Genomic DNA, 72,089 nt, shown 5'->3' on the forward strand with positions numbered 1-72,089 from the left:
ATCAATATAAACATTGTTACCCCTTCAGTCACTTTACATATACATTATTACCTTTTCGTTCACTTTACCAATATAAGACCTTATGGAAGAAAAATAAAGAAATAACCCTTAGATGTAATAACTCGTATGAAGAGTGATGAAACATTTAGGCATCCTAATGTATTAAACTTTATAGATTATAATGTATGTGTACATTATCATTCTACTTCTTATAAAACGTGACAATAAAAAATATCCTACAATACACTGATCTCTACAAGATTGTGAAACATATTTTTATCATAATGATTTATCTGTATTCATTTTATATCAAAAAGTTTCATTTTTTCCCATTGAATTTTTCAATGGTTATTGAACTTCATATCCATTTAATGCCAACATGACATCACACTATGATTGAGTTTAACCAATAAAATTCCAACTAAAAACTCTATATCGTTCAACTATTCCATTAAACTATGCATTATGTATACTCTTAGTGTTTGTCTATATCAAAGTGAACTTGTTTTGGATGATCAAACATTAGACGACCATCAAAAGCTTCCATTTATATTTTATATGTTCTTTATCGCTATGTCATACACGATTTACTATTTATGACAACCCAAACTTCAAAAACACCAAAATAAAAGTAAAACGAGTCTTATTGGTATATAGACATAAAACATTACAACTTACACAATATGCAATACATTTATTGATACAAATTTACTATTTATACATCATGGAGTAGAATTATATTTTAAAAAGGATTTTGAAACCATCATAATCGTCCCTATCAATTGGGCTTGGGCTAGAAAGGCTTTGAGGCCTGGAGTTACAACACTTGGTACTCTGGTTGATCATTCAACCAGGGAAAGAGAGAAAGAGGCTGGGCTAGCCCAAGCAGAAAGGCCCGCTCCAAATAAGAGCAGACCAACTCCAACCAAGAGCGGGCCATCAGCCTGGTACCCACTAACGTGCAACTATTTTCATGAAGTTTGCAAATCGGTCATCTTCAACTGTATTTATCTTTAAATCACAAAGATCATCTTCATAATAGCTCCATAAATATGAAGTCTCTTCGTCACAAATCACGTCCTCCAACAAACACAAATCAATCACTGAATCCGGTAACTCTTCTAATCCCCTACAACCACTCATCTTAATCACTCTAAGACCATTCAACTTCCCAAGCTCATAAGGCAACATATTTATACTCAAACAATCCGATATATCAAGGAACACCAAATTACCAAGGAACCTAATCGAATCCGGCAATCGAACTAACCTCGTACAAGAATGAATCCTTAAAATCTCCAAATTCGACAAACTCCCCAATCCCTTAGGAAGAGAGTGAAGCTCATGGCAATTAGTAATGCTTAGTTTCTTGAGATGATCAAGACTACAAAATTCCGAGGGTATTTCCGTCAAATCATAACAACGGTCGATTTCAAGCTCTAAGAGATTCGGAAGCGTAACATTTGTACAACTTGCTAATGCACTACCGATCTCACACATGATAACTGAAAGCTTCTTTAATTCGTACAATTCCAAAATGGATTGGATTGAGTGAGAAAGCGTGAGATGTTCGAGTCTTATTCTTTTTAGATTTGATAGAGAACTAACAAATTGAAGTTCATGTAACTCGCAAGGACACATCCCATAACTTGTGATGATTAAAACTTTTAATTTGTTCATTTTTTTGATGAATGGGGGGAGTTTGTATTTTCGGCTTCGTATGTTTAGTACCAAAACTTCAACATTTGGTGTGTTTAGATCGTACCAAATCGACGAGAATGATTCGTCTGCAGAAAGAAAATGGTCATTTCACATGCATTTTGCTACAAAAAAATGATTAATTGCAAGAAATAGCAACATATGTTTGTTGCTTTGTTTATTATAGCATCATACTTGAATTACAGTTGGAGCCTAGTGGTTGATGTGCACAGTTCCCAAAGGAAGACCCACGGTTTTTGAACATGGTGCTCCGCAGTTTACCCACATGATGGATCCATCGATAGGGCATGATTTTTTTTTTAATCTTTTATGTATTCCCATTAAAACAATGTACTTTGAAAAATCTACCCAATTAAGAAAATAATCAAACGGATAATGCTACGATTGGGTGGATTTTTTGGAATAAAGAAAATGGATGAGAGTACACTGTCATAATAGAAAGAAATGAAAGTAGGATGCTGTGATACACAAATATACAAAAGTAAGGTTGTGCTATTTTTTGCACATAAAGAAACAGAAAATGGGAAGAAGTGAAACCTGTTGCGATAGACAAGAGACGTGCAGCCATAGGTTCTTGCTTTTGTTGAATCCACCATGTGGGTATTTGATTCTTGTAAATTTCAACCAACAATCGTGTTCTTTGAGCTATTGGATCTTGGCTACTCAAATGGATGGCTAAATCTCTTAATAAATCATGTTGTGTGACATAATGCTCATTGCAATACCCTTCAAGTTCACTACCATCTTTCCTGAAAAAATCAAACAAAAATCAATTAATCACCATAGAAATAACAAAACTTTATATATTATTATGAGCATTTGATATAACAAACTTTTACCTGGTGAGAACAAGATTGAGAAGGTTTCTTGAAGAGAGTTCAAGAAGGTATTCACTTGTATACATTCCTTCATCATCTAAATTGTATGATTCTACCCACATGTCCATTAAAGCAGAGGCTGTGATTTTTTCATCTTCTGGAAACAAACCCAAATCTAAAAAACAGTCTCTCAGTATTGGCAAATCTTCAAGTGCATCAACACTTGACTGAAGACTAAGCAACAATCGGCTGCTTGAATGAAAGATAGATTGACCTTCTGACCATTTCTTCAAAGTTGACCTCCATTTGACCACATTTTGACCACATAATGATGCACCAATCACAGTAAGTGCCAATGGAAACCCCTTGCAGTATTTAACCATCTAAATCGAAAACCAAAACCAAAAAGTTGAATTCCAATGTAATCATATGTAAAAAAAGGTCTTACTCTAAAAGATTAAGAAAAATTTTACCTTGTTCACAAGATCATCTGGAACATTTATGGAATTCATGTTATGAAATGCAGAAGAGCAAAAAAGGGTCTTTGCATCTTGATCGTTTAACAAAGTTAGTTCATATGTGGAACCGAATCTTGAAAACAAGAATCTTGATGTCACCAAGATTTTGTATCCTGATATTGGAAACTTAAGATCTTCAATAAGTGATTCGGATTCTGACCACACGTCATCCAACACCAGCAATATGTTCTTTGATCCCATTTGTCTCATAAAGTTCTCTAATTGGTTCTTTGCCTCTTCATCAGTTTGTAACTCACAATGATTCACATGGAAATGTGCAAATAGTTTCTGGATGAGTGTCTTAAGGGAGGTTGTTCTAGAAACTGTAACATAAAAGATATTGTCCCCAAAAATGCCTGTACAAAACAGTTAAGAATGAGATCAAGAATAAATGGATAGAAGAAAAGCTCAATAGTTTATGTACCTTTGATTTCATTATCATGACAGAGCATCTTTACTAATGTGGTCTTCCCACATCCTCCAGGAGCTGAAACTGTTACAACTTGGGTGTCATCTTTGAGCACCATTCTTTTCAGTTCTTGAAGATGAAAATCCAACCCAATGATGACATCTGGAAGCCCTGGAACACTGCAGGACTCTGAAAATCCATCTGTCTGTTTGGTAACAGCTGCAAGTACTTGATCCAATTTGTCTCCCAAAGCATAAATCTCAAACAGACTCCTCCTGCTTGAACTCAAATTATCCTGCAATTCACTCTGAAAGAATCTCAAAAGCATGTTGTCCAATCCAATTAGCTTGTTGGCGTGAAGAAATTTCTTGTAAACATTCCAACACTTGATCTCCGAGCACTCAAGAACTACTTCTTTTCCATTTGCCACATAATATATGAACATTTTGGTCTCACTTTCAGGTCGATACAACACTTTTCTCAACCTCTCATATCCATAAAAAATCGGCTCAATGTTCTTTAATGTTCTCTCGATGCGCTTGAGCAGAGTTCTAAATTTGGCAGTTCTTTTGGTTTCGAATACCACAGTATTCAGTAAATCCACCATTACTGTTCGTAGAGCTGCTTCATTAGCGTTTGGCGCAATCATCTGTACAAACCACAATTACAAATTTACAATTTACACAACGAGGTAAAATAAAAACCCTAGCAATCAGATTTCGACTTAAATTCAAATTCAATAATGTAAAGGCGGCAAAAACTCATGATCCTCTGCGGGTTTGTAATTCCAAGGAGAAGAATATTTATTGATTAGAACATCGAGTACACAGTACAGGAACAAATTCACAAAAATGAAAATACCTCGACACTTCGGAATTGATAAAATTTAAGAAACAATTAGCGCGTAAGCGTGTGGATTCACCACTAGCTTGTAATCGATGTAAGAACATGACGTCTTCCTCTGTAACATCGATAGAGGTGGAGGGAACGTTGCTGAGCCGGGGAGGATGATGGGAGGACGGTTCCGTTCAACCGCTTTTTAATTTGTTGCGAAGTGAAAAGGAATCGTTAACAATTTGAAGAATAACTCTTCTATATATATAATCTTTTTTTAAATGACAAAAAATATCTTTTATTTCGATTTTTTTTCATTATGTAAAGCACATTTTAAAGTTAGTTGTCTGAGTCATAATTCATAAAATTGTAATTATAAAAAATAGCTATCAGAAAAGTAAAATGGCTACGGATCCTTATATTGATATAAACATGTACTCAAATTCATTAAACATCTATTTTAAAATATCTATAAACCTAAACAAAACCCGATTGAAAGACAAACTTTAGTTCAAATATGTTGTATGGCTTTGAGTGTTCTAATAAAATAAAAGTATGAATGAATAATGAAAGTTGGGATAACAAGAATGCTTCGGTAAACATACGATAGAACAATGTTGGACATGATATTGCATGTAGTATAAAGAAAGAAGTTAGGAGTTGCATGGATCACCACAAATTTGAAGGAAAAGGGATTAATTGCAATGGTTAGGATATACCTAAAAGAGACAAGTAACATCGAACAATAATGAAGGTGTAATCTGATATGATTAACAAAGCAAATTGTGAGAGATCGATCTGTCCAAGGTGGAAGTGGGAGCGAGGGCAGATGCAGACGCAATAATAAATACTAGGTGTTGCCGATGTTGAAGTAGGTGTTGCTGGTGTAAGAAAAATAAGTAAAAAAAAAAATTGAAAAATTTTCCACTGTGAACTAACAGAGTAGGTGTTGTCGATGCCACTATAGACACCAATAAAAAACCTCCATTGAATGTTGTAGAGAGGGCGCAACATAGAATTAGGGTCATTGATATGTTTATTTTGCCTTTTATTGTGTTTTGTATAAACCGAAGAAGGTATAAGATATTTCCATTTCAATTATATTTTAGGAATTTATACATAATAAATATATTCCAATATGATTAATGTTGGGATCAAATAGCATATATACATCACATTGGAACAATATATGATTCATATTCAAAATCTATGTGATGAACATATTATAAATACAATCCATACCATTTGCTGGACTCCTGCAGGCATTGTATAGATACAACTTCAATCGATAACCTTTAGATTTAACTTGAGGTAGAAAACCAATGTGGTTTGCCTCTGTTGTTAATCACCCAAACAAGAACCAGTCAAAATACCAAAAGGTTTCCCTTCTCACGATACAAATGCTTGTTCACACTTGGAATGTTATGGAGAATTCGCTATTATATGCATTATGAATATGAAGCCATGTCACATTCTATTTATAGACGCGGAGCATTTCATTACCTGGACAACCTAGCAATCATTATTATAATAAAATAAAATTACACAAATGGTCCCTATAGGATGCGGAGATGGTACTTTTCAAACACGATGTCAAAAAATTTCAGTTAATTTTCTGTAAATTGCATTTTTACCTTTTTTTTCTCCATATTTTCCATACTATATTATTATTTCCCTAAGGTACAATGATCATTTATGTAACTTACCTTAAGAATTTGTGGAAAAAAAAAGTTCAACCTTATTTGAAGATTTGTTGGTGGATCCGAGGAAACGGAAATCAATCCATAAAGAATTAGCAAAAAATAAAATCACCCAATTTAAGAAAAAATTCAACATCTTCTTCACTGGTGGCTCTTCATTACTGAAAAACCATAGTAACCCACGTACCATCTGACAAACATTTTCAACCCTAATTAAAGATTTGTTGTCGGTTTATACCCAAATGCCTTTCGAAAAAATTGATATTCGCGTGGGAGAATTGAACATCATCGATACTGCTCCAAAATGCTCACAAGATCGGATACTGGAATCGACGATGTATTCCTGAGGTTAAAACCCCATAGTTATGTAGGCGACCGCTTTTTACCTCTGCTTTTGGTGCACTTTTCTCCAATATCCAGCACACCTAGATAAAACCCTTTACGATATCATCCATGTAGGTTGAATCATGAGCTACGATACCATGATTTGTAGCTTTGAATCAAGCACATGAAGATGGAGAAGTCTGACGACGGTTCAACGACGGAAGAGATGAAGAAGGTCAGTAATGTCTGTGCTTAATTTTTCTGATGAAAGCGTAGCCGGTGATTATGTATTTTGTATGTTGCCATAAAGACACAAAAACATGCAATGGTGATTTGGTATTTTGTATGTTAACATAAATGGTCACTAAAGTAATAATAAAATATAAAAATATAAAAATAAAGAAAAAAATAGTAAAAATGTCATTTTATAGAAATAAGGTTCAAATACCAACAATGTCTAAAGATAAAGGACCAAAAAAAAACTGTAATTGGGAGGTGGACCACCGCATTCTGCGTTGGTATTTGATCCATTTGCTTCGTAATTTCTGAATTTCGAAACCCAATGCGACGCACATGATGAAATGCATCTTCATCGATAATGATCATGAGATTAATCATCAGTATCATCCCTGCAAGCTGAATTCAGAAATCTTATAAGGCAATGTTGTCTTGCATGCATGCTACTCATAAGCATGCAAATTTTAAATGATTGAGCTTGTGATCATCATTCATCAAAATATATTTCGTAGTATATGAATTTTCGTAAATCTTTTAAAGAATGTATAACCACTAATGTAGAACATATGCTAAGAAAATAACCCACGCTAAAAAAAATGAGCAGGGATATGAACGCTAATTAAGTTGTTCGGTGATATTTAAGCAAAAAAAATACTCGGTCTTGTAGCATTATGATATCTGGGCGTTAAAAATCATGGCGATTCTATTGAGGCGACAACCTGTTCGATGAAATGCCACAATGAAACAATGTTCTCGAAGGTGATAATTTCGATGACTTTTAGCTGTGTAACTGTGTTTCAATGTTTGAAATATTACATTAAAATTTTTAAAACTGAAAATTATTTACGGTTTTCTCTATGTGGCGATTGGGAACCCAAATTTTATTGCATTTTGGGTGGACCTTAATCACTTTATGTTTAAAAAATCATGTAATTTGGTTGACATAGGTGTTTTAAGAATTTGAGTTATTTGGTAAAACTATTTACAGTTTACCTTATAGCGTACACATTATGTCCCTTGTAGTCTTTACACTCTATATGTGTACTTGATATTACTATTATGAATAATCCAAGAAGTGTATCATGTGGTTTAAGTTGTCATTTAACTGTAATTTCAGTGTTTATATTTCACACAAGATCCGTTGTAATTTAACTGTAATTTCAGTTGCATCTGTCTCTCGACTCTATCCATTGCTTGTATTATAATCATTCTATATTGAGAGATAAGTATATGTACTAAAAGACTAACTTAACATATATGACACGTCGACACCAAATCAAAAGAAGTGAATGTTAGACCAACTACTTTAAGATAACTTTACAAGTAAGATAAAGATAAAACAAAGTGTTAATGTTATAAATGAATAATGAACTATATGTTTTTTTTAAGAAGTATCACCACAAGGAAAACAAGGAGAACATTTTGTTCACAATATACCATAAAAACCACTAAAATAAAGGTAAATAAAAAGTTGAAGTTGATTTCCTTATGATAATACTTTGATAAAATGGTATTTTGTGAACATAAAAATACAGATTTTGATTTGACTGAGTAAGTCATAAAAGATTATTTGATTCCACACGTTAAAATAGTTCACGTCTACTTGCTTCACTCCTTACCGAAGTCAATGGAATATATCCATGTTTATATTGAAATTTACGATACATTATTTCAAAGGAATAACTTAAAACCGAAAGACACTTCAATTTCATCTAGTCTTTTTAAATTTCTTAAAAGTGCTTGTCATAATTTAGTACAAATATTTAAATATCAGTTCCCATTATTTTCTTAAATTTGCAAGCACTTAATTAAATATAGAAGAAAATTCATGTGAAAATGTCAAGAAATTGTAATTAATTATGGAATGGTTGGATTTAGGCAAAAGGTTGACATAAAGGAAATATATGAAATGATAATAAGTATGAGGGTCTTTTTAAACATAAAACATGAGTCAATGCCAACCTCGATAAAAACACCATAACCAAACTCGTTTAAGATATTGGAAAATCACATTCGGGATGAAAAAGAACGAGTCATTTGAGATTTCTTGGTTATAAACTACTAATAATTCCATTGATATATCAAAGATACATTTGATGAGTGCTCTAATTTATTTATTGTATAATAAGTTCACGAATTTATATAAGTATTATAAATGGAAGATTATATAACATTTATATATATAAACAAGAACAATTCTTCAAGATGATGTGTAGTTCGGTTGAACTTCTCACCATATCGCCTTATCGGAGATATTTCTGATACTTTAAATTATCTTTATGCATATTTGAATTCACGCTTTAACCCGATTTAATTGTAACATACATTTATTGCACCTTATCACTTCACGCGATAAGTGTCGCTATTTTATATGTATGCTTGTTATTACTAAGAAATAGACAAGACATTACTCGAAAGGAAAAGACAAAGTTGTGATGGTTACTCTTCTATTTGATATATCATACAAAATTCAAATAAAGACTAATAAAAGTCTTGAAAATATTAAATACGAAATATTATTTTTAAACTGCGACCAATGGAAAATTAAATTAAAACTCCATAGTCAAAATAGAAAAGAACGATCTATGAAGAACATTGAAAATGTACTATCAATATGTGTGTTAATATTGGACTTTCGTTATTTCCATTCATATGTTCTTTTGGATTGTTTCTTGCTTGTGTTTTGCATTGCAAGTATGATGTATTACCTTGTTTTAGCTTAATTATTCAAATGAAAGAAACTTATTTATGCTTGCTTTGAAGCAAAGTTATTAGATCCCACCTTTAGGTAAACAAAGTTAATTACAAGAAATATGACATGATAATTAAATTTATCGAGTTATGTTTTATTATTAACAAATAAGATATAATACATGCAACATCCTAGATCTTTTAATTAGAAATTCTATAGTATTATTTTAATAATTTAGTCTTTTATTATATTATACACAATTATTAATAAAAATATATATAAAATAGACAAGAAAATATTCAAGTACATTTTGTCGTTAAAAAGTTGTTACAAGGGTCAAATGGCAATAATATCAAAACATAAATGGCCAAAATGGACAAATAGAAAATTGCAAATAAGACCTACTCGTTAACGCGGACTCACATCAGTAGGTTGTATCTGTCTATCTGCATTGGAGTTTCTGTCGATTTGCTTCGTAATTTCTGAAACCGAATCCCACTCACATGCATCTTCGCGAATAATATCACGAGCTTTTCATCATTCCCAACAACTTAAATCCAGGCATCTTCTGAGTTCTGAGGTAAGAATCATGACGTTTGCTTGGTTAGGGATTTAAATTAACATTGGGAATTTGCATTGGGTTTCTGCATACTACTCAAAAATATGTAGCGAATTCTGAGTAAAAATGTGATTTTTTCAATTAATTATGTAGTATGAATTTCCGCGAATCTTTAAAAGAATATCCCATAATGTAGGACATATTTGAACTAAAACACTCATTCATAGATGAAAAAGTGAGCACGTGCATGTCTGCATAAGTTCCTTGGTGAGATTCAAGCCAAAAAGACTCGATCTTGCGATATAATGATATCTGGGTGTGAAAATCATGGCTGCTTCTGTTGAGTAGACAACCTGTTCGATGAAATGCCTCAATGACATAAAACGTTTCTCGGTGATTGTTTAATTCTTTTTTAGCAATTTTAATATTAAATTAAACTTTCAAAACTTGAATTGGTTTTCTTTATGTGGCGACTGGCGACAGTTTGTTATTTACACGCCTCTATTTTTCCAGTCAACCAAATATTAGTGCATTTTGGGTGAACTTTGGATTTTCTAGAAACGTTGAAGTTGAAGATAACTAAGCTAGAATATTCATTGCCACATCATGCATTGAAATATTCTATTCAGCTGCATTGACTACTTCAATTTGTATACCATTTCATATATACTATTATTTCGTATAAAATCATATAGTGTGTTTGACATATGTTACTTTTAGGATTTGAGTTATAAGATAACATAGTTTACTTGTAGCGTACAAATATGGTTGAGACTTTCTTATGTTTACTCGTAAACATGTTTACACAAGCAATGTAGTGGTTTTAATAAGTCTTTAGAGGCTTCTTTGGTTCGTCATTATGTACCACTATTTTGTTTTAAATGTCAATCCTTTTCACTATACGATAGTTTGAATTAATGCAAGAAACAAATAAGGGGGATGATTTGGAGAGCTTTGCATGGTGCACGGGTCAGATGACAACATTTGCTAAACATAAAGGATCAAAAATGAACAAAAAAATAGATAAAAGTAGAAAGACAAAATTGCACGAATGGTCCCTATGGTTAGCCGAAAATTGTCAACTTGGTCCAAAAATGTTGGGACTAGCATCAGAGATCCAAACTTTTCATATTGTTACGAGTTTGATCCAATTTTCTTTGAACTTTTTTATAACGACGGTTTTGCCCTTAAGTTTTTTGGTTTTTTTTATCTATTTAAATACTTTTTTAATTAAAAGAAAAATAAAATACATCTCTCTCCACCTGCAAATTCACACACATATACCTACACTTATGTTTCCCCATTTCCTCATCTATTCTCTTCTCTCCTTTTATTCGATCGAAGTTAGCATTTGTGGTAACAAGCAATAATGACAGGAAAGTGAATTCGAAGAAGCATACAACCAACAAAGACGACGATTCTTCTTTGAATTTATATGTGGACTTTTCTTTCTTCCAACTGGGTTTTCGATAAAGAACAAACCTAGATTCTTAATGATCGTCATGATTTTCAGACTCTTGATGGGTTTTCGATTTCTAGTTTTGAAGTGAAATGATTTACAAGTTCACATTTTCCGCCCACCATCATCGGTGATACCTTTAGACTGTCGGAAACCACCAAGGTTATGTCGCGCATGTTCGCCACCCTCCTTCTTCGGCGACCCCTACACATCTTCAATTCCCACAATAGCCAAATCTTCGCCTCTCATCTCTTTCACCCCTCTCTATTGTCTTTCTCCCTCTGAAACGTTGAGGTTCCAACGAAAACCATATCAAGGATAGTGGAAATAGAGGTAGCGATGATGAGGGTGGTTTATGGACAAATTTGAGCAAGTTTAGCTTTAGGTTTCAAATTTCTACATGTTTGTGATTGGTACCCCGTAAACTTCCGAAAGGAATTTTCATATCATAAATTATTTCTAATCAAGTTTAGTTTAGGTTTTAAATCGGAAATCAATTCAGATTAGGGGTAGGTTTCAAAAATCAATTTTCAATCGGTTGTTGTGAAGGAGGATGAAGGGACGATCAAAATGAAATTTGATTCAAGTAATGTCAGTGGCAAAAAAACAATCGATCAAAATGAGGTTTAATTCAAAATGAGGTTTGATTAAGGTTTAGGTTTCCGATCCGAAATCACACCTCAGAAGTAGATGGTGGCGTTGATAATTGTGTGTGCATTTAATTTCTAGAACAGTAGCTCTATCAAGAAGACAATATGTGTATGTATGTCCAACACATACAGTGAGGTATTTTCTTTTTATTTTTTTTTTATAATTTCTATAATAAAAAACAATTGAGAAAATAAATTATCAAGGACAAAATTGTCATTATAAAAAGACTAAACTGCACAAATGGTCCCTGTGGTGTGTCGAAAATTGTCACTTTGGTCCAAAAAGGTTTGGACTAGCACCAGTTGTCCAAAAGTTTGATTTTGTTGCGACTTTGGTTCAATTTGCTTTGAATTTTTTTTAAGATGATAGATTTACCCTTACTTTTTTCATTTTCTATTTTTTTTATTAATTTTACAATTATCATTATTAAAAGTAAAACAAAAAAGAAAATATAAAACCTAAACTATACCCCCTCATCCCTTCAATCTTCAATCTCGCCCTCTGTTATTCACTATAACCACCGGTGCTATAGCCAGAAACCGGTGTCACCGACGAAAACCACTGTCATCCAACATCATTGTCGACGCCACCACCTCTTCGTCGTCGGCGCCACCGCCCTTAGCCCCACCTTCAACCCCCATTGTCTCTGTCACCACCAACCTCCGACAAATCTGAAAGTCGCCATCACGTATAATAAATCCTAATCGGTTCCCACCACTAGAGACCCTTTTGTCACTTTCTTGGTTTGTTTTCTACATCGGAAACCATATCCATAACCCCGATTTTTGATAAAAACCATCACCAACTTCAGAAACCCTAGCGTCGCCACCTTATCTCATATGGATTAGGGTTTTCAGTGAAGAAGAAGGACGTCAGCGATCTGAAACCTTAACTTGTCGGATCTTAAAACCCTAACTAGTCATCGGATCTAAGAGAGACGAGACTCGCCGGAGAAGGAGCGAGAGACGGAGGTGATGTTTGTTGCTCAAGTTTCCAGACGAAGCTATCATCAAGTTGTGAAGACAACGACGTTTACAGATCTTGAACGTCGACGATCTTGAGGGTTTCCAGACGAAGCCACCTCCGAGAATCTGAAATGCATCCTTACAAAGCCTGAATCGACATATCTGGTGATTCAAATCCTCTTCCGCCTAGATCCTCCTCCGTCCAGATCTGGAAGCTGGTTTGTGGGATACCACCGTCAGAAGCAAACTTATCGCCTCTCGCCGCCCTTCATCTTCTCCTTCCTCAGCAAAACCTAGCTCGAAGCAAACCCTCATTTGCAAATCTGTTTCCATCGCTGGAGAAGAAACAAAAGGCATGCTTGTGAGGGTTCAGATCGCAGGTGTTCCAACGCGCGCGAGAGAGAGGAGATGGTGATCGGTAGTGGTGGTGGTGTTGTTTACCGAAGGGAGGACTAAAAACATATTTCTTTTTCTTTTTTTCTTTTTTGTTTAATTTAAATCAGAAATATAACAAAATAAAAAAAAATAAAAAATGAAATTAATAAATGGCAAATCTATCATTTTAAGAAAATAAAATTAAAGTAAATTGGACAAAACTCGCATCAAAATCAAACTTTTGGACTACTGGTGTTAGTCCAAACCTTTTTGGACCAAAGTGACAATTTTTGACAAACCACAAGGACCATTTGTGAAATTTAGTCTTATAAAAAAGTTAAAACCAAATTGGACAAAACTCACAAGAAAATAAAAATTTTGGACCTTTAGTGCTAGTCCAAACTTTTTTAGACCAAAGTGGATATTTTTAGCTAACCACATGGACCATTCATGCAATTTTGTCTATTATAAATAAAGGTTAGGTTTAAAAGAATCCGTTCATTTTCCAATTGTCAATTAGGGTGGTAGGTATCCATCCCTTCCATGTTGTTACATAAGTTTTTTCAATCTTCTCATTCCTTCTCTAACTTCGGTGAACATATGGAAATACTTTTCCTTAACATCCTTCATATTTTGGTACAAATAATGAGACACGAGGTACAAGATGAAAGAAGAAAAATGAGCGAGAAGCTCGGGGAGTTTTAGCTGAAAATCTTTATCTCTTTCTTTCCCTAAACACATAGGGTTATGTTCCCTCCCTTCCCGTGCTACTTTTCTAGAGCTTCAATGCTCCATATCGTCTACCTTTATATAGTTCACATGTGTTCCCTACTTAAAAAAATGTTTATTGTTCATGTGTACTAATATTTATCTTTTTGTAAACACATGCTTATGATATAATAATATGATATCAAATAATATTACATTTACATAAACATAACATATTATAATTTATGACATAATCTTAAAATAAATCCTAATGAAAGCATATCAATCTACCACGATGGCAATGACAATGGTACCTATAATCCTATAAGGTAAGGCATAGATATACGTCAAGTATGGTAGTCGATGGTAGAGTAACTATGTCACATAAATGACCTCTTTCATATAAATGCGAACCTCTAAACTTAGTGAACATGTATAAAGGGGACATACAAAGAGGTGAGTAAGCATATGCAAACATAAGAACAGATACAAGAAAAAGCACATACACGCTCAACAAAGAATAGAAAATGCCAACAATCAAGCTTGGAAAACTAATAAAATCAAGGAGATAAAAAAAGAACTAATATGATACGAAAAAATGGACATGTTAGGGAAAAAAGGGTATATGCTACTATGATACCCTAATACTCAAAGTCCATACCATATCCTCAAAGAGAGCCAATTCGCTCATATATAATCTTAGGTTATCTTTTTGTGTGGCATCCTAGAATCAAGAATATGTGTGTGTGTGTGTGTTTGATAAAATCACAGTATGGATAATAAAAAGAGATTCCATCCATAACACCATCAATCATAATGCATTAAAAGTCATCATCAAAAGTGGAAGCTAATACTTGTTTTGAAAACAAAGTCAACAAAAGACAAACATAAAATGGATGTTATGCCCTCGGTGAATGTCCAGATCACCCAATCACGTCAGCTCTTTACTCTTCGAACCTAAAGGACCTACAACTAAAGAAATAAAGTATTAACTGTAAGCCTAAGACTTAGTGAGTAATCACAACACTTGCTCATTAGACATATCATATACAATAACACATCAACATATAACATCAAGTAATAAATGACATATTATTTATATTCTACCACATAACATATGCTAGCATACTCCTAACCACCGTGTCTAGAACTTCCCTTCGAGAGGCTATTCTCTAGAATATAGATCATACGATCACACTTCCCTCTGAGAGGTTGTTTGTGATCAACATATTGTCATGGTACAACCAAAACTTCCCTCCGAGAGGTTATTCTCTAGTTTTCCGATCGTCCCGCCACACTTCCCTCCGGGTGCTTGTTTGTGGTCGTACATAACATAATTGCACGGTCCATATAATGAGGAAATTCATGAGAACTCACTTAAATGACTAATAAGCTAAATCCACATAGTAAGCTAAGTACCTTTTACCACGACACAATAATTAATCCTAATTTTGCAATTTGGCATAATACTTCACTTTCCTCTCTAGACAAGTCTTTCTCTTTCTAATCATCATCTTGGGGAAAAAGACCATTTTGCCCTTAATCGATAGTCTGAAACACACTTTTACTAACATTTGACCAAAACTCAAACTGTTCAAAAAGTCAACAGTCAACGGTCCATTGCATCGTGGTCTAATCTCGACAAAATAGACCCGACATTCACGACCACCGCTCTGTGGTCAATCCTTGAACGCATCGCGATTCGTTTGACAGAACAACCCCTACATTAAGCTCTTAATCTGTCAAGTCCAAACCTCAAACTTTCCAAGAGGCCTCCATACTCACAAATGACTCATAAAAATCGTAACTTTATGGATATGCATGTCTGACACCATCTTAGGTCAAAAATAGTGAAAATTAGGTCAAAACCCCATGCATGACACTAAAAGGAGATATAAGTCCAGATCCACTACACCAAAAACACTTATGGGACCTTGGAGAGCAATAAAGTTGCAAACTTATTCTAGCTTTTCTTTCAAAACTCTCCAAATGGACAAATCTAGCTAAACATTCAAGATCTAAAAAGTTCTAGCCATAAAGGTTGAGCCTTGAAGACTTACAAAAGTCCAAAAGTGTACATGGTTGATGCTTCCTTGCTCCACAAACGCACCCCTTCTTCCTTTAAAGGGCAAAATAACCCAAGAATGGATCAAAAAGCATAAGATGGGGGATTAGGGTTTGAATAGGGGCTTTCTAGGGTGATGGAGGCTGGGGTGGATGAAACCCTAGCCCTCACATCCTTAAATAGGGCTCAAGGTCTGAAACCTAGGGTTTTGTGTGAATTTGGTGTTATATCTTGCCTCCTTCTAGGATGCATTCTAGTCTTCGTACTATCCATAGTTACCGAGTCCACCCTTTTAAGTGTTGTCATTTGTAGTCTTCCTTGTCTAAACCACGACAATTTCCTTTCACCTCAATCTTTGGGATATTTACCACTCCTAACGTTTTCCTAAAATTCATATTTATAATGATATCCAACAAGTTCAACACATGACTACCATAACATCCTAATTTCTGCTACTTTTATATTCCTTTCATGCTCATTTTTACTTGGCCAACATTTAGATCCATTAATATAGTTTGCCCCACATTGTAAAAAATTCCGTTCAGTTTCAATTAGACCTCCCTTTCATATAAGACACATGAGGCCATCCTTCACTTTATCCAACTGGCTTTACATGATAAGGAACATCTATGTTCACACCCGATCCATATAGATCATAGATTCCAGGTACTTGAAACTCTCCTCCATGATGTAGAACTTTCTCATATATCCTTACATTTACTCCTTTGTTATTTCGCTCCCTATTGAAATTACACCAAATATACCATCCTAGCAATATTGAGTTCAAATCCATTCTCTCCCAATATCGTCCTCCATATGTCCAAACTATAATTCAAGTTTGACTTGGTCTCAGTCACTAACTCTTTGTCATCGAAAAATAATCATATACCAAGGAATACACTTCCCCTTGAATCTCTTGAGACATATTGTCTAATATTTATGTAAATATATATGATTTGAGACCCCAAGCCATGATGAATCCTAATTTTTATCAGGAACAATTATGTATCTCTGATACGTCAATATGATATGGACCGACAATACATTTGATGAATAGTTGTGTCATATCTATTTGGGACCCACCTAATATCCGAGGTCCTTTATATTGTATCTTGAGGTATACAATTATATGCCTTTTCTAGGGAGATGAACACGATACAGAGATCCATGTTTCTTTCTCTATATTTCTCTATAATGAATTTATGGAGGTGGAATGCCTTAGTCGCCGACCTCCCTTACATGAAACTAAAGTAGTTTTTTGAATCATATGTGACACGATGCAACTTGGACTCATGAACTCTGTCCTAAAGTTTAATGTTATGACTAAGTAACTTAATAACTCCATAATATCCACATATTTGGTAATCACTGTTCCTATATATCATAATCATAGTAGTAAATCTTCACTCACATACTTTTTGTCTGTCTCTAAGATAATGTTAAAGAAGATCGCCAACCACCTTACTTCCCGTTCCTTGAGGCTTTGTTAAGGCACTAACATGTACTAATATGAATATGATATGGTCTTACAACTTTGTGTGTCCTCATCCTCTTCAAAAATATCTTCACTTCCTCACTATAATCATACAGCTTGAACACTCATAAGGTTGGAGACTCCATGCACATACCTCTCCATTCATACCCCTCACAAGCATGGAATCATCATTAAACAAATAAAGAAAATAACCTTCATCATGTCTTAATATCATCATCATTTACTTAAACATGACTATTTTCATTCGTTATATATTTAACATCTCCTATGACCCTTTGTCGTCACTGGATTTTTCTAGCTTGTAAATTTTAATATCACATTCTTTGGTAGCCAATTTGCTATACATCAATTTCAAAAAAGTTTGTATGGATTAAAGCAAGTTTCAAGATAAATGTACCATTTTTTGGAACAATGGAGATTTTATCTATGCTAGCAAGAAGTTAGACAAAACAAAAATACACAGAGGAAATAGCCAAAACTGGATCCTACAGCCAGGCAACCCAATTCATATTTGTTTTCTGACACCTATATTAGCCCAAATACAACTTTGAGAAACCACCTTATCAAACAACAAGCACTTTTTAGGCTTAACTCTACCAAATAAAGAGGAATTGCGATAGCACCAAATAGACCACCATAAGATATAAAACACCGCCTCCAAAAACTACTTACGCACGTTAGCCATGTGCATTGAAGCAAACCAATCAATCAGTCCCGAAGAGTAGGTAGGGGTGTGATAAAAAAACCAAAACCGAAAAACCAAACCGAACCAAATGATATTTGGTTTTTGGTTGATTCAGTTTGGTTCAAATGTTTCTCGCTTTTGTGAAAGAACAAATATAATATGTTATATTATATCTTATACTTGACCTTATTTCTCACATCTATTGTGTGCTACAATGCATCGTGAAAGACCAAATATAAGATGTTATATATCAGTGTATTTTATTTATTTGTTAAAATGTTTAGTAAGTTTTTTTCCCTTTTGGTTTGATATTTATATTTATATGCGGAATTTTATTCGGTTTAACTGGTAAACCTAACCGAATGAACTGTAACCAATTAAACCGAAACTGATTAAACCAAACCTTATTTGCTTTGGTTATTGTTAGATTTAAAAAATATATTTAAAAAAATCTGATAAAACTGAACCGGTTAACCGAAAACCTAAAAACTGAACCAAATAACTTCTCTAAAAGTCAGGATGGAAAACTTCCACCATCTACCCATTAAACACGATGAAGAAGCAGCTTTTCAAAGAGTTCAGAATGAAGAAGTTCGGAGTTGCTAAGATGATTCATGACATGAGCATAGTTTAAGTGAAGGTTGTGGGGACTTTTAAACTTTCCTAACAAAATCACATGCAAAAAATATTTAAAGAAGTTTAGAATGATAGATGTTAAGGCTAGAAACACACCTCCGGTGAATCACTTTAGACTCTCAAAGATACAACCCCCAAAGATTGAAGAAAATATAGAAATAGAATTCCCTGCCCCACGACAATTGGTATACGAATGTATGTGATGATACGCACTCGACCATACATTGTTATTCATATAGTGGTAGTTAGCAGATTTATGTCAAAATTTATGTCAAGTCTAGGGAATGAGGATTGGGAAGGAGTCAATTAGTTGTTAATTACTCTTTTTGAAAGGAACTTCGGACGTAGCATTGTGTTTCACAAAAGAAGAAGGTTGCCTAGAAGGTTTCATCGATGTAGACTTGGGGGTTGTGTGTATTCGAGTAAGAGCACAACATGTTATGTATTCGCAACAAATAAAATTTTCTTGATCAGACATTTGGTTAACACTTAACACAAAGATAAAGGAAAACATGTCCATGACAGACCACGTGAATGAATTTAATTCGATGCTATAGAGGCTAGTATTCAATTCGCTGACATTAAATTCGATGATGAAGTCCACGCAATACTGTCACGTCTAATACCACCATGCACATGAGGTAAAATACGACTTCCAAGTCGCTCCCAAATTCACTTTTTTTTGTGACACTTTTCCTAAGTGTTGCAGCAGTATCATCACCAAGCTCACTTTACAATCCAATATTGCACTAATCAACCCGAACTTATATTGAAGATTTTAATTGGAAACTAAAGCATCGTTGTGACGTGTACATCACTACTTAATTTATAGGTGCATTACTTAGTTATATATACATTAATTTCATCATAGAACTTTTATATTTTAGAAGTTTTGCCATCCCAATGTACATGCAACTCCACAAAGCCAAAGTACATTTTAAAATCTTGTACAACATATCGTTTATATTCCTTACTTCACCATCAAAATATACAAGTTCAAGTCACTAATCTGGTTTGACCTAATCTTATATTAAAAAGGCTGTTGCAAGTCTCTCGCAACATGATCATTAAATGATGGAACAGAATTTTCATAAGATTCCACCTGCATGCATGCAAAGCCTACATCTTCTTGGACACGAAGGTTGGCTTTTGTTTTTCCTGTTTGCATAAAACATTCAAACAATAACACATGTTATTCATCAACTTGACACTAATAATATTAGTACACAACATTTTTTAACTACATAATAATAATAGTAAATACTAAAGTTTAAATAAACATTATCATTTTGCTTCCCACACCAAGACCAAATCCACTAAATATTAAAATGTTAACGAATACGACTTTAGGTTGTAACAAAATATTTCATCTAACACTCCCTGTTAATCAAATATTAAATATAATCGTTATAAAAGCAATAGAGAGATGCCTTCACGTAGTTAAGTTGTTTGATGAAATTTGAGAGAAAAAACTCTATAATTAATAACAAATGGATGTGATCTCATCAGAATGACAGAATATATCTATCTCCAAAGCAATGTAATATCGTTTTCTTTTCATAAAAGAAAGTAATAAATAATAATAAAAGACTGATATGATCTTATGTGATTTGGTGGAACTAGTCATCAACTTTAGACTATTTATCTTATCTCCAAAGCAATGTAAGATCGTTTTCTTTTCATAAAAGAAAGTAATATATAATAATAAAAGACTGATATGATCTTATGTGATTTGGTGGAACTGGTCATCAACTTTAGACTATTTAGGGCGTGTTCGGCACGGAGTGTTTGTGAGCGTTTGAGAGTTTTTAGCTTCTAGCGTTTGACAAAACTTTTCGTTTTAAACAAAAAACTTTGTTTGGCACTACAAGCTTCTAGCTTTAAGTTTAAACAAAACACTCTAAATCCAAATGCTACTTCATGTAACGTTTAACAAAACGCTACAAGCTACCAGCTATTAGCTAATTTTTCCGAACACGTACTTAATTAGACTATTTGTGAGAATTAGAATTATGTAAGTTTTAAATACCGTGTCATATGGTCTTTAAAAGGAGCTGATTCGTACACACCAGGTTTTTGCCATACACAACGATTTTTTACAGATAGACAAATTTATCTTTTTTTATTTACATTTTACCCCCTCCAACTAATTTACAGATAGACAAATTTATCTTTTTTTATTTACATTTTACCCCCTCCAACTAATAGTGTAAAACCCTTCCCTCAAAGTCAAACAATGCAGTGTCTCTTCGATTCCCACGCCTATTCGTTTCTTCCATATCTGAATTGATCCACCGCCATCTTCATTTGCTTCACCGTCGTCTCATTCATCTACCGACATCACAGTGTGATCCAACGCCATCCTTGGCATGCTCTATCGACTACCATCGCTGCTATTGAGAAAGTATTTCCACCACCATCGTCGGCTTGCTTAATCTTGTTTACAATTGAAAATTTCCCTCAAGTCGTTTGCGATTGTAATTGTTGATTGTTGTCTGATTTATGTAACTTTTGATTGTAAATATAACAAAGCAAGTAACAAATCAAGTTTTAATGATTGTATCGGCTACCATCGCTGCTATTGAGAAAGTATTTCCTCCACAATCGTCGACTTGCTTCATCAGGTTTGCAATTGAAAATTTCCCTTAAGTTGTTTGCGATTGTAATTGTTGATTGTTGTTTGATTTATGTAACTTTTGATTGAAAATATAACAGAGAGCAAGTAACAAAGCATGTTTTATTGGTTGTATCGACTACCATTGCTGCTATCGCTGCTATTGAGAAAGTATTTCATCCACCATCGTCGACTTGCTTCGTCTGGTTTGCAATTGAAAATTTCCCTTAAGTTCGTGATTATAATTGTTAATTGTGTCTGATTTATGTAACTTTTGAATGTAAATATAATAGAGCAAGTAACAAAGCAAGTTTTAATGGTTGTATAATTCCTAGTTCCAAACTTTGGCACAATATTTTCTAATTTATTACAATTGAGTGTGTTGGGATGATAACAAAACAAGTTAAACACTTTCAGACAAGTGTCAAACAAACTTCGGTGAAACTTGCGGAATAAAATTTCTGAAAAACTTAAATCAAAAGTGAACACAATATTTAACGTGGTTCGGTTAAGGTGACCTACATCGACGGGCGAACGAGAGAGAGAAGATTTTATTAAACTTCCAAGAACAGTTACAATCACACACAAAGGTTGCACCTCACTTGAGTTCTCAAAACAAAAGAAACTCTCTTGCTTATTAGCTTCTTCAAAGGAAGTGCAATTAACCTCACAATGATTGCTCTCTTGAAATTACTGTGTACACGCACTCGCAAGGATTAATGAATGGGGATAAGAGCCTATTTATAGGCAAGCATGGGAAAACCTAATTCTGATGGGTCAGGTCATTCATAATTAGCCCATAAAAGGGATGCTCTAATTTCCAATCAATCATGGAATGTCATGCAGATGCTTCTAGAACCTTCATCCTTTAGAGGCATTGTATTGGCACCATCAATACACCACTGGCACATCAGGTATCATTGAGTGGCACCCCTTGTCACTTAGTGGCATCTTTAGGCACTTGGTGGCACCTCCTGCGTCACTTGGTGGCATCTCTTGTGCATGACACTTCGTCGAGGTGCCAAATGGCACATTAAGTGATATCGTGGCACATCAGGAACACATGTAGCATATCAGGAACATATGTGGCACATCAAGCCACCTAATGACACATCCTCCATCACTATGGCACATACTCCTTCTAAATGGCACATCCTCTTTCTAGATGGAGCATCTAACATTCTAAGATGCTCTATTCCTTTCCTAGGTGCTCCATACCCCCTTTAAGATGACCAGTTCCTTTGTCACATGAACCATTCCCTTCTCAGATGATTTGTTCCTTTGTCACATACTCCATTGAACTCCAATTGCTCCATTGAGTTCCAAGTGCTCCAAATGTTGGACAAGACTTCATACCCTAACAGAGTGTTGATCCTAAAAAAACTATCGAGTGTGAGTGGCTTTTGTGGGGATGTTTTCAATATTGCGTTTAATGCCTTGAGATTATTTATAAGGATGGAAATGACTTACAAGGATCTAATAGACAAAATCTCTTTTAAGGTTTGTGCTTTGTTGATTAAAATTGTAGTAATAAGGACACTTTGTCACATTATCTGTAAAACAGTTAAATTGTATTTTTGCTAATGTGACGTTGGTTTGTATCAGGAATATGATGTTGATGTTAGAGATATAGCCATAATATAAAATAGATCTCTCTATGTCGATTTCACATTGCCCTTCACTGATCTAGGAATTGGCACAATAGCCCACAACCTGTAGAAAAACTTGTGGATCTTTTTAGATCTTCTCGGTGTAGATCTTCGGATCACAAGTTCTTGTTTTTTTCTCTTTTTGTGGTTTGCATTTTGTTTAACGAACATCATAGAAACCAAGAGTTCCAAGGTTTCGTAGGTCAGCAAATCGGAACAACTCAGACCCTTGTTTATTCTCACGGTAAGTTCTCAAACACTTTTCTCTTAGCTCAATTTACTAAAAGATTTTATCTTTTTAGCATTTATATCATTCTTCAACTTTCTAACAAACACCTATAGAAACTTGGTAATTTGAAACTGCAGGGGAGAAGTTGCAAAGTAATCTTTCCAGTTTCAAGATTTATAGTCACAGTTTGGTTGTTTGTGGTGCTTGTGCTCATGTCAATTTACACTGCAACACTGAGATCACTTTTAATTGTACAACTGATTGGAATGGAGGAGAGTGACCTCTGCTGGATTCTTGGGTCTTTCTTTAGGAGGAGGAGTTGTCTTTAACAAAGGCCATGGATTAAGTTAAACAAAAGAAATTTCGGTAGAATTTTTTTTAAAGGGAGGGGTAAAATGTAAAGTTTGATAAAATAGAGGTTTAAATGGTAAAATTGAAATTTTGCAAAAAAAGTTTTATGAGACAAAAATATTTTTTTTAGTTGTAAAGCTTATTAAAATAGAAAATATGGTAAAATTGTCTATTTAGAAAAAAATCTTTGTATATGATAAAAAGTTGTTGTGCACGAATCAACTCCCGTTTTTAAATACAACGAAAATATGAAAGGGAAATGAATTATAAGCCCAACAAAGTTTCCAAACCGTTCAAAAAACCTCAATTATGTTTTGTCTGTTCAAGAAAACCCAACGAACTTAACATTTGGTTTAAAAAACCCCAACTAACTTAGACTTCTCATTTTGGGTCAACCGACTATTGAAAGTCAACGAATGACATGTCTTATGACGTGTAATTAAATATTAGAAAATGGTTTGGAAGACCAACGAAGTTTCAAAATTGTTCAAAAAACCCCAATCACGTTTTTTTTGTTGAAAAAAAACCCAACGAACTTACGCTTTTGTTCAATTCTCATTAGAGGCAACCAAATTCATTAGGTATACAACTAGTTGGCAAATGACATGGCATTATATTTAATGACATGGAATAAACAGATTAAAATTGCCCTTTTATATCGATTCAGGGCTTGGAGAAGAGAAAAACAAATGGCGTCTGTGTTCAGTCTCTTGTAATAGCTATTTCTTCTTCTTCCTCTCAATCGTTGATGTCCAACTCAAGATCTACAAAGAAGATATTTGATGATGCCAACTCTTGTGATGTAGACGCCCTTCTCGAATTTGGACGTTTAGAATGAAGGATCATCCAAAGATAATGTTTAGAGCTTGTTCGAACAGATGGGTAAGTGTAATTGAAAGCTTTATCATGTCCATTTTAACAAGTTTTTGTTTGGAAAGAAACCAAACAAATAGATAGAATATGGACATGATAAAGCTTTCAATTACACTTACCCATCTGTTCGAACAAGGCCTGAACTTTTTTTCTAGATGATCCTCCATTCTAGATGTCCAAATCCAAGAAGAGCGTCCACATTCACAAGGGTTTTCATCATCAAATATCTTCTTTGTAGATCTTGAGTTAGACATCAATGGTTGAGAGGAAGAATAAGAAGTAGCTATTACAAGAGATCGAACACAAACGTCGTTCATTTTTCTCTTCTCCAAGCCCTATATCGATATATAAACGACAATTCTAATCTGTTTATTTTATGTCATTAAATATAATGTCATGTCATTTATCAACTAGTTGTATACCTAATGAACATGGTTGCCTCTAATGAGAATTGAACAAAAGCGTAAGTTCGTTGGGTTTTTTTCAAAAAAAACAAAACATGATTGGGGTTTTTTGAACGGGTTTGAAACTTTGTTGGTCTTACAAGTCATTTCCTGATATTTAATTATACGTCATAAGCAATTTCAGTCGTTGACTTTCATTAGTCGGTTGACCCTAAATGAGAAGTGAATGAAAGTGTAAGTTAGTTGGCCTTTTTTGGAAAAAAGGTTAAGTTCATTGGGTTTTCTTGAATAGATAAAACATAATTGGGTTTTTTGAACGGTTTGAAAATTTAGTTGGGGTTATAAGTCATTTTCCAAATATGAAATGTCAATCAAGAAAAAAGTGGAAAGTTGGAGAATGTTTTACACATTCAATTGATAATATCATTTATAATATGAAATAGATCAAGTCAAAAACCATACAAAATTACAAATGTTTAAAATCTTAATACATGTTTTTAGATTTGTCAAAATTGAAAATTAGAAGAAATTTCTGTTAAATGTTAAACAAATATAAAGGATAGACATAATCATAAACCTCTTAATCGAACGATATAGATATCGTAAGACTTGGTTTTCATTCTATGATGATTAATTATGACGTGTTCTTAAAGAGATCATTATCTCTTGTAACAACTTTTTTGACCCAACGGAACATAAATGTAATTTGATCTTTGTTCGATATTGTGGATGAAACCGTATTTTTGTGATTTTTTCTTAAAATATTATAAAAAGTATTTAACATTTTACAAATATTTGTCGTGCATTCGTGTTGTTTATATTTATAATTTTGAAGATGTTTTATTTGTTTCCTCCATGGGTGGACCTACTATGTAGTATGAGCAACTCCTTAAATTTTCCCGTCAAGTATAAATTTAGTGTAAATCCATCGGAAACTGCCACAAATCCGTTGGAATCCATCACAAATCCGTCAGAATCTGTCACGAATCCGTCAGAAATCCAATACGTGTAAATTTAGTATAAATCCATTGGTAAAACACTTTAGTGTAGTTGGAATGAGTTTTTCCCCTCTCTATGCAACCCCTAATTTTTCTTTCTATGTCTGCCACTAGTTCCGTCTCTAATAGTAGTATAATACAAAAAGGACTTATAAAGAGTTCAATATTTCAATTTATTGTCGAGCACTTCGCTTGGGTTTAGCCCCCCCCCCCCCCCCCCCCCTCTCTATTTGAGTTGTTTTCAGAACGTGGTACTCACCACATCTGACATCTTGAAGTAGTATTTAAGACGGTCTTGTTGTTGACACAAATGACTTTTGATGGTGAAGAGCTTGTGGTGTTGTGGATAAGAAAATGGAGACTTCTTGTTAGCTATTAAGATCATGATGTGGGCAATTCCTTAGTAGACCCTTGTATCTCTCCCATGCCTCATAAAGGGACTCTCCGGCTTGTTGTTCAAAATTGGCAATGGCTTTCTTCAATTTGACTATCTTTGAGGGAGGACAAAATTGATCAATGAATTCTTCCTTCATTTTAGCCCATGTAGTGATGGATCCGGGAGGGAGTGACTTGAACAAATCCTTTGCAGCACCTTTGAATGTAACTGGAAGCATACAAAGCAGTTGGGTTTCGCGAGGCACATTTGAAACATTAAAATAATCAGTTACATCGTTGACCTCATCCAAGTGTTTATAGGCATCTTCGTGATCTTTACCGTAGAAGGGGGTCTCCTTTAGTTGAGCTAGTATGTGGCCCTTTAGTTCGAAAGTGGCGGTAGCGGGAATTACGGGTTGCACAAGTCCCGAACTGGTATCCTCACATATTCTCTTCTTCCATTCTCCCATGGGGACTTCATCGATGTTAGCCATGGGATTAACTAGTTCACCTTCAAAGTCGCTTTCTTCTTCGTATTCAGATTCGTAGTCGTATTCGAACTCGGCTTCTTTTGGATTATCTTCAATACTCTCTAACTTGCTTTCTTCACTATTTTGATTGCTGGTCTCTCCTGGCTTCTTGTTCTTTTTCTTCCCAAAAACCGTTTTCAAGCTCGTCAAAGGTGGCTTCTTAGGTGTATTAGAGCTTTCAACCTCCTTGCCTTTGTTTTTCCTTAAAGCGGATTTTGAGTCTTCAAGTGGAGGAACCAGGGGTGTGTTGGATCCTCTGGTCATGTAATGCCTACACACAAAACAAGAAAAACACGTAAAACGAACAAAAATAAAATAAAATACGAAACTGTGTAACGGCGACAGACTCGCCGAGTCGCTTCGATTGCACTCGGCGAGTTCAGCACAGAAATAGAAAAATTACTTACTAACTTCTGAAAACATAAAATTATTTAAGTTTATCCTAATTACTAAATTACCTAAGAAATAACTTTGTGCAAGATAAATCTTACACAAAGGATCGATAAAACTAGATATTAGAATTAATTTTTGAACCGTTCGTCAGCAACGGCGCCAAAAACTTGATGTGTGTGAACTCAACTAGTTTTAATCCTACTTTTAATTATAAAATTAAGACACAAAGGCAGTAAACCTGTCAATTTTGTGTAGCTAGATAAGTAGGGTATCGAACTCGGGGAACGAAAAAATTAAACTAATAACTAATTTTATCTAAAACAAGTAATAAAAGGAAAGGTTTTCTCTAGTTTTGGAAGACTAGAAAACTTAACTAAACTAACTAACACGCCATTTAACTAATTTAACAGCTAAAACAAGTTATTACCACTAAATTCAATAATTAAGAGGACTTCTGTTTAGGTTCAACTCAATTGATCCTATGGTTGATTTAATGGTAATAGTGCAATGGATTAACATTTCATTAGCTACCGATTCATGTGATTAGGTTCACATTCACTAACTCTAATCCTTAGAAAATAAACTAATTCAAGCAGTGGCCAGTTGTCTAAATTAATTAATTCTCTAGGTTATTTATTCTGGTTAAATAAGACTTGTAATGGTTAATCAAATTAATAATTCAATTTGCCTCTTGTTGTTGATTTATCAAACAAGCTACACATTAACTTACCCATTCTCTAATTTATCCTAGTTTCACATTCACTAATCCTAGGCACATAATAAAGTGTTCACATAAATCAAATGAGGTAAACAATTAAGAGATGTTCATGCAACCTAATTGCCTTCCTATTAACAGACAATAGTTATGGTTAATGCATAAGGATCTCTAACAAGCTTAATTTGACAAAACCACCAATTTAAAGTTAATCATACCATTAATCAAACCATATTCTCAAATTTGTCTTACCTAAACAGAAGAATAAGGGTTTAGTTCATAATTGCAGTAAACTTAAGCTCAAAAACGAATTCAAAGAGTTTAAACATGATTCAAATCAAAAGATTACTAAGAATAAACTAAAGTTGCCTTAATTCTCTTCAAGATTGAATGTAGGGTTGATTCCTCTGCTTCTCACGACCTAAAAGCACCTTCTATCGTAATTTTTGCCTCATAGTGTTCCATAGAGGTCTCCCATCTCGATCTCCAAGTCCCTATTTATATTATTCTGGAAACAGAGGTGACTCGTCGAGTCTAGTGACTGACTCGACGAGTCCGTCACTTAAAATCCGTGTACGACAAGGACTTCTAGAGGGTCTCGAATCTTCGACACGACTCGTCGAGTAGTCGTCCCTACTCGCCGAGTCCATCTTGTTTTTGGCATTTTTCTTCTTTGTTTCGTTCCCGAGCTTCCAATCGTATCTCCTGCTTCCTTTTGCTTCTGAGCTTCTCTTTTGGACTAAAAATATAAATTTGAACAATATTAAGTATCTTTTGTCCATAAAATGTAAATAATTAGCCGAATAATGATAAGAATCTATACTAAATATAGGGCTAAACATGCACATATCAAAATACCCCACACTTGACTTTTGCTTGCCCCCAAGCAAAACTGAATTTTAAACATACTAGCATCACATAAGACAATCCCAATTGAACCCAGCCATTATGCCAAGACCGCAACGCATGCATTTGTATCTAAAATTTTTCCTAAGGACCCCCCCCTAATTCTAAATAATCACAATCCTCATAAACACTCACCCACTTTTTCCGAACAATGTTCATTTTATGCATCCCTCCGAATCCATCCGCAGAAAACCTTCAAAGCTGAAGGTATTTTTGGTTGAGCAACCCAAGCACACATAATCTAGAAAATTACAAATTTTTTTCCGATACCACTATGGAGCTCTTTGGAATTCTTCACTTCTTTGATAATTTGTCTTTCATTTCTTTGAATTCACCAACTTTTTGATTTTTGGTATCTTCAACTTTTATCTTCTTTAGAATTTTGATCTTTTAATCTTTACTTTAACTGCTCCAAAATTCTTATAACTTTTCTTGTAATTTTCTCTCTCTTTTTTTTACATGTACTCACTTTTTTTTTCACTTAAAGCCCTACATGCTTAAGCAGGGGCGCTCAACTTCAACCTTTATTGGCTAAACATAATAATTTTCCTGGATACATTTCAAGTACACAATGCTAAACTTATTGCATCCTTCAAACTAAGCGAGGTTGTGTTTTTGTCCCATGATTTCACTAGAATAAAGGGGGCCACAAATGCATTATAACGTGTATAGGCTCAACTAAACATTTGGGTTTTCATAAAATCATCAAACATAATACTAGCATGAACCCTAGTTGCTTTTACCATGATTTTCTAATTTAGCCCTAGCAATTTTAATGCAAAAATTTCAAAATTTTCAAAATTTTACTAAAATTTTAACTATTCTAACCAACCCCCTACCCCACACTTAATTTATGCAATGTCCCCTTTTCATATTATGCATGATAAAGAACAATAAAATAAAAAAGGGAATTGGAACAAACTCCCCTGGGATAGTAGTTGCGATGTTGATCTTCTTCATTTAAAACTCCATCTTCAGCTGACTTTAGACATAGGAACAACTCATCCATGTCTTGGGTGTCATTCGTCTCGTGTGGCAACAGCTCCAAAAATGCAAGCAAAACTCTCGAAAATCTCCATAATTAATCTTCTTAATAAAAACCAATTCTCGTGGGAATATAATCGTCAAGCCTGAAGCTAAGAGGTGAAATTCGTAGAGACTCGACGAGTAAGTGATCAGACTCGCTGAGTTGTGCCGTGAATGTGCAGAATTCATGTTTTCACTCTTGCACTCGGCGAGTCAGTCACTGGGTGAAAAATTTCTGTTTTCTGCTCTAAGTCATTTTGATAAATCCTAACCTCTTCAGAATTATATTAGATCTAATATTTTTCTTCAGTAATTAAACTCAATTGAATGCTCCTCATGACCGGACACAACACTTTAATTTCATTCTCTCTTCCGCTTAGACTCGAAACTCCTATTACTCTCGAGACTCTTTGTAGGCAACCCTTTTTCAAATTTTGAAAAGACACTAAACAACCCATGAGAAAATAAACTACTAAAATCCTAATTACTAGAAGTTCCATCAAACAACATAAAAATAAAAACAAACTGTTCAACACAAAACACAAATAAAAACAAATCAATCTTCATCTTCTTCTTCATCATCATCATGCATTGCTCCGCTCCCACCAGCTCCGCTTTGCCTTGCGTTCGTCCTCTCCTCCCAAGTTGGTATATAAGGAAATTGGCCTCCGTCCAAATGTTGGATCTTGAAGTGGTTAAACATTTGGATGAAGGACCGGTTGGCAAAATCCACGCCTCTTACCAAATCATCTTGATATTGTCTTCCTTCAACATTAAACCATTTCGGGGGTATTTCATCTTCCACCGGAATAACCTGTGAATCGGGAGGTGCTTGCCCGCGTCTTTGCCTTACTCTCCTACCCGGCTCCTCGGGTCCAATTAGGGCATCATCACGTGGAATATCATAGTGTCCTCCTCCATAATCCTCAATAATTCTAGCCCCTTCGAAAAAGAATAGGATTAAAGGGAGGGGTCGGGACCATTGTCATTAAGTTCCAAGCACTACGAGCCATCAACCCATAAGAGTGGGTTAAACGCGTCACAAACATGCCACCATTAATTTTAGAAGTTTTGCGGTCCTTGACCGCCCCTTCAGCTAAATATGAAGCCACGCACCATGGAAGATTGCAAAAGGTGTTGGGTATAATAATGCTCCAAAGATAAAAAAACATCAAGGTTAGAAACCTTGTCATCCTCTTTTCTTTGGTTGATGGTGTTTGAAATAAGGCGGTGGATAAGGCGGTGCGTAGGTGATCGTATGATCCCCTCTTGAGCCTATTTGGGAATGTAAACCTTGTTGGCAATGGTGTTCCACCAACTTGTGCTTATGAAACCATCCGGGAATACTTTATGGCAATGCTCCAAAAAGGTACCAAATTCAGCTGTGTGAATCAATTGTTGGTCATAAATTCCCAACCTCCTAGCTAATTCCACCATAGAACAATTGTGAACCTCGCCCCCAAGAAAAAAAGTAATATTCCCGGGGTTATAGTAATCGTCCCCACCCTGTAAATGTATTGTGGAGAAACAATCCAAGCACAACTCTCGATAGACCAGCTCCTGGATACGAAAGATGCGACTCCATCCATCACACGTGACGGGCACCCCATTATGCACAAACGTCTTGACTATATAAGGAACCAAATCCTCTTCGTAACGAACTCTCCCCAGCCATTCCCAATCAATCGCATTGGAAACACAAACCTCCTTTTTCCGGATTTTTTCAAGCTTCTTCTTCCAACTAGTCATCGTAGAATTGGACTCGATTTGTGGAAAATTCAACGAAGGGAAAACCGCTTGGCTTCCTCTTGAGCTCTGACCCCGTGAAGACATGTTCCTGCAAAAATACGTATAACAAACAACCAGAAACGAACAGAGAAATTAGAAAATAAAATCTGAACTGCTTCAGACATGACTTGCCAAGTACGTAGACTGACTCGACGAGTCAGACGAACTGCGTGAGTCTGCTGCCGAGTCTATCGAATGTCATCCATAAAAATCAAAATTGATTGCAAGGGTTTGTCGAGGGATGTATTTCAAGCATAATAGTATAAGGATATTCATCCATATCATTTTTATTAGGTCAAAGTCGAAACCCTATAAATTCTAAAACTCCAAAAACGGGTTTTCTTCCAAATTAACACTTCCAACCTTCTAAAAATCAAAGCTTTAACAAAATAGATAAGAAATTGAGGGCGCACGTCGAGTGTCAGCTGGTTGAATGAGAAATGGTTACCAATTAGGGTAAAAAACCCTAATTTAACTGATATGTAAAAATTATTATTTATTAGTTTTTCAGTAAAATAAACGGACTCGTCGAGTAAAGGTCTGACTCGGCGAGTCTGGTCGCGATTTTGAGATTCCAAATTACGAGTTAACTCGTCGAGTATGTCATCCAACTCGCCGAGTCACTCGTTGGGTTTGAAAATTATATATATATATATATATATATATATATATATATATAGAGAGAGAGAGAGAGAGAGAGAGAGAGAGAGAGTGAGGTTCAATAGAAAACCATAACTAACCAAGGAACCAATCTTTTTTTCAACTTTTAGAACTTATTTTTTATCAAAAAAAAAACTAAAAATACAGAAATTCATAAATTTTTATCCTTTTTCCAATGATATAAAATTTGATTTTTTTTACGTCAAATTTATAATGTGAATCTTCGTAAAATCACAACGTGAATCCGGATTCACACGGTGAATCCGAAAAATACTTTTCACATTCACAATGTTAATATATGAATTTAGATATGTTTAGATTTTTTTTCGATAAAGAATAACCTATAGAAATTGAAAAAAATATTTGGTTCCTTGAAGAACCCATAATTATGGTTCTCTATTGAACTTTTCCCTATATATATATATATATATATATATATATATATATATATATATATATATATATATATATATATATATATATATATATATATATAATATAAATTTGATATAATAAAAAAAATTTATTCCTTTATATATCCAACCCACCCCACACTCAGACCATGCTTACCCTCAAGGAATCATTTTGGACAATTAAGAAGATGAAAATAAATAAATCCTAAAAATGAAAAAATAAAATTAAAGAAAAGGTAAAATAAACTAAACTTTAGTAACGGGTTGCCTTTCGTTAAGCGTTTCTTTTTGAGGAGTCATTAGTTGGACTCCTTCCCGCTCTAAGTTTCTTCGTTTCCTTCATGAAGCTCTCCTTCTTCAACCTTTGTACTTTGTATTTCGTCTTGTAAAAATGGATTTTCCTTTTATAAGCTTTCCTCAAGTATTCCATTCTCTTTTTTTCAGCACTCTCTTCAGCTTTATGCTTCACCCCCTTACCATGCTTGTTCCTCTCCATTCCTTCCTTGCTTGTATTTTTGTTCATTAAAGGATCCGGTGTTATGAAAGTTAACACTTTGAACATAGTAGAGACAATGTCATGAGACTTGGTCCTTTTTCTTTTTGTCAAAACTTCTTCTTGATCTAGCATTTGTGATTCAGTTGGATGGTGGTTTTCATCTTCTGAACTTCCCTCATTCTTCTCTTGGACAATCTCATCACCTCCCATGATTGCTTCAAGAAATGCCAAATATGCATTCCCAACATCTTTAATATCCTTATTTTCCTCAAGAAGGTTCTCAAAGGGATCAGGCATAAGTTGCGCATCTGATTCAGCAAGGGCACTAATTGGCTATAGAGTCAAAAGTTTGCTAGATTTAGAATTTTCGACTGGACTCGTCAAGTCAGCAGACACAACTCGGCGAGTCGGGGAACCTTGAAAACTTCTTATGCTTTCTGGATAATCAGCTTCCCTGATCAGCCTTTCTATTTCTTCTACATCTCCCTTAGCATCAGAAGTATCCTCCAAAGATAAAAGGAATTTATTTGGATTACTTTCTTGCAAATATGCAAGCTCATTTTCTAACAATCCATCATCCAAATCTAGTGACGAAACCTTTTCTTCTCTCGACCCATCTTACGTATCTTTTTGCTCAGCTTTAAAAATTACCGATTCATCACCTACTCTTAATGTTAGCGTAGATTCACTCATATATATATATATATATCAAAGCACAAGCGGTATTCAAAAATGGTCGTCCAAGAATGATTGGTACTTTAAGATCCTCCTCCATATCCAATATTATGAAGTCAACCGGAAACATTAGCTTATCCACCTTAATAAGAAGGTATTCACACACTCCCATTGGATGTATTATTCTCTTGTCGGCCAAGTGGATCTTCAAATGAACAGGTTTCAGAATCGAGAGGTTCAACTTTTGGAAGAAAGAATATGGCATGATGTTAATACTTGCCCCCGAATCGGTTAATGCTCGTGTAGTCATGATGTTCCAAAATTGTCAAGGCATGGTTATGCTTCCCATATCACCTCTCTTTTCTGGCAGCTCATTCAGCAATACTTCAACAACTTCTTCCATATTTTGTCTAAGTGAAAAGGCTCTTAAGAAAAGTTGCATACTTGGGTGTATGAAGTATCATTTCAACAAATGGAAGGTTCACTTGGAGGGTCCTCACTTGCTCCATAAATCTTCTATACCATCGGATCTGCTCATCTGGTATGGCTAGGATCGGAAATGACAAAGGGGGTCTGTAAGGTTTCAAAAGAAAACAAGTTTTCTCATAAGCTCTCGGACTCGTCGAGTCCATGGTGCCGACTCGGCGAGTCGAGTCGGGTTTGCTCGAATTCCTTTCAATTTCCTCTTCTGTTTGCACCTTACGGAGTTTCTTCTAAATAGAGGTCAAAGGAGTGAAAATTTTGTCAGAATTAGTGGTTATCACATTTAGATGCACCATTTTTGGATTTTGTTCGGTATTGCTAGGAAGTTCACCAAGTGTTCTTTGATTGATTTGTTGTGCAAGCTGTCCTATCTGCTTTTCAATGTTATGAATGGAGGCTTGCTGATTCCTAAGCAAAATTTGTTGATGTTTCATCATAGCTTGATGATCTTTAAGCATTATCCGTTGCTCCTTCAATTCATTGTCGGTATCATTGTGCCTCTTCTCGGACGCAACTACAAACCTTGTGAAAATTTCCTCCCAATCAGCTTTCTTTCCCATAACCGGCTCATCCTTTTGATAGAAACCCTTTTCTTTTTGCTTACATTTATCCTCCTTTGCCTTTTTGTACTCATCATAAGGGAGCCATTCCTTCTTGGATTTTCTCCAATTATCATCAAATCTATCACCACTTGAATAGCAAACTTGTGCCTTCTTGTTCCCATTTTCGTCCAAATCACAATCTTTAGTGAGGTGAGGTCCTCTACAATTCTTACACCCTACCCGGATAGCGTGGATGGATTGGTCCATCTTAGTCATTCTCCGATCTAAACTTTCTAGTTTAGCCATCATTTCCGCCATGCTATCGTTAACAGTGTTTACCTCTCTCCTCCCCACTTACTTCATGCCTTGGATTATCATATTCTCTAGATTGTTTAGAGAATTCTTCAATTGGTTCTTTGATCACTGGGGGTGCCTTCTTTGTGAGGGGTCCTTGCGAGTCAAGGAGCTACCTAGTTGTTACATTGACTCCATCATAGAAAATGGAGACTTCTTGTTAGCTATTAAGATCATGATGTGGGAAATTCCTTAGTAGACCCTTGTATCTCTCCCATACCTCATAAAGGGACTCTCCAGCTTGTTGTTCAAAATTGGCAATGACTTTCTTCAATTTGGCTATCTTTGAGGGAGGAAAAATTGATCAATGAATTCTTCCTTCATTTTAGCCCATGTAGTGATGGATCTGGGAGGGAGTGACTTGAGCCAATCCTTTGCAGCACCTTTGAATGTAACTGGAAGCATACAAAGCAGTTGGGTTTCGTGAGGCACATTTGGAACATTAAAATAATCAGTTACATCGTTGACCTCATCCAAGTGTTTATAGGCATCTTTGTGATCTTTCCCGTAGAAGGGGGTCTCCTTTAGTTGAGCTAGTATGTGGCCCTTTAGTTCGAAAGTGGCAGTAGCGGGAATTGCGGGTTGCACAAGTCCTAGGTTGGTATCGTCACGTATTCTCTTCTTCCATTCTCCCATGGGAACTTCATCGACGTTAGCCATGGGATTAGCTAGTTCGCCTTCAAAGTCGCTTTCTTCTTCGTATTCGGATTCGTAGTCATATTTGAACTCGGCTTCTTTTGGATTATCTTCAATATTCTCTAACTTGCTTTCTTCGCTCTTTTGATTGTTGGTCTCTCCTGGCTTCTTGTTCTTTTTCTTCCCAAAAACCGTTTTCAAGATCGTCAAAGGTGACTTCTTAGGTGTATTAGAGCTTTCGACCTCCTTGCCTTTGTTTTTCCTTAAAGCGAGATTTTGGGTCTTCAAGTGGAGGAACCAGGGGTGTGTTGGATCCTCTGTTCATGTATTGTCTGCACACAAAACAAGCAAAATGCGTAAAACGAACAAAAATAAAATAAAATACGAAACTGTGTAACAGCGACAAACTCGCCGAGTCGCTTCGATTGCACTCGGCGAGTTCAGCGCAGAAACAGAAAAATTACTTACTAACTTCTGAAAATAGAAAATTATTTAAGCTTATCGTAATTACTAAATTACCTAAGAAATAACTTTGTGCAAGACTCATTTCAAAATAACTTGTATTCTCAGGTCATCGTTAGATAGGTATAGCCGACTAAGTTTTGAGATGATGGAGCTCGTTCAAGACTCATCTCTTATTTTGATTTACATTTTTGAGTGTCATATAAACCTCGCAGAAAACACTTGTACAAAAATTATATTATTAATGCAATGGATGGTGTTGTTGCTTGTTTACTATTATTCTGTGTTGTGATACTGTATATGACGTCCTCCACCCCAGGACGTTTCCGCCGTTCCGGTTTTGGGGTGTGATAGTGACTCACTCGACGAGTCCGTCACTTAAAATCCGTGTACGACAAGGACTTCTAGAGGGTTTCGAATCTTCGACACGACTCGTCGAGTAGTCGTCCCTACTCGCCGAGTCCATCTTGTTTTTGGCATTTTTCTTCTTTGTTTTGTTCCCGAGCTTCCAATCGTATCTCCTGCTTCCTTTTGCTTCTGAGCTTCTCTTTTGGACTGAAAATATAAATTTGAACAATATTAAGTATCTTTTGTCTATAAAATGTAAATAATTAGCCGAATAATGATAAGAATCTATACTAAATATAGCGCTAAACATGCACATATCACCTAGCATTTGCCACACTATAAATAAACCCCCTAGAGCCAAAATAGGTTGCGACTTACAGTCTTGAAGAGTGATATTGATTTTGTGCAAGTAACTTATTCTCTCAATCCTCCTCTTGCATATTGGTGTTTGTGAATCATTAGAGGAATCACACTTGAGGTGCTCAAGCTTTCAAAGGTCAAGAACTACAAGTCTTCTAAAAGGTAAGTCATCTAACTAGTTGTATTGTTCATTTGACAATTTGTATGCTTGTTAGGACAACGCTTTGGAAATTGTAAATATGCATGTATACTTAGAGAAAACATAGATCCAAAGCATTTAGGGTTGCATGTGCACCATAGGAGTGTTATAGAGCTCAAAACCCAACATGTAGACCTTCCATGCATGATTTGGTAGTTATTTGATGAAGTTTGGGGACTTAGGGTTTTAATTTGGGTCCCATTGAGTTATCCTAAGTAATAAAGTTGGAAACTTTATGACTTGAGAAATCCCTTTGAATCAGATCTGGAAGTTTGGACTAAGTTCTTAAGGAAAAAGCTTGCATCTTAGCCTCTTTATGGACTTAGAAGGCTTGAAATCATGATTGGGTCCTTTTGGACCATGCAAAGGTTCCAAGTTGACAACTTTATGGATTAAGTCATTGATATGAAACTATTTTGAGGATTTAAACGTTGGACTTAAGGTATTAAGACGACTGAGGTAATTTTGGACAAAGGACGGGAACACCGTGCGTTCATCTCGAGAACGCGACGTGTTTAGGAAAAGGGTCCCAATTGGTGGTCTGGCAACGATCCCCCTGTGCTCCACCAGGGAACGCAACGCGTTCCGTTCATCAGTGGGCTTTTTGGGCTTTTGGTTATGGATTTGTCTTGGGGTTTCGGGTTTGTTTCTTTGGACTATGAATTATCTGTTTGGGCTCTGGTTGGGCCTCAGGACTTTGTGCGGACCTTAGGTTTGGTTTTAGCCTCGAGTTGTGTTGTTAGGCCATTAGTGGGCCATGGGCCAAGTTTAGGTTGGACCCATTAAGGAAAGGGTAAAATGGTCTTTTACCCTAGGATTCGAGACTTATGAGTTGAGGCCGCGGTTAATGGGTTATGGCATTTATTTGTTGTTAGTGTGGAATTTCCGATTTGACATTCGAGTGTTGTCAGATTGCAGCGGATCGAGGTGAGCTACCTTCGTGTATAAGTGGGTCGAAGGCACCAATGTTGGTCCACTAGTAGTTGTTTGTAGTAAAGCTGATTGTATTTGTGATAATTGTCTAGTATGCCACTATATGTTATGTTTTATATGCTTATTTGCTACGATATTATGTGGTAGTGGTAGGGGTGAAATAGACCTAGTATCCGGTTGAAATAGACCGAATGGGAGGCCAGCACCCAGATATGCTCGGCAATATCCGGTTGAAATAGACCGAAGGGGAGGCCATCACCCAGATATGCTCGACAATATCTGGTTGAAATAGACCGAAAGGAGGGGGCAACACCTATATATGCTCGGTAGTATCCGGTTGAAATAGAACGAAGGGGAGGACGGCACCCAAATATGCTTGGCAATGTATTTGTTGTATGGTATGTGGTATGATGGGGGAACTCACTAAGCTTCATGCTTACGGTTTTCAGTTTTGGTTTCAGGTACTTCTTCTTCTAAAGGAAAGGAGCCGTCATGATCGCAACGCATCATATTATGGCTTTCCGCATTATGGGATCTTTGGGTGTTGTATTTTGATATTTTTTCCTTATGACATGTTGCGGTTATTGACGCATTGGTCTTGATTATGATATGGGATGACACTATCGATGTTTTCAGACTACTGGTTGTTATAAATACTTATTTCAAAACGAAATTTTTGGTTCTAAATTTTAGGATGTTACATGGAGACTGAATATAATAGGGTTTTAACATAAGCTAAGGCCTTTAAATATCGTCCAAGACCCTAAATTAGGGTTTGCACCTAACTGGAGAACACCCTACATACTCCTGGTACACCCAACATAGCCCATGCTTCACCCGTGGTCACCCAACCTAGTACGCCCGACGTACTCCCTGTACGCCCAACGTACTAGACTTAGCCTTAAATCCTCCAAACTTCCGAATGCCATAACTTCTTCGTTCTGAGTCCGGTTTTGATGACCTTATATCCATGTAAAGGTAATGAGAAGCTCTACAATCCTACCAACTCTCATTTTCCTTAAAATCGTAACATCTGATTACCAAGTATTATCATTTCTGGCTCTTAATGTTATCAAAGTTGCATAATTGGTCCCTTGTGGTAATAGCTTCGCGTTTTAGCCGTACATTGGGCGTACTTGAGGGTATGCGTAGCATACTCGTGTGATGCAGGATCGCATATGTCATGCTAGTATGTTGGGTGTACATGTGGTAAGCCGAGCATACTAGCCCAATCACTAAACCCTAATTTTAAGGGTTGATCCCTGTTTAAGAAACCTTATACCTCCCTTAGACTATCCTTATCAACCACCATTCCTTCCTCAAGCCCTAATCTTGAGTCTAAGCTTGTTAGTGAGACTTTGGGAGCTTATTAAGTGATTTTGGTGCATGATTGGTGAAGAAGAAGGCTAGAGAAGAAGGAGATGTTGCTTGAAAGCTTGAAGATCCAAAAACCACTCCTCATTGTTCATTTTTTTCAGGTATAAAGTTTAGACCTTGATGAGTTTCCTATTTGATCTCCATGGATGAGTTTTATGAGCTTTTTGTCTCCAAGTTTGGACCATTATGTGTTTGGAGCACTCCAGAGAATATTAGTTGTCCTTTCATGAATTTTAGGACTTGTAGATCCAGAAAAATGGTTGCTTGAGCATTTCCTATGGCCCATGCAGACTTAGAGTGTGATGGAAGTTAGAGTTTGTTGCATTGGGACCTTTCTAGCCTGAAAAGGCTTAAATTTGATGACTTTATGGATTAAGACACCCTAGGGTGGTCAGATCTAAAGTTGGGTTAGATGTATTATTGAATTAAGACACAAAAGTTGGTGAAAGTTAATCAGACTGAGTACGTCGGGTGTACTCTTAGCTACGCCCTACGTAGCCGGTTTCGTCTTCGATTGGTTGATATTCGAGTAGTAGACCTCGCGTAATAAAGAGTACACCCAACGTACGCGCCAGGTAGTTGACTTTCGTTAACTTTTGAATTTTGGTCAAGATTTAGGGTTTTGGACCATGGGAAGGGAAAAATGGTCTTTTTTCCCTTAAAGGACTTAGTTCTAGGTTTTGGACTCACGAATTTAGTTATAGACCTCTATTATTAATTAGGGTTAACTATTTAGTTGATTAGGCGGAGTCTAGTTCCGGCAGTTCGGGTGTGAGATTTAGTATTAGGATATTATGTGTGACTGAGACTGCGGATAGTCTCCGGGATTGATGATAACCCATAGGGCGTGCTGTTGCGCAATGGGACTGCTGATAGTCTTTGGGGTTGCTGATAACCCATAACTATTTATTTATGTTGTGCTATATATGGTATCTTAGGGAAATCACTAAGCTTCGTGTTTACAGTTGTTGATTTATGTGTTTCAGGTACTTTTGAGGACCGTGGGAAGGCAAAGGTCTGATTGTACACACTCGTTGGGATGGTTTGAGATACTCTAATATTTTGTGATGATGTTTGTTTTAGACACTTATGTTTTTGGATGAATTAGTTTGTGAAACTTTATTTTTGGAAATTGAAGGTATCATAACTGCTCGAAACTCGAGATGCTACCCGCTCACAGTACCTTGAACCATTTTCCGGCGTTTCCTAATAATGTAACAGGGAAATACATGCAAATAAACCGCTTGTCCATCCTCAACGATGTCATCGTCCACTCATAGGTGTCGATATGCTCGACAGGTTCGGTTGTACCATCATACTTAGGGATGCTTGGTATCATCGTCGAGTGTGGGATCTCATACTACAAGAGCTCCTCGCAAAAAGAAGAGTTGGTGCTTCTCATCGGGGTTTCCATGCGTGGATATGGAAAACCACCATAAATCATAAATTGTTGAGTATATTACAGGTTCCCATACAATTGGTTATTCATCATTGCTTACGAGATGTATGGTTGCTACTGGGAGCTCGATTACGTGCTTTGCTGCAGTTGTGAGCCTGGTTTCGGTTGCTGGAGCATGTTCGGATTCGACCCCTGAGGCTGTTGAGCATAGGTATTGAGTTGTTGCGCCAATGAAAAGTGGGAGTTGGATTCTTGTGATGGCAGTGTTTAGGGTATGGATATCTACAACTGCTGGAAATAGGGGTTGAACATGAACATCGGAGGTTTTTGAGAGATTAGTAGTATGTGCAACATTCCTAATACTGGAGAGAAATGATAGATTAAAATTGGGTATTGTGTGGAGGACAATATGGTCTTTGGGGACCAAGTGTTCGTCCCCGCTTGCTGCAGTAGTGATTGTGGGATGAGAAACCACCGGTTGCGACTGTTGGGTTGGTGGTTGCGATTGCTGTGTTGCTGTCGAATGTGCCATCGAGTGACAACATTGATCCTATTAGACTTTTTTCTCCTCCTTCAGATGTCGTAGGTTCCTTTCCCGTCATCGTCGGCGTCTAGGGTCATATCAAGGTTGTGTAACTCTGAGTACACGCCTAGATAGCACCAAATGTTGTGATATGTGCTCCAAGATTAACGTTGTCATGAAATGGTTTCGCCTGGGTTAAGCCTGAGAAGCACAACAAAGAAAGAACCAATGTCAGTCGTCATCCGGGAGGTGGTCCCAGAGCGAAACTTCGACGGTCTAGTTAGTTTTGGTATGAGAGAGTTAGGTTTAGGTATGGAATATAGAGTGAGGCAATCCTTTCTCCTGTAGGAGAAGGGTTCCTTTTATAGCTGTCATTTTCAGCGCATGATCCTGACAAGATCTTCTATCCCGTCTGTCCTGAAACGATGTGGAGGAATTCCTATTAGTGGATCGTGCACCACTTGTGGTTATCTGATATTGGTTTCGAACTAGAATAGGACATCGCCTTGGGAGCTACACTTGTTACCATGGGGAGTGGCCAATATTATTTTGGCTTATTTTAGACCGAAGTTTCTTGTCCTGAATTGGACCTTAGCATTGGAGCGCCAGGGTCTGAATGCGAGGCCGCAAGGGCCAGGGCCCGGGCCTAATCAATCATGTTGAGTGGAGACCGTTAGCCAAGTCGTCCTTTAGATAATCATTCCGTTATGTTTGACGTATTCCTAGGAGGATACGTTAATATGTAGTGACTTAGACTTTGAGGCAACTCTTAGGACGCATACTGATAAGTGTGGAAGGTAATATGAGCCCATACTAATGGAAACACAGGATTCGTACGGGGATCAGGAAGGGTCAAAAGAATTCTAAGGAGCTAGTATAGGGTAGATAATGAAGTATTGCATTGGCGTTAATTGCAGTCGTCCCCATCATCGTCGTCATATCAGCTATGATTGTGCAAAATGAGACCGATAATCATTTAGGCCTTAGTATATGTGGCATCTTGGGCCTGGTTGGTGCATACCTATGAAGGTTAGCTGATTTAGAGGCCTTGATGACCTTTCTCGAAGTAGTGTCAGTCTGAGTCACGGGACTCAAGAAGGAAGTCCTTGTGATGATTGACTTGAGGATTACAACCTAAGGCTGAGTGGTCAGCCAATGGAAAGGGAAGTTACTTTCTGTATCGAGTTTGTGTTTTCCTGACTCCTAAGCTCGAGGGAGGAGAGACTGAATGTCAGTCAGTTGATGGTTAAGAGAGGAGGTGGTGATCTTCTCATTAGTTCCGCTGTAAGAACATGTAGTTTGGTTGGGAATAAATCGTCCATGTGTTGCAGCGAATGGATGTTTAAGTCTCGATTGTTCTTGTGGTTCGATGGCCAAGGTAAAGGACGTGTCGTAAGTGGAATATGTATAGCAGATTCTAGAAGATCAGGCATATTCGAGGGGGGCATCGATTGGTTCCTGTTTGAGGACATGAGAAGGTTCTATAGATATTTTGAGCTTGTCGGGGCTATGTTTAGAGTATCTGTAAGGGATTATTGAAGTTTAAATAGGAGGATGAGGTGGTCGATCAACTCTCCAAGTGTAAGGTTCTTTGTGTGGAAGATGCTTAGTTTATCCAATGGTGTCCTAATCATTTTCACTAAGTTTATTTGACAATGTTAGGGGAAAGGTCTCCGAAGTCTCCATCTGAGATTTAGATTTTTCTTTTCCAAAGGATCATCTTGTGTTGTTTCATGCATTCGAAGAGTCAAGCCGGGTATGTTCATGGTTAAGCCGGCATGAGGCTTTAGTATTGCAGACGTCAGTCGATAATGAGTTGAACCCTAAGTGGAGGAGAACTTAGTATTCTACTTAGCGAATCATCAGTTAGTCTGATTTTATGTTTCTTCACAATGGGACAAAGAAATCTACAGTTCAAGGATGTTGGATTTTATTTCATGGTTTATAGCTGCATGGGGGGAAGAAGTAGGCCATCATCAACGTGTTTGTGATTTGGAAGTTTCTCATTGCGGTCCTTAGGGATCCGTCAAAGTCCTCCATGAATGTGGAGAATTCATGGTTTGGTTAGATCGTGGGTGTAAAGCAAGTTGTTGTCAGGTGTGTGTGTGTGTGTATGTTGTCCTCGCTGCGAGAATCTGATGAGTGAGCAATTTGTTGTAGAGGCGCCAAGGAACTTGAAAAGGGAGTGTTGAACCGCTCGATTTGTGCATTAGATTTAGAGATCATGGTTAACTCGCAATATAGGTCGGTTATTTATGGTCAAGAAGGGCAGTCATTGATGTGTCGAGCAACATCAAAGTTTGATAAGAGTATTTTTACAGAGGTTTTTTTCGATATGTGTGGGTTCATTGGGTGTAGTTCTCAATCTATTCTTGATTTTTGGTTGCTTCGTTATCGGTAGTAGTTGAGGTTATTCGAAGAATTCAAGTTATGCCACTTAACGGTGCGACTGCTGAGTCAACCCTTAGTCAATTTCAGTAAATTTTGTATCTTGGTCTCTATGTAGTTTTCCTCTCGATTTATTAGTCATCGAATTGTTATTCCTAGTAGGTTTAAGATGGCAGTTGGCCTTAGATATTAGAAGATCGAATATCGGAGCAACATTGTTCAATTTTTCAGGTATTATCATGGGTACGTAAGGTTCGGTTTTGGTATGTTGCATCAGCTGGGTTGGTATTTGGATTGATTCGACCAGGATTTTGGAAACATGTCCGGATAATTTTGGAATCCTTTCCGAAATTGATGGTTTTATTGATCTTTTTCTTATTGGTGAGATATATTTAGCTTCTTCAAGGTGTGGTATCTTGTTGTGGTTTTTATAAGAATGTGTTTAATAGCAGTTGAGGTTCGTCATTTTGATTGATTGTTGGTACGTCACCTTTTGGGTAAGGCTGCGATTAAGAAGAAACAACATTGTTCAGTTTTTCAGGTATTATCGTAGGTACGCAAGGTTCAGTTTTGGCATGTCGCGTCAGCTGGGTTGGTATTTGGATTTATTCGACCAAGATTTTGGCAACATGTCTAGATAATTTTGGAATTCTTTTCGAAATTGATGGTTTTATTGATCTTTTTCGCATTGGTGAGATTTGTTTAGCTTCTTCAAGGTGTGAGATCTTGTTGTGGTTGTTAGAAGAATGTGTTTAATAGCGATTGAGGTTCTTCATTTTGACTGATTGTTAGTACGTCACCTTCTCACCTTCTGGGTAAGGCCGTGATTAAGAAGAAACATAGTTGGCATGGCGGGGAGGAGGGGTGTTCTCTCTTGGGGAGTGCGTCATGTTAGGTTTTCAAGTTGGAGTAGGTACTTAGTTGTCTATTACATTTCCTGAGTGTATGCGATCATGTTTAGTCTCACGATGTATCGGTGACAGTTGGACTGTGGAAAAGTGTGGGTTACAGAATGATATGGCTCATGTAGTTTGGCAGAGTGTTGAGTAAGATGTAATTGGATTCATATCGGCCATTGGGACGATGACAATGTGTCTTTAGGACCATTGTATGGTTGTCGGGAGTCCTCATGTTTTGGTTGGGTGATAGCAAGAACGGCGAGGAACTGTTAGCTTCTATTCTCAATGGTTGGATGACGTCTCGACGTGCCATAAGTGGCCATGGATTTCACTCTTGTGAGTGGGGCTGACAGTTTTGGAGCAGAGGCCCATGTGTTGGTTTGATAATCGTGTGGCATTAGCGGGTGTTTGAGAAGTATAGTGTTTCGTAAAATCTCGTCTAATAACTAATAATCAGTTAAGTTTCTATTACAATACGGAACAAAAAGGACAATATACAGGATGGGTGGAAAGAGTTGTGATACCTGTCTCGATCCAGGGAAAATACAGGATCTAAAATAATATCCCAATCCTAAGGATCCATAGGATTAATTGTGGATCCAACCAACACAAAAATAGAAAGATTTGAGTTGTTTAGTTCACTGACTGACATGATAATTTAAGCAGTTGCAGAGTGTTGACTTGCTGGAAAGTCATTATAGTATGTTGGCAGCTCATTCTTGGGAGCCTTCCTATCAGATTCGTTTCGTTTTATGATGAGACATTGTGTGAATTCTCTCCTTATATTACCTATGTCATGGTAGGCTACCTGATAAACTAGTCAAGTCTTAATAGATGATGGTTGTTATGAGTATTTTCTGAGTTGCTGAAAACTCCAGGACTGCCGATAGTCCTAGGGTTGCTGATAACCCATAGTTGTTAGATTGACATAAGGGTAGAGGTATGTTGGTTGGATTACTAGGAGTCCGGTAATGCATGTGGTTTTAATTTTGTTAGATGATGGTGCACCTATGCTGATCTAGGAGCCTAGGTATCGTTCAAGTCTTGATATCACCTATGGTTGCACTCGTGGGAGCAGTTGGTTGGTTACAACTTGTCATGAAGTCAGATGCAGGGTTGTTGGACCAAAGGGATGTGTGGGCTAGTTTATCTCTCACTTGTTTTTTCGCTCGGATGTCAATAAGCAAGGTTGTCAGTTTCGGTAAATAGTAGTCTTTCCTATCTACTGCTGTCAGTGGGACGACGCTAAGACGGGGAAGTTCAGTTATGGTTAGACCTTTGAGTTTGGTCAGCACGGTTAATGCTAAGGGAGGCCTTGTATGCCGATGAGATTGACATGTTTATGGAGTTTTAAGTTAAGGGCAGGGGAGCCAGCTTTTCTCAATTCGGTTGGTTATGATGTATTAATCTTCATCCTATGTCAGTGGACATGATTTTTAGGTAACTCTCCACTCAGGTTTGGTGTACGCGCCTAGTTTTGGAAACCATTGGGTTTTTAGTCGCTGATTTGGGCATCCGGGATGGTGCTGGCTCGAGTAAGAAGTAGTTAGTCTAGGAAGATCCCTCAAGGGGATTTAAGAGGGGGTTGACTCAGAATGATTGGTAAGAGCAGATTTTGAGGGCAAAATCTAATTTAAGTCGGGGAGAATTGTGACCTCCAATTTCCAGGATGGATCAGTGTGGGGCTTTAAGGAGTCAAAAGCTTGGTTTTTGGGGAAAACTGAGTGTCACGACGTGACCTTAGGTTGGTCACGACGTTACAAGCCAAAATCCAAGAACGTGTATCGGGACAGTTCTCACGACGTGACACATAGGTGGTCACGACGTGTGGAAGGCTGCAACCCAAGCCTATGATCATTTAGGATTTCGTTCGTATTTAAACCTCATTATCTTGAATTTAGGGTTTATTATCAGCCTCCATCACCCTAAAACCTCAGAAAACCCTAACCCTAATCTCTCTTGGTGAATCTTGGCCTTATGGTGCACTTGGTAGCTTGAAGAAGAAGAAGGAGAAGAAGGGGAAGTTGTTCTAGTAATGGATCTAGCAAGTAAACCTCAATAACATCATTTTGTGCTCATTATTGACCTTTATACGTGTCCAAGATCCAAAATTTATCGCCTTATGTTGTCAGATCTGGGTTTTTGTTCCATTTTTTCATGTTGAGCAAGATTGAATGAAAGGGATCCATAAAGTTAGCAACTTTATGGATTCTAAGTGCCCCTTGAGTAATATAAGTTTCGAATCTAGAAGTTGGTTGAGTATTGGATCCATGCATATGAGTTTTGGTGTTATCTTTTCACTTTTGACCTAGAATGTATTGAGGACATGCATGGAGCATGCATGTCCATAAAGTAATCATTTTTTATGGACCTTTTGAGTGCCCTTAAGCTTCTGGAAATATTAGAGTTGGAGACTTAATGGTTTAGGGACTCAAATCATTAAGTGTATGTTTCAGACTGAAGTCACAACATGACACTGAGGGTGTCACAACGTGACCAAGGAAGGATCCCGCGTCTGAGTTATGTTGTTATGCTCACGACGTAACCAAGGAGGGTTCACGTCGTGATGCGTGTTAAGTGGGTTGTCCGTGACCAAGTTGGAGCGAGTTGAGGGGAATCAGGTTGAGTGAATTCTCACGACATGACCAAGGGCTGGTCACGACGTGAGGCTCAATATTTGGTTTTGTTGGCTGTTGACTTTGACTTTGGCATGAGTTGACTTTTAGTCAAACTAAGGATTTTGGAGTATAGACTGCAAGGGTACTCTTTATTGTTGTTAGGTGCCATGTAGGATCAGTCTTCGCCTGGTGAGAGCTATGGTGTTTAGCCGCTACTTGCAATGTGAGTTTTCTCACTATACTTTCATGTGTAATAATATATGTTTGTTGACCAACTGGGTCTTATTTTGTTGAATATTGTTATATGTGAACCGAGTTGTTGATAACTCCTAGACTATTGTGAGTCTATGGGACTGTTGATCAGTATTCATTATCTCATATTCAAGATTGGTCTTCTCTCCGGATCGTCCATCATGTGGGGGCATATCAAGATATAACTCGGTTATATCTATATTCTATTTAACCCACATGTATTTACTCCGTCAAATATTGTTCCATATATATCTCAATTAGGTAGTTGTAACACTTTATATATACCTAGAGGTATTCCTCTGTAATTAGTTGAATAAGATACACAACACAGTTTCACGTATCTTCCCTTCTCATCATATTCTTTATATCTTTTTCAATAATATAACGGTGGAATGGGATACTCCATAAGATTTATAAACCTCTAAAGTCTAAACCCACATAAAGATTAACAAACCAGAATATGTTAGTCTGAAATCTCAATCCAGAATAAATGCAAGTATGGAATGTATAATATTCGGTTCGGACTGTACTAGATAATTCTCGAATGTATTTATATATGCTATGTTATATCCGATCAACCTTTATATCATGTCATATAAAGAAATTTAAAATTCAAAATAGCCTAACGTGGAGTTCCTGACAATATCCTTTTTCAAAAGTGAATTATTTTTTGGTTGTGCTGACTAACCCATTTGGAAAATGGTTAGTTGTGCAGGTATATATTTGGTGAATTTACACTCGATGGAACCATTTTAGTGGATAAGATTTTTCTATTGAATAAGCATTTTATAAACTATATTCTTTCATGCATTATCTGAAAAAAGTTGTGGAAGATACTCCAAATCTATATTTGGATATAAAATATAAGTAAATAAATATTGTGGACAGCGACGAAATATATAATCTAGTAATCTTTATGATGTGACCTTTAAAAGTTAAAACTATATAAAAGAATTCTGGGATGAAAGTGATACTCTAAAATAATAATAAAAAGCTTATGTCGTTATTTTATGAAGGGCAAATCTTAGAATTATTGTTAATATTTTTATTTTTATCTAAAAATTCATTACAAATTCTTTTTATAGTAAAATAATAAATTGATTTGGATTATATCCATTTGATTGGACTTGAACGTTTCCATATAAATATTTATATTTATTAGATAAGAACTTATTTTAATAAGTAAATAAAAACTAAAATAATAAAAATAGTTATTAAATAGTTTTAAAATATTTATATATATATATATATATATATATATATATATATATATATATATATATATATATATATATATATATATATACATATTTTTTTTTCCAAAATTTGACATTTTCCAAATGGATACTTGCAAGAGAAAACAAATTTCTGAAATTTGACATTTTCTAAATGGAGACTATTTTTTTCCTAAAATTTGACATTATCTATTTTACTTAATGCAACTTTTTAATTTATATTTATTTTTTTACAAATTTTTATATTTTCGTAAAGTAAAACTCCCAAAATTATTGTTACGTTTGTAGAATTTTTACAATTTATCATAGGTATTTTTTTTTTCATTTTTACCCCATAATTTTCATGTAACTTTGGGTAATTAACACCATATATATATATATATATATATATATATATATATATATATATATATATATATATATATATATATATATTATAACTACGATGTATATAATAAAAACTTAACAATTGTCAAAACTAATGCAACGTATATGTCTATATGATTGACATTACTTAGCTGTTGTTTGTTTTTTTGGAAAAAAAAAACTTTTCAGACCTTTTATTGTTACGCGGCGCAGTACATACACAACAATTTTCATCTCGTAGGTGTTTGTTTTTCAGAAGTCTACCGATTAAAAAAACCTTTGCACATGTTCTTCTTGACGCAACACTTGTTTTGCCTATTCCTATATATTCCAACCTCTTATTCTTCTTTTTTTCTTGCTAAAATATTGATTATATATTGCTGAAATCTTATTTCACATTTTTTTGTTTATTCCTGTTGAATTTTTTTTCCTTTTTTTAATATTGAATAACAATAATTTGTTGATGAAATATCATTATTTTATGCTAAAATATCTTTAATTTTTGTTAAAATATCATTAGCTTTTCCTGAAATATCATAAATTCTAGCCGAAATGTCATACATTATTAAATTTTCGGTATTAAAAAACTATTTTTGGATTATAAAATCAGTTTATTTTAATATTTTAATATCTGCAGTAGCATCACTACAAGAAAAAGACCCTTTTACGACGCGCAAACCACGACACTCATTGGTTTATGTTACGCAAAAGAGAGTGACATTAAAAAAATGTCATCTCTTCAAAAAAATTAAGGATTTACGTCACACACTATTGTGCGCCCTTAAATTAGTGTCTCAAGAAAAGAAATTAAAAACACGGAGGGCGCTTTATTTTAATGGCACGTCCTCTATACCTGTCGCTTTATAATTTTAATGAAAACGCGCGTTTAGTAGAGGGGGAAAGAAATCCCCAAATTTTTGAAAACCCGTCTTCTACCTTCTTTCTATCTTTCATCTTCTCCCCTCTCCCTCCTTCTCTCTCCTCTCCGATCCGCTTCTCCGCCACCCCTGACCTCCTTATCGGTCTCATCAAACATCTTGTCCCCTCCTTAATACCTTGCGGGAATCTAAAAATTAGAAAACCCCGTCCTCACAAAGTCTAAGAAACTAGGGTTTTTTTCATCCCTCAAAGAACGACCCACATCCTCCATAGATTGATCTCTATCTCTTCATTTCTCACAAGAAATCAAACACTTTACATTCATAGGGACACAATTGCAAGGATCCTCACTCAAATTTCTTGATAATACCTTCTCATATATAACACGATCATCTTCACGAAAATGGCTGCCACCATTGCTTCAGTCGGCTCAAGCTACGATCGACAATCGGAGCTCAAAGCATTCGACCAAACAAAAACCGACGCCAAAGGCCTCGTCTATGCCGGAATCCGGAAAATCCCTCCCATCTTCTTCCACCCACGGGACACCACTCCCAAAATATCCACCACTGTTTTCAAGATTCCGGTCATAGACCTTCAATCGACCCATAGAGCATCGATGGTGGAGATGATTCGTGAAGCCTCCGCGAACCTAGGTATTTTTCAGGTGGTGAATCATGGGATTCCTGTGAGTGTTATGGATGAGGCGGTTCAAAGAGTTCGTAGATTTCACGAACAAGATGACGAGGTGAAGAAAGGGTTTTACACGAGGGATCTTTCGAGTACATTAGCGTATAACAACAATTACGATATGTATAGTTCCCCCGCCTTGAACTGGAGAGACACCTTCTTTTCATTTAGGGCTCCGTCACCTCCACCGCCTGAGGAATCATCGGAGATTTTCAGAGACATTTAAATCGAGTACTCAAATCAAGTCATGAAATTCTGAGGCATACTTTTCAAATTATTCTCAGAGGCATTGGGGTTAAACGTGAATCACCTTGGAAATCTCGATTGTGGCAAGGGGCTTTTATTCTCTGGCCATTATTACCCTGCTTGTCCACAACCAGAGCTAACCATGGGCACAAGCAATCATACAGACGGCGGATTCCTAGTTGTGCTTTTACAAGAACAAACCGAAGGTCTGCAAATCCGCCATCAAAATCCAAAGTGTAAGTAAAATCTTGAATCTTTGTTGTTAAATTCAAAATTTCAATTCCATCTTTTTTTTCTAACTTTTTGGGTTTTGCTTTGAAGTAAAATCTTGAATTCGTGTTAGAAATTGAGGGAATCAGGTCAAAATCTTGAGGACATTCGAATTTACTGTCTATTTGTTAATCTACTCCATCCTGGAAGTCATTTCTTATAGATTGTTGTCTCACTTCATGCAACCTGGTCAAAATATGTTCTTGAGTACAGCAAGGAAATAAATTCCCTTTTAGGAAATAGGAAGTCCAGCCCTAGCTCGTTAATTGAAGATCCAAAGACAGTATTAAAGGTATTTGTTTTCATGAATTGTTTCTTTTTATCATATTTTTAAACTTTATGTTTTCTTTATAAATTCTTCACAATAGATTGATGAGGAGCCAAGATCTCTAAAAGCTGCATGGGAGCTCCTTGAAATATTCTATGCCGACAAACAATCTCAGTCTTGGATCCCTGAACAACTTGTTGATTGGTTAACTGTAAGCATACTTGTCTAAAGTCTAAACTTTTATGTGAATTTAATCGTCTTTTTATTTATTATGAATAATACATTAATACTTCTCTGATTCTCTCAAAGGTCGATTGATGACGAACAGGAATCGAATGCCACTGTTCGCATCTGGGAAGTGAAGTATGTGATTTTGAGTATTCGATTTGGGTTGATGACTGAAAAACAAAGAATTCAATTTTGGTGGTCTTATGTGTTTGATTTTGGGTTATTCAATGTCAATGGTTTGTAAATGCGAAGGTTATGGTTGGTTGAATGAAAAGAGAAGGACTGTGGTCGATGGTCAAATGGTTATTGGTAATTAACAATCGACACTTGATGATCTAATTTGAGTCTTTACATCTAGCATAAACGATTTTGGTGTCTCACTGTTTTAATGTCGAAGGGTTGATATAGAAGGATTCGTTAGCAACGGGATGGAATGAGACGTCAACTTGATGTCGAGTAGCGAAGGAAAGGACTCGAGATACCTTAGCTTTGATATTGATGAACGGAGGCTTGGTATTGAATAGCGGAGGGTTGGAGATGTTTCGATTTTGACTTTGATTTGGTCAAATCTTCCCATTCGTGTTCAGTGTAATGATGTGAAGAAGAAAAGGAATAGTTTGGAATTACACCCTTGCTGTACATTGGGTTCCATTTGTTCACTTTCTAAATTATCTATGAAGACTCAAAGATATACACTTCATGGACATTGGCTCCAAACTTCAACAACAACAGGAAGGTTATCCATGGAAGATCCCAATCTTTAGGTTAATATCTTCTCTTTTTCTTATTTTCATCCTTTTTCTTTTTTGGTTTTCTTATAAATATTTCTTCTAGTGGGTCAAGCATATGGTTGAATTCAAGATAGATAGCAATGAAAAAGAAGGCGATGATTCAGACATGGAACTCTACAAAGTAAATCCTCGTGATTTCTTCATTCCAACCCAGGTGTGTGAATTATTCTTATGAATAGAAAATATTCAATTCGTTAATGTATAATATATATATATATATATATATATATATATATATATATATATATATATATATATATATATATATTCATGCAAGAAAACTGGTTATTAGTAACTGCAGATTATTCTCAGATAGAACTGAGATTAACAACTCATTTTTCTAAAGACCAATCACTGATTGATCTTCTAACAAAGCCTCTTGGTGATGTGTTCAACATGATCACTGCAAAATGGTCAGGAAAAGAAGAGTCTTTAGTGGGCCCCAAAGAGCGAGATCAAACTAAAAGATTGATTTATGGGATTTTATATGGAATGGGTGCAAATTCACTTGCTGAACAGCTGGAATGGAGTTCAGATGATGCTAGAGACAAAATTCAGAGTTTCAAAAGATCTTTTCCCGGTGTTGCTTCATGGCTTAAAGAAGCTGTTGCAGATTGATCCAAAGTGGAGTTGAAAGTGGAGCTAAACTACTGCTTGATGGAAGAGATATTGTGGTATTTTTTTTCAACTTCATATAATTCTTTTTGATATAAGGGCAAAATGGTCATTTAGTCCCATTCAGCAGACTTAAGTAAACATACATTTTGTTGTTTTTATGTTGACTAGGTTCCATGATATGAAGAAGGAAACTTTGTTGAGCCCACAATCTTGTCTGGTGTTACTGAAGTTATGGAGTGTTACAAGGTATAAGCTTTCTAGTGCTATTTTCAGTTATAAGGATGATGAAGGGCATTTACGTCTTTTGCACAAAGTATGTTACAAGATTTAAACTTTTATCTAAATGCAGGAGGAAATCTTTGGTCCAGTTCTTATTTGCATGCAGGTCTGTTAATACTTTCTATATATAATACATATTTAGCTGATCATGTTCATAATTCATTCTCTTGAAGGCTAATTTTGTAATTTCACCTTTTTATTTTCAGGCCGACAGCTTAGAAGAAGCCATAAAAATTTCCAACAGAAATAAGTAAAGTTTATTCCTCTTTTTATGAAAAAACAAACTCCCATCTTCATTATTTTTCAAGTGTTGGAGAAAGCCCACAAACACATTTTGGGATGCGTGGTTCTGTACCTTATAATTTATCTTCCGGAAATGCCCCTAGGCGTCCAAATAGACAAACCTTGATTACTGACTTTCAGGGAACTCGCAAAGACGGTTACTCCGGCACGATCCTACTGTTGGAACAGGGCTTGTGGGTGCGTCAGCTTGCAGTCATAAGTTGTTATTTTCACAATTCATATCATTTGCAGTATAATCGACGACACTTCAATCCAATGCTCACATGGGAAAGTACCAGTTTCAAAGATTTGCTCCATGAAAAGGTTATCAGCCATAGCTTGGCATAAAATATCTTCCAAGGTATGTAATATGTTTAGGTTTAATAAAACATGAGAAATTTCTGTATTTGACCCTGACTTTGACTTTTTTGTTTGCTTGTGAATCAATCAAGTATGGAGGTTGAGTCAATGGATAAGAAGAAAAAACATTTGGTACAACAATTTAAATTTTGTTTGCTGGAAAATCCCTTGATGGACCTTTGTACTACATATCCAATGCATAGTATGTTATTACTTATTATTTATTAATTACATTTGGTGCAACCATTTGAAATTTACATTTCTTTTATTTATTTATTTAACCCTTATTGGGTGTTTTGACTTTTAGGTTGAGTCAATGGATAAGAAGAAAAAACATTGACTCTCCATGTGATTCTGATACTGGGCCAACAGCTTCAATCAGGTGTGAACATGATCAACATATGCCTGAAGAAGCTCCTGGAGCCAAAAAACCAAATTTTTAATCACATGACTTTGTAACTATTTAGAGTAGATGGTGACCTGTCACTGAATTCGTTTCCTTTTTGGAACTTAAGACTGTATTCCATTATCACCTTTTTCTCTTTCAGTAGCTTTCCTTTACCACGTGAGCAAGAGAAAGAGTGCAGTAGGCTAGGCATTATTTTTTTTTCTTTTGGACCTTCACTACCATCCCCGTGAGATTTTGTATGATAATAGAAATCTTTACATTCTTTTATCTAGGCCTGTAGCTATCCACAGAAACAACACACCAGCTGCACATCATTAATGCAATGAAAAAATTAGCCTTGAAAGCTTTTTATCTGGGCCTGTAGCTATGCGAGCCATTCTGTTCTGTTTTATTTCCAGACCATCTTTAGATGGTAAGTTTTATCTTGAAAATGAGATGTTTCCCCATCCCTACTTTAGTTTTTTTTTCGATTTCAGCTGCTTGTAGTGTTTTACCATCAAGTGTCAGTTGGGGGCAGGGTTATTGTTAGTATTTTGTAAATTAATTGTTTTTTTTATTTCACTACGATGACAAGTTGTTAAACTGAAATTTCTGGTAGGCCTACTACCATCCTAGCTTTTGTTACTGTAAGTGTAAACCGAGTTCAATTTCATGTATTAAAGCTTGATTTTGGATGGATATTGCAGGGTCATCAATGTTTATGGAGGCATTGTGGTATGATTGGTAGGATCTGATGGAGGCAATGAAAAGCCCTGCCATGTTATTTTAATGGGGATTATTAAGTTGTATCTTAATGAAACTCCATGAGGAAGAGAGGGAACATCGATGGATTTTGTGCCTGTTGAATCTGATCGAAGCTAATAAGAAGACCATTGATAAGTTTGTTGCCTTCAGATGGGTGACCTGACCGGAGTGTGAAGGTGGCAGTTGAGCTAATTCAATATTTCAGTAAACATCTTTCATCAATTTTTTACTTCTGATTTAAAGTAAATTTATTTTGTTTTTTTATTTGGTAGGTGCAAAATATGCTAATGTTCATTAATCTAATTTCACAGGTTTGAAATATGTGAATTTCCTATCGATTTGTTTATTCTTAATGAAGAAGTTGAAGTTTCCCAGGTTAGAATTTTATAGATATTTTCATGTTCCTTGTTTTTATATGTGAAGGTTTTTAGATTAAACTAATGTTTGTTGCATTTGGTAGTCCTCAACTATCATAATTTGTACATCTTCAAGTCATTATAGTTATATTTTGCAAAAATGATGTACAAAATCTATAGTGATTTGCATTTTTGTGCTTTGATTTTCAGGTTTTGAGAGGTGGTGGACGAGGCTATTAGAAAGATGGGACTGATTTTGGATTCTTCTTTAAATGTGTACAACACAAATTATAAAAGAACCTGTCTGCACCTAACAAGTTCAGCAAGGTAAACTACCAAGTTTAAATGAGTCATTTTCTGTTGTCTATTTGTGGTTTTAAACTTAAACTGTTGAGCATTCTTGTTTTTATGAGTAGTTTCGTATTATGTTATGTACTTGTTAATCTTGAATCCTATTATGTAATTATTATATGTGTTAATTAAATCCTTTTGTACATTTGTAGATACCTCCCTGGACCAGATGACATGTCAGTTTTGGACATTGCATACACAATCTACACAAAGTTTGAAGAATGTCGAAGTGTAATGTCCTGATTTGTAAAAATTTGTAAGTGTAATGCTATACAATGTCATGAGATTATCAATGTAGCCCTACACTACACTTTTCTGAGGAATTTGATCCTCAATTACTTTTTTACCACTGGCATATTCTCAAGTCACTAGAAAACAACCTCTTTATTCTCAACTGCAGGTAAACCACATTTTACATGTCATATTTTAATTAACAGGATATACTATTAAGTGTTATGTGTTAATCTCCTATATAATGTTTTCATGCAGTTTTGAAACTTTATGGAACTTGGATCTGTCATATGGTATCATTAAAGAAGTGGTCAAAGGTTTGACTTCTATTATCTAGATGATGATCTTTATGTTTTCATGCTCCTTTTTATTCCTTCTTTCCTCCATAACCCTCCTTGCAGATTTCTGTAAAGCCTAGAGGAATTCTGTCACCACTTCCTTCACAATCCTTCTACGATTTCCAAAATCGTTATCCTTCTTATTCAAAAGACACTGACATGGATCTTCCAAGTCTATCTGTTGTTCTACAAACAACACTTAGTCCCAATCCTGTTGAAAGAAAAGCCGTTGAAGAGAGCCTCAATAAGGTATTACTTCTCATTTGGATCGAAGTTACATTGGAAATCGTATTCAATCATGGATCATCCAAGTCTAGCTGTAGGTGTATATTTTTTTAATGAATAATGTAATCATATGTATGACTATGAAATAAAGTTTGTTATTTATTATGTAATAATCATGTATAGGGAGAAAACAACTTCTATTGATTTGCTTTATCTTTCCATGGATCGATTATTTGTTTGATATTAAATTTTATGCAAAGGATTGTATTTTTTGTATATAGTATTTTATTTTTTGTTATGAGACATTAAATGTAAATTTAATTTGAAAATTAGTAAACCTATAAATAATATTTTTTTAACATTTAAAATTAAGATACGCAAAAATGTGTGTCATCTTCATTTATGACATGACCTTTCTTGACAGCGGCTTCCTTGATATGCATTACGTGTCATTGACACGCGCGTCGTAAGGTTACGACGCGCGAATGCGTGTCGTCTTCCTTTATGACATGGCCTTCCTTGATACGCATTGTGTGTCGTAATTGCGTGTCGTAAATGAGCGTCGTAAATGCGCGTCGTCTCTCTTTATGACAGGGCCTTCCTTGATGCGCATTTGTGCGTCGTCTGAGCCGTTTACGACGCGCAATGAGCGTCGTAAAAGGCTGTTTTCTAGTAGTGCATGCAGATGTTAAAAAAAACAAACACCTTTTTATTACTATGACAACCCGAAATTTCTAACTTACATTCTTCACTTTTATCAAAGTTAGGTTCGTTTTGCTATTTTATAATGAAGTTTTGGGTCTAAAAGAGTGCTTAAAGCTTAGTATAATTGAGTTACGTATCGGAGGATGGGTTAAATTGGGTGTAGCATCGAAAATTCGGGACAAACACACCAAACTAGGTGTGTGCGGCTGCACACTAGAGTGTGCGGCCAGCCAACCACACACACCTCCAGCCGCACTCACCCTCCTATATATATTATCCTTGGTCATTTTGATCATTTCTTAGACTTCTACAAAGCAAGGACCCGAAAATCCTCTCAAGTATCATCCGGAAAGGTAACATCTTTCACCAAGAACACCATGTTTTCTGGCAGCACACGCCTTCTGGCCGCACACATGGCGGCACACACGTGCTGGCAGCACACCTGGCCGCACTCCTGGCCACACACACACATATAGTGTGTATTTTGGCCATACACTTTCTTGTATAGCCTTATAACCCTTCATACGATCATATATGGTTGTAACACTTCAATATAAGTGTTTACTAGTCCCTAAGGTGGTCCCAATTCAATAGTCAGTTGTTTTAAACACTAATTGGATTCATATATGTGATATTATATGTTAACTAGGATCCGCGTGTGTGTTCAAGTCTCAGCTTGACACTTAGCAGCCTATCCGACACTTTCATCCAAAACACTCGCTACAGGTGAGTTCATACCCCTTAATCAATGTTTTAACTGTTTTTAAATGTTTTATGGGGGGATACAAGTAGAATCATGCTAGTTATTATATCAATCACATGTGATTGATAAGCAGCATTCAAATGATTGGCTACTCATTAGCCGTTTTACCAAACAGTTTCCTTCAAATGATTTTTATAAACACTTCATATGTTTAAAACTCCTTATTAAACTGTACATTTTACTCTGTATGTTCCATTTCAAACTCATTTACAATTGTGTTTCAAATAAAAGTTTATTTATACTTAAACTGTTTTATCAAACCCATGCTTTCAAACCGTTTTATAGATTGACATCAAGTCGATCTTTTCTTAGATAATAATTATGATCAAAGGTTTTACAAAACTTATTTTATGCTTTTATATTATCAATTGCATGCCTCTATATGTATAGTTAAATAAGAAATATTTAAAAGACTTAGGAAGGCTATCCACCCTATTTCCTTTTCGCGCTTGAGATGTGGTCTGGTGGGACATCGGGTATCCGTCTGAAGGTTGTTTAAATATTAGTTATATATCATATGTACATATATAGTCATAAAGGTCCTTCCAGTTCATCCAATGCCCTTGGGTAGCAAGGGTATACATCCATGTTCATACGTAACAGTTACATTACTAGTAAGCTACCATATGGGTAGTTTAGGAAGATACTAGAACTATTACTAGAACACGATATCATACAATGAGTCAGTTCATTCATGAGTCAATACTTGCTAGATAGAGAGAGAACAAACATTACAGCTAGTACACACAGTACATTACTATACATGCTAGATAGAGAGAGAACACACGTTATAGCTAGTGCACACAGTACATTACTATACTAATACATAGATACATCTACATGAGTACGTCTTCATGAGTACATTTACATGATTACACTTACATGAGTACGCTTACATATACGATGATAGGACAGACATCACTAGGTGTTATAGCATGGAACGAGTTCAGGATCTAACTATACCGATGAATCACAACGCAATTGTGATAGTTATATCGGGTATACATGATCATAGTAATGTGGATGTGTCACGGCGTGCATATATGCATGGGCGTGTAAAGGTCTCAAAATCCCTTTGACAGGGGAGCGTCTAGCCTGGGATCTAGCCATCACATTATGCCTTATCCCTCAAATAAGGCAATAGGAGTACAGAAGTAGTCACATATTACAAATACTACAGTACTCACAAAATTACCCTAGACTTAAGGTAATTAGTACGGTTGTAGTTCGACACTACACCATAGTACTACTTCATTTTCCCATTACATTCACTCCGTGAATTTTGACACGACGCACGGTAATGTAGAAACTATATTTTTGGTTAATGATAGTCAGATTTGGGAAAATACACACTCTTACAAGAGACGCACATAGACACTAGATGCCTTGGTAGAAGGATACGATTAGTAGGAAACATAGGGCTTCCTAGGATCATTCAAAACATTTTCGTAATTACAATTCATATACATTTTCAATACTTACAGTTCATATACATACAAATACTTACATACAAATTAAGACACTAAAATACTTATGATCTCACCAGCTTTAAAGCTGATACCCTCTTTCAAAATAACTTGTATCCTCAGGTCAACCATAGACAGGTACCGATGCAAGGTTCAGAGAAGATGGTGCTCGTTCAAGATGCATCTTTCATTTTGATTTATTCTTTAGTGTCTATTATATATTGACAGAACACACTTGTATTAAAATTATATTATTAATGCAATGGATGATGTTGTTGCTTGTTTACTACTTTTCATTGTTGTGATACTGTACATGACGTCCTCCGCCCCAGAACGTTTCCGCCGTTCTTGGTTTTGGGGTGTGACAGATTAGTATCAGAGCATTGTTTATAGTGAATTAAGTATATCAACCCGTAAAAGATATACTAACTATAAATACATAGGGATTAAAAATACGAAGCTAACTTTGATAAAAGTGAAGAATGTAAGCTAGAAATTTCGGGTTGTCACATCATCCCCCTGTTAGAGGGAATTTCATCCCGAAATTAGAATTTAGGTAAGGAAGTAGGTACGAATGATCGAGTCATGAGGTGGGGAACTTCCTAATCGATTTGTTCTCGCGCTCCTAAGTGAAATCGGGTCCTCGGTTGGTATCCCAACGAACCTTCACTAACGGGCGACGGCGTTGCTTCGTCCGCTTGACCTCTCAGTCGAGGGTCACTACGGTTCTAATACGAAGGCGTGGATCTCGAAGGGTGGACTTACAAGAGTCCTAAAGGAAAGGTAAAGTTTCAAGATCGAGACGTGAAGGGTAAAATGTACGTTACCAAGTTCGCGGAGTAGGTTTAGTCTGCGAGGTACAGGACCGATTCTGGTAAGAATCTCGGGGGTCCTGACTAACTTGGATTTAGCTTTCCACGCAAAGCGAAGCGCATTAAGCCATTCCCAAAGTGAGTTTTCCTAAAGAACTTGGTCTCTCACTTGGAATTTCCAAGGTTTCATTTTCTTGTTTAACTTCCCAGTTAAGGGCCACCCCCTGCTGGGTCAAAGTCATAAAGGTTTCTTTGATTTGTGAGGAGTTCTGGATGAACTATGACAGTAGGTATGTAAGACCTGGAATTTGGCGAATTCCGGTCGGCGTCCCTGATGTCGACAAATTCTCAACGGTTTTGATAAATTGACAGAGTACTCAAGAATTTCCACATCACTAAGAGTGTGTCTTAGGAAATTTTGACTCTTCAGTCCCAAAAATCGTGTTTAGAGAACTTTGCGAAAAGTATCTCCGAGGGTAATGTTTCCGCCGTTCTTGGTTTTGGGGTGTGACAGATTGGTATCAGAGCATTGTTTATAGTGAATTAAGTATATCAACCCATAAAAGATATACTAACTATAAATACATAGGGATTAAAAATACTCTGACCAAGAGTTTATACTTTAAATCATAAAATATTTAAGTAAGTATATGTGCCTGCATTCATACTAAAATCAGTGTCATTAGGACAGTACAAAGGAATTACGATTGTTGGGCAACTCAGGTGGACTTAGAGACATATAGTCAAAACTGGGAAGATATAGCCTGATCAACTATATTATCTGAGGGTTGACTAGCATGTGCCTAAGTGTAGTTGTCTAGTTGCAACAAGTCTAAAATCTTACCAACCCTACCACAATGAGAACAGTAGAACATAACATTAAACTTAAAATACTATAGGAGTATTTGGTGTTACTATAAGTACTTTATACTTGAGAACTAAAACGGGATCTTCATTACTAAGTTGATAGTTGCTAAGTGGATACACTAAGGCTATATGTAATTAGGATGTTATAGACTTAGAATCTGTGAAAATTTTACTTTACTCCTATTCTGTGTGAATTTGGAGTTAAGGTCACATATTCGAAGGCCTATCCTGTTTCGATTACATATAACTAGTATGCACTTCACAAATAGCGTTGTAACTAATGAAGATTTTCTAAATAATTATCTAGATAGTTCGTCTAATAATTATTTTCTTACCCCAATTCTCGCGTAGGTAACATGGTTGGACTCCATCCCCACGGCAACCAGTATCTTCCGAACGAAGTCATTGCTGGTTGGTTTGGAGAAGAACCATAGAATGATCATCCTATCCCTTTGAATGATCACCATGATGAGGACCATTCGGACAGTGCTAACTCCAAACTCGAGGTTGAGAACCTACCCCAGGCAGCTCCCTTTCCAATTCCTAACCCTCGTCCGACTTTTAATGGCCCGACTCCTGAGTGGGTGGAATGCTTGGAAACATGGAGCCAAGGACAAGATCACCCCATGCCATTTAATGGTGATCGAAGCTTTTATGACCTAAGCAATGGGGGCTCAGCAGAAAGAATCTTGCCAATCTTGGTCCGCAGAGTGGCCCGAAATGAGATTCAAGGCAGGACAACCCTACATCAGATCACGGAAGTTGTCGCCGATGAGAGAATGCATACCCTCCGCACCATTCGTCTAGAAGATGCTTGCGAGAGATCAGAGAGAAACCATGAAACCCTGCTCCAAGCACTGGCTGAATCACGAGCCGAAGTCATAGAGCTCCGCATATGCCAGAGGGTGTACGAAAGACACCTTCTTGATGTGGAACGTCAACTGGCTGAACTGAGAGTTCACCAGAGGGATGACCGTCGCCACTAGTAGATGCTTTACTTTATTTTCCTTGTTAAAAGGAATCGTCTTCTGTCTATGCCCGATGTGACATTTTCTATGAAACTATCTTGTACTGTAAGTACTTTTGGTTAGGTCTTTATGCTGTCAAGAACTATCTTCTCTAAATATGATGTAAGACCTTTTGCAAGGTCATTTTCCCGAACTTTTACATCATGAATATCAAAGATTTTGACAGTCGGCTAACTTCCGTGTCCTTCTTTATTCAAGTACTCTCATCATACTTTCATTGGAGTCTATCTGAAACCTGCTTTAGTCAAGTCATTAGACTATAGTAATTTAGCTCCAGAGACATTTCCAAGTCTCTTTCCGTGGTTGGATCATGTTATTCACCAACCAACGATACCTCGACTTGAACGACAAACGTCTTGAGACCATTCTACAAACTCACTTCCATTCCGTACTAGGACTGCATCATAGGGATGTAGGTCAAACCTTCGTGATCATACCTCCAATCCGTACTAGGACTACATCATAGGGATGTAGGTCAAACTTTTGAGAACATGTTCTTACTCTTGACTTGAACAAATAGAAGTACACCTAGGGTCAACCAGAATCGCTCACAAAATCCTTATCTTTCGTGTTACAGAATCATGTCGTCATCCGGAAGCAATCAGTCGAACAAAGAAACCACCTCTTTTCCCATGGACGCCGCTACCTTTCAAACCGCAGTTACAACTGCCATGATGGCTACCGTGACAGCTGTCCTTGCACACCGTAGCGCTATCAGCACAATCAATACTGATGATGGGATTGAAGATTCTGATCGTAGTATCCATCCAAGAAGTCATCAAGCGGTAACAGCCACAGGCTCGCAAAGCCGAAAAACAGAGAACAAGAAACGAAAGCGCCGAGCCCAGAAAGAACGCAAGAAATCCCAAAAACTTTCCATGCAACAACAACAAGTGGAAACCCCTACCATCCCCATACCGAGTAGGCCATACGAGGGAAAACTCCCGAAGTGTGATAAGTGTAGTTTCCATCATCATGGGGCTTCCCATGAGATGCAATGTTGCAATTGCCTAAAAATAGGGCACCATGCTCGTAGCTGTGGGGCACCATCACAACCCATCACTCAAGTCCTTATCATCGGGACCAACCCTACACACAAAAGTAGTGATAAAGTTGAACGCTTTAGGAAGCAATTTCCATGGTGGAGTAATGCAGAAGGCACTCGTGTCCACATAACTCTGGCTAAACACCTCACTCCCACCACCAATGCTAGTGCTATCCAGTGATGCCACCAATGCGGTGAGATAGGGAGCTTCAAGAAGGATTGTCCTATAACAAAGAACTCCGGCGCAGACGACAGAATCCTAAGGATCACTACCGTGGGGGAGACTACTCCAAACCCACATAAAAGTAGTTAAGGCATTTCATTGTAACAGACTTATAAACCGTTTTAATTTAGTGTGAATCGAGTGTTACCTTTTGAGGGAGCCCGTCAGTTAAGGGACCCTTGTGCTGCGTATACTTGTCTTTTGTAGTATACCTTGTTCGCAGCAATAGTGTTATAGTAAGTCTAAGGTACTATAACTCGGTTGATGGTTGCGCAATTGTGTTTTGTCTGTAACGCCTTATGCTCAAATCTAATGTCTTTAGTTCCCATATGATTCCGACATTATCATAAAACTAGATTCAATTTGATCCACACCATACCAGCTTCATACGTACGTCCCTTTCTTCGAAATCGCTTTTCCAGCGAAGCCGTCATATAAGAACACTGAAGTACTCATGCATGGAGTACCTCATAGTTCTTTTCCTCCCGAAGAAATCCCCGAAGTACCACTCGTGCAGTACGTCAAGTTCAATCCAAGGATTCATACAGTTGATCTATCACTGAGGAATGTATACATAAGGGTAATATATAATCAAGGTTCTACAGGTTTAGAATTGATGATTCCACTTTAACTTCTTTTCCTCGATGAGATATGAGCTTAAAGAAGAATTAGTTATTCGACTACCTTTTCAATTTTAATTATATACGACTCGTATACACGATATAGTGATCGTTGAACCAATTACAAATTCTAATATGAACTTCAGGACGTAGGACTGCCCAAGACTATGATTAATCACATCGTCATGTGAACAAACTTTGAACCCAGTATGACTCCTGTAAACAGATCACCCTACAGTCTAAACACCTACGGAGATACAAGAACAGTCCGGACAACTTAGCAAACTACACATAAATAGAATTCGAAGACTAGGCTTCTCACCCTGGAGAGCCCCGGTCTTATTCTTCCAAAGGTTGACGGATTGCATCGTATGTACCTCAGATATCGAGGACTCCGTCAGGATTTTCCATTAGAAATCGTTGTCTCTGCCTCGCATAGATGAAGCTGTTGAGAAAACGCAAGGAAAGAATCACTTTCAGAAATGGACCTGAGGTCTGAATATCACCAGTTTGAGTGTGAGGGAAGGATGTCCGGAAGACTACCTTCCGAACTCGATGCGGACACTTCGAGTCCGTAGTGATACCCCCGGATAGGACCAATACGCCTGAAGCATTCATGAGTTTAATGAACAGAGTCTGTCTTTCTTACTTGGATCAGTTCGTCATTCTCCATGTAACGACTTACTTATCTTCCCTCGTAGTAAGAAGGAACCCGCGGAAACATTACCCTCAGAGATACTTTTCGCAAAGTTCTTTGAACACGAGTTTTGGAATTGAAGAGTCAAAATTTCCTAAGACACACTCTTAGTGATGTGGAAATTCATGAGTACTTTGTCAATTTATCAAAACCGTTGAGAATTTGTCGACATTAGGGACGCCGACCGGAATTCGCCAAATTCCAGGTCTTACAGACCTACTGTCATAGTTCATCTAGAACTCCTCGCAAATCACAGAAACCTTTACGACTTTGACCCAGCAGGGGGTGGCCCTTGACTGGGAAGTTAAACAAGAAAAAGAAACCTTGGAAATTCCAAGTGAGAGACCAAGTTCTTTAGGAAAACTCACTTTGGGAATGGCTTAATGCGCTTCGCTTCGCGTGGAAAGCTAAATCCAAGTTAGTCAGGACCCCCGAGATTCTTACCAGAATCGGTCCTATACCTCGCAGACTAAATCTACTCGGCGAACTCGGTAACGTACATTTTACCCTTCACGTCTCGATCTTGAAACCATACCTTTCCCTAAGGACTCTTGTAAGTCCACCCGTCAAGATCCACGCCTTCGTATTAGACCGTAGTGACCCTCGACTGAGAGGTCAAGCGGACGAAGCAACGCCGTCGCCCGTTAGTGAAGGTTCGTTGGGATACCAACCGAGGACCCGATTTCACTTAGGAGTGCGAGAAAAAATCTATTAGGAAGTTCCCCACCTCATGACTCGATCATTCGTACCTACTTCCTTACCTAAATTCTAATTTCGGGACGAAATTCCCTCTAACAGGGGGATGATGTGACTACCCGAAATTTCTAGCTTACATTCTTCACTTTTATCAAAGTTAGCTTCGTTTTGCTATTTTATAATGAAGTTTTGGGTCTAAAAGAGTGCTTAAAGCTTAGTATAATTGAGTTACATATCGGAGGATGGATTAAATTGGGTGTAGCATCGAAAATTCGGGCCAAACACACCAAACCAGGTGTGTGCGGCCAGCCAGCCGCACACAGGCCAACCACACACACCTCCATCCGCACTCACCCTCCTATATATATTACCCTTGGTCATTTTGATCATTTCTTAGACTTCTACAAAGCAAGGACCCGAAAATCCTCTCAAGTATCATCCGGAAAGGTAACATTTTTCACCAAGAACACCATGTTTTCTGGCAGCACACACCTTCTGGCCGCACACATGGTGGCACACACGTGCTGGCAGCACACCTGGCCGCACTCCTGGCTGCACACACACATATAGTGTGTATTTTGGCCATACACTTTCTTGTATAGCCTTATAACCCTTCATACGATCATATATGGTTGTGACACTTCAATATAAGTGTTTACTAGTCCCTAAGGTGGTCCCAATTCAATAGTCAGTTGTTTTAAACACTAATTGGATTCATATATGTGATATTATATGTTAACTAGGATCCACGTGTGTGTTCAAGTCTCAGCTTGACACTTAGCAGCCTATCCGACACTTTCATCCAAAACACTCGCTACAGGTGAGTTCATACCCCTTAATCAATGTTTTAACTGTTTTTAAATGTTTTATGGGGGGGGGGGGATACAAGTAGAATCATGCTAGTTATTATATCAATCACATGTGATTGATAAGCAGCATTCAAATGATTGGCTACTCATTAGCCGTTTTACCAAACAGTTTCCTTCAAATGATTTTTATAAACACTTCATATGTTTAAAACTCCTTATTAAACTGTACATTTTACTCTGTATGTTCCATTTCAAACTCATTTACAATTGTGTTTCAAATAAATGTTTATTTATACTTAAACTGTTTTATCAAACCCATGCTTTCAAACCGTTTTATAGATTGACATCAAGTCGATCTTTTCTTAGATAATAATTATGATCAAAGGTTTTACAAAACTTATTTTATGCTTTTATATTATCAATTGCATGCCTCTATATGTATAGTTAAATAAGAAATATTTAAAAGACTTAGGAAGGCTATCCACCCTATTTCCTTTTCGCGCTTGAGATGTGGTCTGGTGGGACATCGGGTATCCTTCCGAAGGTTGTTTAAATATTAGTTATATATCATATGTACATATATAGTCATAAAGGTCCTTCCAGTTCATCCAATGCCCTTGGGTAGCAAGGGTATACATCCATGTTCATACGTAACAGTTACATTACTAATAAGCTACCATATGGGTAGTTTAGGAAGATACTAGAACTATTACTAGAACACGATATCATACAATGAGCCAGTTCATTCAGGAGTCAATGCTTGCTAGATAGAGAGAGAACAAACATTACAGCTAGTACACACAGTACATTACTATACATGCTAGATAGAGAGAGAACACACGTTATAGCTAGTGCACACAGTACATTACTATACTAATACATAGATACATCTACATGAGTACGTCTTCATGAGTACATTTACATGATTACACTTACATGAGTACGCTTACATATACGATGATAGGACAGACATCACTAGGTGCTATAGCATGGAACGAGTTCAGGATCTAACTATACCGATGAATCACAACACAATTGTGATAGTTATATCGGGTATACATGATCATAGTAATGTGGATGTGTCACGGCGTGCATATATGCATGGGCGTGTAAAGGTCTCAAAATCCCTTTGACAGGGGAGCGTCTAGCCTGGGATCTAGCCATCACATTATGCCTTATCCCTCAAATAAGGCAATAGGAGTACAGAAGTAGTCGCATATTACAAATCCTACAGTACTCACAAAATTACCCTAGACTTAAGGTAATTAGTACGGTTGTAGTTCGACACTACACCATAGTACTACTTCATTTTCCCATTACATTCACTCCGTGAATTTTGACACGACGCACGGTAATGTAGAAACTATATTTTTGGTTAATGATAGTCAGATTTGGGAAAATACACACTCTTACAAGAGACACACATAGACACTAGATTCCTTGGTAGAAGGATACGATTAGTAGGAAACATAGGGCTTCCTAGGATCATTCAAAACATTTTCGTAATTACAATTCATATACATTTTCAATACTTACAGTTCATATACATACAAATACTTACATACAAATTAAGACACTAAAATACTTATGATCTCACCAGCTTTAAAGCTGATACCCTCTTTCAAAATAACTTGTATCCTCAGGTCAACCATAGACAGGTACCAATGCAAGGTTCAGAGAAGATGGTGCTCGTTCAAGATGCATCTTTCATTTTGATTTATTCTTTAGTGTCTATTATATATTGACAAAACACACTTGTATTAAAATTATATTATTAATGCAATGGATGATGTTGTTGCTTGTTTACTACTTTTCATTGTTGTGATACTGTAAATGACGTCCTCCGCCCCAGAACGTTTCCGCCGTTCTTGGTTTTGGGGTGTGACATTTACAGTCTGCATCCATTTTGTCCACCTCTTCTACTGTAGAGGGTTGTAGAGGTGGTCTGCAGATTTTATGGATTTTTACTTCAAAAAAACAAACAGCACCTTAAAATAAAACACGTGTCTTACACCCGATATGGTCCCTATAAGAAAGAAGATTCTCACTGAAAGTAATTTGATACCATTGCTAGATGGTCAAATACTAAATAAACAATTATCTCATTTAGATGGTATAATTTTGTAAAGTAATTTGGTAATATGTGCCAGAGCTCGGGAAATTCCCAAAAGTCCTGTAGGCCTGGCAATTGGGTTGGGTTCGGGTTGGCGGGTCACGGTTTGACGGGTTAGCGGGTTGAAATTCAGAAACGCAACCCAATGCATATAATATATGGGTTGGCGGGTCACGGGTTGACGGGTTGGAAACATCAACCCAACCCAACCCATATAACCTGTATAAATATATGGGTTGGCGGGTTCACGTGTCAGTGGGTCGAACCCAACCCGTATAACCCATTTAATAAGAAACACATTTTAAGATGAAATTGAAAATCCATATAAAATGAAGTCTAAAAGTCATAAACATTAAACATAAAGTCATAAACATCCAAAATAAACATTAAACATAAAGTCATAAACATCCAAATAAAACTCTAAAAATCAAAACATTCATGAAAAGTGCAATTGTTCAAACATACTGTAGAGTTTAGATTGTTACTTACCGTAGAGGGAAAGGAAGGTAGGTCAAAAACGTCAAAGCTGACAAGAGTGAGTGCGAACAACGATGAGCGGATGAGGAGCGGTTGAGGATCGGCCCGATGAGTGATTAAATCGTGAGTTCTTAATGTTGCTTCCTTCGAAGATCAGTCCTTAACTCCTTAATCTTTATCCTTCGTTCAATCGTTCGTGAATGTGGAGATTGGAGCAGGTGAGGAATAAAAATATGTCACTAGTACAACTATTATTATTCCTAAATCCTAACATGTCACTAAAAATAAGAATAAACATCCATATAATTTTATATACCTCTATGCGATTGAAATACTCGAGATTGGTTTTGTATGCTTATTCTTATTTTTATTCATGTATAATGAATATAATGTACACAACAGTATTTTTCATACACAACAATTTATGTTTTAAAGTGTTATATTATATAATTTTCTCCTTTTTTTTTTATTCTCAATCACTAGAAAATGAAATGTCACTGTAACTTGAAATGGGTAATAATCTTTGACCATTCGACCTTTTTAGTTAATTGGAGTTATGTTTTTGCGACATAGTTTATATGTCCTTATTAAATGGTAAAGTATCATATTTACCCGGCCTAACATCTAAATATCATATTTGTCCTTTCTAATGTTATAAAATATCATATTTACTCAAATCTTTTTTTAATGATTTTCAATAATTTATAATCCTTTTTTATGACCTTAAATCATTATAATTGAATAAAAACAATAAATTGACCATAATGCCCTTACTTCTAATAAATGGCAGGGCATATCAACATTTCACACGTTTGGATTTACCTTCCCTCTTCCTCATGATCGTTGATATCTTCCTCATTCTTCCCTATCGCACATTCTTGCAATAAGACGCATCAGTTCCTTCTTGCTATAAGACACACCAGGTAGTTGTACTTTTGCTTTATTCCTATTTTCCCTCTCCATCTTCATTAATAATTTGACCGATTTGTTCACGTGAATTTGTTGAGATTTATCTTTGTGTTTCTTGATCATAAACCCCTAGTAACTTGATTTTTCAAGCTAGTGTAGTTACACTGAGATTCTTAAACTACAATTGTATTGAATGTTTGCTGGGCTCAGGTAACAACAAATCATGAGATATAGGGATCCAATAAGTATAGAATCTTGCATTGCCCTCACGACTGCTAGTTCCATCTCCAAGCTTTAAATTGTTTTATCTAGTGTTCTGCATAATTGATATCAAACAAGAAAAAAGAATTCAGCTTTCAAAAGTCAAACATATTTATTGTCCCATCCAAAAAGATGGAACATGGTGTGCAATGGACTAGAATTGGTGTCAATAGGAAAAAAAAGGTTGCAATTTTTTGTCCCGCCATTACGAATAAGAACTATGTGATGTTTGATTTGTAAAATGTAAATTTTTCGGGGGAAAGAGCTAAAACATGTTTGAGTTATTGGTGATTTTAGTGTCACCATGTCATTTTAAGTAACTAGAACTAACATGTGAGCTAAGGGGCTTCATAATTTGTACTCTAATATATGTATGGAGTAATGCGGAGTGCACGCATGTATAAGATCGAATTAGAGCCGGTTCGACGACTAGTCGGGGGTTCGGGAGCAACGCCCCTGGGTCCAGGGTTTCCAAAGGGGCAGCGCCCCTTTGGCGGGGTCTAGGGGCAGCTCCCGTAGCGGGGTCCAAGGGGCAGCGCCCCAAAACCTCACTGAATTTTGCATGTGGGAACATAATGGAAAACTCAATTTCTTGAGGGTGATTATGCTAAAACTAACGAAACTCGTTAGTTTTGGTAACCCTAATCCGGATTAATATTACTTGCTTCCAATGCAACTAATGACGGCCCAACCCTAATGAAACCCTAATCTTGTTTAATATATAAAGGGCTCCTTTTATACAGAAGGGGTTACGTTCTTTAGCTCTCGTTTTCATCACACATTCATAGAACCGTTTAGCATATTGGCTTATGTTTTCTGTGCCTAGAAACATAAGTGTCCACTTGGATTATCCTAGGCTGAATTTCTTGTAACCCAGATTTAGGGTAGAAATATCAGTTCGGAAAGTGATATCACGATCCAAGGTTGTATCCAGATCTTCGCCACAAACCCTATCCTTCCTACATGATTTCTGGTAATAAAGATGGTGTTTTTGTTGGAATTGGGAAAAGAGATGATAGTAGAAGTATTGGAGATGGTGATGGGGTTGAAACTAGTGGCGTGGAAGGTGATGTGGTAGATGGAGACAATGATATAGATGAAATTGGAACCATTAGGTGAATGATTGTTGCAATTTATAAAGAAGCGTATTATGGTCCATTTAGTAGTTGTTTTTTTAGTTTTAATGATCTAAAGTTATAAAAAATATTATTAAATAATAAAAACTAGAAAAAATAAAATTTGGGTAAGAATTAGAGTTTCTTGGTTAATACAACAAAATGGTTGAAAACTTGATTCTTTGTATATTTTCTTTAAATGGTTCGGCTTAATTTGTAGAGCAATTGATTTTTTATGGAGTTTTAATATATATATATATATATATATATATATATATATATATATATATATATATATATATATATATATATCAAAAGAAACTTGAACACAAGAAATCACAACATCAACAGTTCTTATTTATTAAGAACCAGAAGGTTTTCAAGTATACTTACATAACAAAACCTCTCTACAAATCACTCCTCTCATTACAAATAAACCTCACTACAGATTCTCTCATCTAATCTACTCTCATACAACTACATGAATCAAAACAAGAATCAAAGTAAGAACAAGACTCTATGAATAGATGAAGACGATATGAACAGAGAAGAGGATAGACTCGCATATCTTTCACACTCTCATACATAATCAAATATATA

At 36.4% G+C, this 72,089-nt stretch overlaps 1 protein-coding gene, 1 long non-coding RNA gene and 2 other non-coding genes across 5 annotated transcripts; 3 read left to right on the forward strand and 1 right to left on the reverse strand.

Annotated features, from left to right (window-relative positions):
* Window positions 1-626: 626 nt before the first annotated feature.
* Window positions 627-5,738, reverse strand: LOC111891457 (probable disease resistance protein At5g66900). 2 transcript variants are annotated; one of them, XM_023887511.3, is made up of 6 exons: window positions 5,541-5,738; window positions 3,480-4,113; window positions 3,011-3,411; window positions 2,559-2,920; window positions 2,257-2,468; window positions 627-1,787 (listed from the first exon to the last, which is right to left on the reverse strand). In XM_023887511.3, exons 1-6 carry the CDS (start codon window positions 5,562-5,564, stop codon window positions 955-957), a joined length of 2,466 nt encoding a protein of 821 aa, XP_023743279.1. In that variant the 5' UTR covers window positions 5,565-5,738; the 3' UTR covers window positions 627-954. The 2 variants fall into 2 exon arrangements, with proteins under 2 accessions (XP_023743279.1, XP_023743280.1); XM_023887512.2 differs by lacking the exon at window positions 5,541-5,738 and adding an exon at window positions 4,326-4,543.
* Window positions 5,739-20,662: 14,924 nt separating this feature from the next.
* LOC122197829 (uncharacterized) lies at window positions 20,663-21,836 on the forward strand. Its single transcript, XR_006191519.2, has 2 exons — window positions 20,663-21,473; window positions 21,565-21,836. It is a non-coding gene; the product is annotated as an uncharacterized LOC122197829 (long non-coding RNA).
* Window positions 21,837-26,345: 4,509 nt separating this feature from the next.
* LOC111891519 (small nucleolar RNA R71) lies at window positions 26,346-26,452 on the forward strand. The gene has a single exon (XR_002850224.1). It is a non-coding gene; the product is annotated as a small nucleolar RNA R71 (small nucleolar RNA).
* A 9,041-nt stretch (window positions 26,453-35,493) lies between these two features.
* LOC111891520 (small nucleolar RNA R71) lies at window positions 35,494-35,600 on the forward strand. The gene has a single exon (XR_002850225.1). It is a non-coding gene; the product is annotated as a small nucleolar RNA R71 (small nucleolar RNA).
* The last annotated feature ends 36,489 nt before the right edge of the window (window positions 35,601-72,089 follow it).

Source organism: Lactuca sativa, chromosome 4, assembly GCF_002870075.4.
Source record: "Lactuca sativa cultivar Salinas chromosome 4, Lsat_Salinas_v11, whole genome shotgun sequence".
NCBI classification, from domain to species: Eukaryota; Viridiplantae; Streptophyta; class Magnoliopsida; order Asterales; family Asteraceae; genus Lactuca; species Lactuca sativa.

Coding starts and splice junctions, on each gene's coding strand:
- LOC111891457 (XM_023887511.3), bottom strand. CDS start 5,564: ATGCCTGCAGGAGTCCAGCAAATG. Junction 4,114..5,540: donor CTGCAGGAGTCCAGCAAATG/GTATGGATTGTA, acceptor TGGTTTGTACAG/ATGATTGCGCCAAACGCTAA. Junction 2,921..3,010: donor CAGATGATCTTGTGAACAAG/GTAAAATTTTTC, acceptor TTTTCGATTTAG/ATGGTTAAATACTGCAAGGG.